Genomic DNA, 71,653 nt, shown 5'->3' with positions numbered 1-71,653 from the left:
ATAACACACATGGAATCATGTATTAACCAAAAAAGTTTTAAACAAATATATACAGTTTATATTTGAGATTCTTCAAAGTAGCCACCCTTTGCATTGAGGACAGCTTTGCACACTTTTAGAATTATCTCAACCCGCTACATGAGGTGTGCCTTGTTAAAAGTTAATTTGTGGAATTTCTTTACTTCTTAATGCATTTGAGCCAATCAGATGTGTTGTGACAAGGTAGGGGTGGTTCACAGAAGATAGCCCTTTTTGGTAATAGACCAAGTCCACATTGTGGCAAGAACAGCTCAAATAAGCAAACAGTCCATCATTACTTTAAGACATGAAGGTCAGTTAATCCTGAAATTTTCAAGAACTTTGAAAGTTTCTTCAAGTGCGGTCGCAAAAACCATCAAGCACTATGAAGAAACTGTCTCTCATGAGGACTGCCACAGGAATGGAAGGCCCAGTTACCTCTGATGCAGAGCATAAGTTCATTAGAGTTACCAGCCTCAGAAATTGCAGCCCAAATAAATGCTTCACAGAGTTCAGACACATCTCAACATCAACTGTTCAGAGGAGACTGTGTGAATCAGGCCTTCATGGTCGACTTGCTGCAAAGTAGCAACTACTCAAGGGCACCAATAAGAAGAGGAGACTTGCTTGGACCAAGAAACACGAGCAATGGATATTAGACCAGTGGAAATCTGTCCTTTGGTTTCATTTGAGTCCAAATTTGAGATTTTTGGTTCCAACCTCTGTGTCTTTGTGAGAGGCAGAGTAGGTGAATGGATTATCTCCGCATGTGTGATTCCAACCGGGAAGCATGGAGGAGGAGGTGTGATGGTGTGGGTTGCTTTGCTGGTGACACTGTCAGTGATTTATTTAGAATTCAAGGCACACTTAACCAGCATGGCTACCACAGCATTTTGCAGCTATACGCCATCCCATCTTGTTTGCACTTAGTGGGACTATCATTTGTTTTTCAACAGGACAATGACCCCACACACCTCCAGGTTGTGTAGGGGCTATTTGACCAAGAAGGAGAGTGATGGAGTGCTGCATCAAATGACCTGGCCTCCACAATCACCCGGCCTCAACCCAATTGAGATGGTTTGGGATGAGTTGGACCGCAGAGTGAAGGAAACGCAGCCAACAAGTGCTCAGCATATGTGGGAACCCCTTCAAGAATATTGGAAAAGTATTCCAGGTGAAGCTGGTTGAGAGAATGCCAAGAGTGTACAAAGCGGTCATCAAGGCAAAGGGTGGCTACTTTGATTATATTCAATTATATTTTGATTTGTTTAACTTCTTGACGCTACCCATCCCTTAAGCAGGACAATTGTCATCAGCAACCGCTGTCAAATAATATTAGTCAAATAATATTACTAAAAATATTGATATTCATGAAATCACAAGTGCAATATTGCAAAACACAGCTTAGCCTTTTGTTAATCCACCTGTCGTCTCAGATTTTGAAATTATGCTTTACAGCGAAAGCAATCCAAGCGTTTGTGTAAGTTTATCGATCGCATGACAAAACATTAAGTACACTTAGCATCAGGTAGCTTGGTTAAGAAAATCAGAAAAGCAACCAAATTAATCGTTTACCTTTGATGATCTTCGGATGTTTTCACTCACGAGACTCCCAGTTACACAACAAATGTTCATTTAGTTCCATAAAGATTATTTTTACATCCAAAATACCTCCGTTTGTTTGTTGCGTTACGTTCAGAAATCCACAGGAAAGAGCGGTCACGACCAAGCAGATGAAAATTCCAAATGATATCCGTAATGTCCACAGAAACATGTCAAACGTTTTTTATAATCAATCCTCAGGTTGTTTTTAAAATATATAATCGATAATATATCAACCGCAACGGTCTTGTTCTGTAGGAGAGGGAAAGGAAATGGCTGTCCGAACTCTGTTGCGCGAGCAAAACTCATGTGACCACCTGACGCGATGTTATCTTTCTGGCTCATTTTTCAAAATAAAAGCCTGAAACTATGTCTGAAGACTGTTGACACCTTGAGGAAGCGATGAGAAAAGGAATCTGGTTGATATCCCTTTAAATGGAGCAATGGGAGGCTGTGGAACATGGAGTTTTCAAAATAGAAGCCACTTCCTGCCTGCAATATCAGTTCTGTTATACTCACAGACAATATTTTGACAGTTTTGGAAACTTTAGAGTGTTTTCTATCCTAATCTGTCAATTCTATGCATATTCTAGCATCTGGTCCTGAGAAATAGGCCGTTTACTTTGGGAACGTTATTTTTCCAAACATAAAAATAGTCAAGAGGTTAACACTTTTTTGGTTACTAGATGATTCGATATATGTTATTTCATAGTTTTGATGTCTTCACTATTATTCTACAATGTAGAAAATAGTCAAAATAAAGAGTAAATGTGTGTAAACTTTTGACTGGTACTGTATATAAAAATCCTTATTTTGCCACACAGGAGGGAGAATTAATTATTAACTCCAATATCAGTTTGGCTCTATTAAACTCAGTTATCTTAATTAAGGGCATTTTTAGACAGTTCCACATCCATCCTAAGACTTATTTTAAGTATATTTATTAATTCATTTGCAATTTATATTTTGGACTGCACTTGACCATTGAGTATGTACGAAAATCAAAAACAGAACATTTAGAAATTCTTGTTGAATTCCAATTCAATTCAATACAGTACAATGAAAAATAGGGTAGATTCACAAAGTAGCCGGCTACAATATCTTCATTTCACGATTTCTTATGTTTGTTTTTTCCTTGAAGCAGCAAGAAAGCTTGACACAATTAAATTCAGTGTTATTTTGTCTGAGTTCATACTGAAACCGAAAGGCCTGCTATTGCATCAGTATAAGACTATGAAATACTGTGATTCTCCCTTCTCTCCTCTGAGACAACTTAAAACACTGTTTTTTTCTCTTATTCTCTCAGATAAGCATGAGTCCAAGCTGAAAGGACTGATCTACTTTCAGGCTATAGAGGAAGTGTACTACGATCACCTGCGCAGTGCCACTAAGGTACAGAACCCTTCACTCTATCCGCTACAGCTCAATACTCAATACATTGTCATTACATTCTTTAGTCATCTTTCTGAGATAGTTCTGAATTTATTTTGAATGTATGATCACTTTTTTACTAGTTAATGTACAGATTTTGTTTTGTTTTATTGCAATATTAATATTTGGTTTGAAATTGATTATAAATACTTTAAAGGTCATTAACAAGAATGTAGAATTTTTGCAAAGAATGCTCTTACTAGATGTTATTTACTGGAGATATATGTGAATTTTCAAATCACAGAAGAGTGTGTGTAGGAGCTCTCGACAAAGTGAGAGCTGCAGTAATTAACTTATTTGTCAACAAAATGTATTAATATTCAAAGACAAGTTACCAATTATATTCTTAGTAATTTTATGATAATTAACACACTGTCAAATAAAGTTGAATTGATGGTGCAATTTATTTTTACAGAGTGACTGTGAGTGCTCACAATATACTCTTTTCCACAAAGTATTTTTCACCTTGATAATACTTTATTTTATTTTCCTTCCCCTCTCCCTCTCCCATTCTCTCTCTCCAGAGCCCCAACCCGTCGCTGACCTTCTGTGTGAAGACTCACGACCGGCTCTACTTTATGGTGGCCCCATCTCCAGAGGCCATGAGGATCTGGATGGACGTCATAGTAACCGGGGCGGAGGGATACACACAGTTCATGACCTGAGGGACTGAGCTCTCCGGGTGACAGACCTTCCGACAGGGTTGTGTTTGTTAGGGCATGTAATGGAAAAACATTTTTAAACCATTTGCAACAGAAAACAAAAATGTTAGTTTATTTTTGGACAAGTCCTAGTAGTTCCTCTATGTTTCAGTCCTTCTTCTTCCGTTTGCTGCCTAATGAACATGACCCAGGAGAGAGAGAGACCACGGGCTTGCTGCTCCCAGATTTCTGTCTGCAGCGCTGCACTCCACTACTGCTGTTCTTTGAGTCCTTGTTTATTTGGCCTTTATTTAACTGTGCAAGTCAGTTAATAAGAACAAATTATTTTTTCAATGACGGCCTAGGAACAGTGGGTTAACTGCCTTGTTCAGGGGAAGAACGACAGATTTTTACTTTGTCAGCTCGGGGATTCGATCTTGCAGCCTTTCGGTTACTAGTCCAACGCTCCAACCACTAGGCCTACCTGCCACCCCTGTACCTTTCAGACATATAGATCTCTGTAACTCACATGGATAGGATGCGAAGTTATTCAATATACAGGTAACTGCATAAATTAAAGGAAACACTTGAGAAAATTAGGGATAATTAAGCAATTAATGTCACATCATGCTTAGGGTCATGTACAGTATAAAAATGCCTGGTTGCCGATTATTTTGGCTATGTTGGCTAGAATAGGAGATTTCAGTGACTTTGAAAGAGGGCTCTCAAAGGAGCACTGCCTCCCGAGGGGCACAGCAGTCTAAGGCACTAGCTGTGTCACTACAGATCCTGGTTCGATTCCAGGCTGTGTCGCAGCCGGCTGCGACCGGATGACCCAGCGTCATGGTTCAGCGTTGTCTGGGTTAGGGGAGGGTTGGGCTGGCCGGGATGTCCTTGTCCCTTCGCTCTCTAGCAACTCCTGTGGTGGGCTGGGCGCATGCAGTGCGACTTGGCGGGGTCGTGTTTTGGAGGATGCACAGCTCTCGACTTTCGCCACTCCCGAGTCCGTACGGGAGTTGCAGAGACTGTAACTACCAATTGGATACCATGAAATTGGGGAGAAAAGGGGGGAATAAAGAAGCATAAGGGGTTTAGAGGGTGTGTGTGTGTGTGTGTGTGTGTGTAAGTCGCTCTGGATAAGAGCGTCTGCTCAATGACTAAAATGTAAATGTATATATATATCTCAGTCACCAGATCTCAACCCAATTGAACACTTATGGGAGATTCTGGAGCGGCGCCTGAGACAGCGTTTTCCACCACCATCAACAAAACACCAAGTGATGGAATTTCTCGCGGAAGAATGGTGTTGCATCCCTCCAATAGAGTTCCAGACACTTGTAGAATATATGCCAAGGTGCATTAAAGCTGTTCTGGCGGCTCGTGGTGACTCAACGCCCTATTAAGACTCTTTATGTTGGCGTCTCCTTTATTTTGACAGTTACCTGTAGCTTTCCAGAGGTAGCCCTGGGTCTCAGACCAGTAAAGATCATAAAGGAAGAAAGGTTTTACATACGATACTTAAAGGGATGTGTTTTTACTCACTCTGTTTAATATAATAGTCAGTTTAAGCTCTATTCAATCCGTATCGCAGAAGTTCAGCATTACAGGGTGATTGAAATGTAAAGGCAATGTTCCTGCATTTAGCGGAGACTACGTTCATGGTAAACGCTGCGTATGTCGGCTCAGTCTGAAATTACTTTTACATTTCTAACGCTTCAGCGACACAGATTGAATAGAGCCCCTAAGCGCTGTATTTATATTATAGAATTTTAGCCAGACTAGCTAAATGAGAGTTTATACTACCTGTCTGTCTCTGGATCTATAAAGGGAACTTTATAAAGACAACTTTATAAAGACAATATGAAAATTTGTAAAGGATCATTTCCCTTTTTTTGCCAAATGTTTTTAACAGAGTGTATGTGCTACTATATTGCCTCTGAAAATAATTCCTATTTTATTGAATTTGTCTAATATTTGATTAACTATAAGTATCATCATATTAATGGCATTTTATTTAGATTTCACTCATTCTGATGAAATCTAAATCTTTGTGCCAGCTATTGTATGCTTTATGTATGTTTGTCAGACTGTCAGAAAAATTGTATTAGTTTTTTATATTATTTTAAAGACTTTTCATATGGAAAATAACATAACACAAGCACACCAACATTTAAAACCAGTCTTCTACACCGCAAACAGTGCGGTACTGACAGTGTTGACACTTTCTCCACATAAACACTTTTAAATAAAATTTGCAAATGCATAATTACCAATTGTGTAATCTTAATTTTGTCACTGACAAATCAGGCAGCTAGAACAGTAAATCAATGTGTACTAAATAGATACAACAAAGTTCAATAGTTACTTTGTACCTTTGCGGATGTGAATACCATACAAGGCCTTGTTGTTTAAGCAGACATAGCTTATTCCAGGCAGTTCTCCAAAGAAAAGCTCATTTCTTTCCTTTTTGTATTTTTTATGAAAAGAAACTACAACAGTGAATTAACGGTTTATTTATTTAAAAATAATATTAATAAAAAACATATTCAACATTTAAAAAAAATTAACATGACAACTATTCTGGATGGCATTTATAGGTGAAGGTGCATTTTAAGAAGATCATTCATATGCAATACATCTAGGACAAGAGAGAGAAGTCCAGTGGGATGTAACTATCTATCTCCCTCCCACTTCCCTCCACAGGACCTATGGGATTAGAGTGATTTTCTCTACCTGCAATGTTATACTTTATTTGTTTCATCCCTTGTAATACAACAAGAACAGTTCAAATACATGCATATGCACAACACACACCCACACACACATAAAGCGTTCAGCAGCTTTCCCTCAATATTGCCACAGCACTAACCAGAATGAGTGGTGGGCGGGTGATGGGATGGTCTGAATAAAATGGGCATTGGATTCTCCCATTCCCACTCCTGCTATTGCAGTCCTTGGCCTTTCCAAATATTAGATTTTGTGCTGGCACCCTCTTTCAACAGGGGCTGAGATCCCCCTATGGCTATTGTCAAACAACAGCCAGCCAATGTCGACAGTCAGCCGGCCAGTGTCGACTGACAGCATGCCAGTGCCAACAGACAGTGTCCTGCGGAGTGACCTGAGGGTGGGCTAGGGGTCAATGGCTGGGTCAGGGAGGACCCCTGCGGGGCCACGGGTGCACAGCCCCCAACCATTCTGAGTTTGTCTGGGCAGAGGGCTCCCACAAAACTATCTAACTAACTATATACACTACTGTTCAAAAGCACATTTTTTGTTCAATAAAATAACATCAAATTGATCAGAAATACAGCGAAGACATTGTTAATGTTGTAAATAACTATTGTAGCTGGAAACGGCAGATTTTTTAAAATGGAATATCTACATAGACGTACAGAGGCCCATTATCAGCAACCATCGCTCCTGTGTTCCAATGACACATTGTGTTGGCTAATCCAAGTTTATTATTTTAAAAGGCTAATTGATCATTAGAAAATCCTTTTGCAATTATGTTAGCAGAGCTAAAAACTGTTGTTCTGATTAAAGAAGCAATAAAACTGTCCTTCTTTAGACGAGTTGAGTATCTGGAGCATCAGGATTTGTGGGTTCGATTACAGGCTCAAAATGACCAGAAACAAAGTACTTTCTTCTGAAACTCATCAGTTTATTCTTGTTCTGAGAAATGAAGGCTATTCCATGCGAGAAATTGCCAAGAAACTGAAGATCTTGTACAACGCTGGGCACTACTCCCTTCACAGAACAGCGTAAACTCTTTCTAACCAGAATAGAAAGAGGAGTGGGAGGCCCCAGTGCACAACTAAGCAAGAGAACAAATACCTTAGAGTGTCTAGTTTGAGAAACAGACACCTCACAAGTCCTCAACTGGCAGCTTCATTAAATAGTACCTGCAAAAACACCAGTCTCAACGTCAACAGTGAAGAGGCAACTCCGGGATGCTGGCCTTCTAGGCGGAGTTGCAAAGGAAAAGCCATATCTCATAAGATTAAGATGGGCAAAAAAAAGACAGCTAGCAGTGAGAAACACAGAGGTTTGTGTCTCACCGCTAGCTGTCAGCATATGATGGCATCAGCAAAAAGAGAATGGCGGAGGAGGAGCATTTGCGTACCGATAGGATACAGTCTATCACAGTGCCATCCGTTTTGTCACCAAAGCCCCATATATCACCCACCACTGCGACCTGTACTCGCTCGTTGGCTGACCATCGCTTCATACTCGTCGCCAAACCCACTGGCTCCAGGTCATCTACAAGTCTCTGCTAGGTAAAGCCCCGGATTATCTCAGCTCACTGATCACCATAGCAGCACCCACCCGTAGCACGTGCTCCAGCAGGTATATCTCACTGGTCACCCCCAAAGCCAATTCCTCCTTTGGCCGCCTCTCATTCCAGTTCTCTGCTGCCAATGACTGGAACGAACTGCAAAAATCACTGAAGCTGGAGACTCTTATCTCCCTCACTAGCTTTAAGCACCAGCTGTCAGAGCAGCTCACAGATCACTGCACCTGTACATAGCCCATCTGTAAACAGCCCTTCCAAATACCCGCATACTGTATTTATTTATTTATCTTGCTCTTTGCACCCCAGTATCTCTATTGGCACATTCATCTTCTGCACATTTACCATTCCAGTGTTTAATTGCTATATTGTAATTACTTTGCCACCATGGCCTTTTTTTTATTGTCTTCACCTCCCTTATCTTACCTCATTTTCACTCACTGTATATAGACTTTTCTACTGTATTATTGACCCTATGTTTGCTTATTCCATGTGTAACTCTTTGTTGTTTTATGTGTCGAACTGCTGTGCTTTATCCTGGCCGGGTCGCAGTTTAAATGAGAAATTGTTCTCAACTAGTCTACCTGGTTAAATAAAGGTGAAATAAGAAATACATTTTAAAAAATGGGAAGAGTCTAGCTCCGTTTTGTAAAGGCAAGACTGTGGTTATATGAAGAAACCAGACAACATATACTGAACAGAAATATAAACGCAACATGTAAAGTGTTCAAATGTTTAATGAGCTGAAATGGAGATCAAATACATTTTTCATACGCACAAAAAGTGTATTTCTCAGAAACAAATTTGTTTATATCCCTGTTAGCGAGCATTTCTCCTTTGCCAAGTGGTTTGCTGATGTAAACGTTGTGAACAGAGTGCCCCGTGGTGGCAGTATGGTATGGGCAGACATAAGCGATGGACAACAAAATATCATTTATCAATGGCAATTTGGATGCACAGAGATACCATGACAAGATCCTGAGGTCCGTTGTCGTGCCATTCATCCACCGCCATCAGCACGTTTCAACATTATAATGCATGGCCTCTTGTCACAAGAATCGTTCTTCCGTGGCCTGCACATTTTTTTATTTTATTCTAGGATCCTTTCTAGTCCTCATTTGGACTAATCTTCCAAGAGTTCTTAAACATTAAAATACAATTTCTAATATGTCACCCATTGCCATTGAGCAGATTTGGGATGCTCTGGATTGACGTGTACGACAACGTGTTCCAGTTCCCACCAATATCCAGCAACTTCGCACATCCATGGAAGAGGAGTGGGACAACATTCCGCAGGCCACAATCAACATCCTGATCAACTCTATGCGAAGGAGATGTGTCGCGCTGACTGGTGGTTACACTAACTGAGGAAATACTTTTTATTCTTCTGGATTTCATTCTTTAATAGCTCTTAAACAAAGCGTGTCTTGACTAGGAAACATGTATCTAAGACCAACAGATGGATTTCTGTATTCCCAGTCATGTGAAATCCATAGATTTGGGCCTAATGAATTTATTTCAATTGACTGATTTCTTTACATGAACTGTAACCCAGTAAAATTGTTGAAATTGTTGCATGTTAAATTTATACATTTATATCAGTGTACTCTAAATGAAGCCTTTAAAATCGATAAATCAATATATACTGCATTTGGAAAGTATTCAGACCCCTTGACTTTTTCCACATTTTGTTACGTTACAGCCTTATTCTAAAATGACGAGGGGGGAAAAACTTTTTTATTTTTTTATTTTTTTAGTGCAAATTTATGAAAAAAAAAAACAACTGATATCACATTTACATAAGTATTCAGACCCTTTACTCAGTACTTTGTTGAAGCCCATTTGACACCGATTACAGCCTTGAGTCTTGGGACACCTGTACTTGGGGAGTTTCTCCCATTCTTCTCTGCAGATCCTCTCATGCTCTGTCAGGTTCAATGGTGAGCGTCGCTGCACCGCTATTTTCAGGTTTGTTGTCCTGTTGGAAGGTGAACCATTGCCCCAGTCTGAGGTCCTGAGCACTCTAGAGAATTTCACGGATCTCTCTGTACTTTGCTCCGTTCATCTTTCCCTCAAACCTGACTAGTCTCCCAGGACCTGCCACTGAAAACCATCCCCACAGGATGTCCCGAAGGGATGGTGCCAGGTTTCCTCCAGACGTGATGCTTGGCATTCAGGCCAAATCTGAGTTTAATCAGACCAGAGAATCTTGTTTATTGTCTGAGAGTCCTTTGTGCCTTTTGGCAACTCCAAGCGGGCTGTCATGTGCCTTTTACTGAGGAGTGGCTTCCGCTTTCCACTCTACCATAAAGGCCTGATTGGTCGAGTGCTGCAGAGATTGTTGTACTTCTGGAAGGTTCTCCCATCTCCACAGAGGAACTCTGGAGCTCTGTCAGAGTGACCATCGGGTTCATGGTCACCTCCCTGACCAAGGACCTTCTCCACCGATTGCACAGTTTGGCCAGGCAGCAAGCTCTAGGAATAGTCTTGGTGGTTCCAAACTTCTTCCATTGAAGAATGATGTGCCCACTGTGTTCATGGGGACCTTTAATGCTGCAGAAATATTTTGGTACCCTTCCCTAGATCTGTGACTCGACACAATCCTGTCTCGGAGCTCTACGGACGATTCCTTCGACTTCATGGCTTGGTTTTTTGCTCTGACATGCACTGTAAACTGTGGGACCTTATATAGACAGGTGTGCCTTAATTGAATTTACCACCTGGTGGACTCCAATCAAGTTGTAGAAACATGTCAAAGATGATCGATGGAAACAGGATGCACCTGAGGTCAATTTCGAGACTCATAGCAAAGGGTCTGAATACTTGTGTCAATAAGGTATTTCTGTTTTTTTTTTTCCTAATACATCTGCAACATGAAAAAAACAACAGTTTTCACTTTGTCATTATGTCATATTATGTGTGAAGATTGATGAGGATTTTTTTCTATTTAATCCATTTTACAATATGGCTGTAACGTAACAAAATTTGGAAAAAGTCAAAGGATTTTCATATGATAGGTCAACTGTACAAATGATTACAACGTCTATTGGAACTAAGATTTAAAATAACTGATATTAGCATAAGATGTAGTGAATGTTGGAACATAACTAACAAGATTACAGTAAACAAAGATTTACGCTTAATCCAGTATAAAATAATGTATAGAATATACAATAGACAAAATTCACACATTATACAGAGTTATGCAGAGTCATGTCTGATAAATAAAACTACTGCTGACTTAATAGTTCATGCCTTCTTGAAATCTTACAAAATTCAAAAGTTATGGGCAGAGTTGGAAAGATGCGTGTCAGAGGTATTGCAATGTAAATATAATTTGTCTGCATATTTCAAGACATGACATATGAGGGTGCAGTGAGATACCAGATGGGTTGGACAATATTTTTCAAATTAATAAAAAAAACATGCAGTTGAAGTCGGAAGTTTACATACACTTAGGTTGGAGTCATTAAAACTCGTTTTTCAACCACTCCACAAATTTCTTGTTAACAAACTATAGTTTTGGCAAGACAGTTAGGACATCTACTTGAATGACACAAGTAATTTTTCCAACAATTGTTGACAGACTTATAATTCACTGCATCACAATTCCAGTGGGTCAGAAGTTTACATACACTAAGTTGACTGTGCCTTTAAACAGCTTGGAAAATTCCAGAAAATGATGAGCTTTAGAAGCTTCTGATAGGCTAGTTGACATCATTTGAGTCAATTGGAGATGTACCTGTGGATGTATTTCAAGGCCTACCTTCAAACTCAGTGCCTCTTTCCTTGACATCATGGGAAAATCTAAATAAATCAGCCATGACATCAGAATCTGGTTCATCATTGGGAGCAATTTACAAATGCCTGAAGGTACCACAATCTGTATAAACAATAGTACAAACAAGTATAAACACCATGCGACCACACAGCCGTCATACCGCTCAGGAAGGAGACGCGTTCCCTCTCCTAGAGGTGAACGTACTTTAGTGTGAAAAGTGCAAATCATTCCCAGAACAACAGCAAAGGACCTTGTGAAGATGCTGGAGGAAACAGGTACAAAAGTATCTATATCCACAGTAAAACGCGAAAGGCCGCTCAGCAAGGAAGAAGCCACTGCTCCAAAACTGCCATAAAAAAAGCTACATTACGGTTTGCAACTGCACATGGGGACAATGATCATACTTTTTAGAAATGTCCTCTGGTCTGATGAAACAAATATAACTGTTCGGCCATAATGACCATCGTTATGTTTGGAGGAAAAAGGGGGAGGCTTGCAAGCCGAAGAACACCATCCCAATTGTGAAGCACAGGGGTGGCAGCATCATGTTGTGTGGGTGCTTTGCTGCAGGAGGGTCTGGTGCACTTCACAAAATAGATGGCATCATGAGGTAGGAAAATGATGTGGATACATTGAAGAAACATCTCAAGACATCAGTCAGGAAGTTAAAGCTTGGTCGCAAATGGTTCTTCCAAATGGACAAGCAATCTTCAAAAGTTGTGGCGAAATGGTTTAAGGAAAACAAAGTCAAGGTATTGGAGTGGCCATCACAAAGCCCTGACCTCAATCCCATAGAAAATTTGTGGGCAGAACTGAAAAAGCATGTGCGAGCAAGGAGGTCTACAAACCTGACTCAGTTGCCACCAGCTCTGTCAGGAGGAATGGGCCAAAATTCACCCAACTTATTGTGGGAAGCTTGTGGAAGGCTACCCAAAACATTTGATACAAGTTAAACAATTTAAAGGCAATGCTACCAAATACTAATTGAGTGTATGTAAACTTCTGACCCACTGGGAATGTGATGAAAGAAATAAAAGCTGAAATAAATCATTCTCTCAACAATTATTCTGACATTTCACATTCTTAAAATAAAGTGGTGATCTTAACTGACCTAAGACGGCACATCTTTACAAAGATTAAATGTCAGGAATTGTGAAAATGTATTTGGCTAAGGTGTATGTAAACTTCTGACTTCAACGGTATACTCAAAAACTGGAAATCAGCCAATCCTCGGTTGTTCACGCAATGGAAAGGTCAAATACAATATTATAAGAGAGAAACAAAATCCTGCAGTTTGAGGCCATGTGGCAGAAAGTGATAATGGTGATCAACATCACCAGCTGTCATCATAGGCAGCTCTATGGTGAGAATCATCTCGGTCCCAAAGGCAAAAACCCTGTGCTACCCAGGAGCACTAGTACAGGACATAACAAGGTTGCTTCCGGCTGTTCTACCACAGCTGCTGGAAGCTGACGCTGTTGTAGTCCATTTTGGGCCAAACGACATCAGGAGCTCTGAACACTTGAAAATGTATTTTAAAGAACTGATTTTAGCATTAAAAGACTCCAGAAAAACTGACAATAATTTCAGGTCCAGTACCATCGTTGGGCTGCGGGTGTGAAAGATTCAGCAGACTGCTGGCATTACACATCTGGCTAAAATACTACTGTAGCTCTGCTGGAGTCACTTTTATTGATAACTTTGCACCTTCTGGAAACAGAAGATACTCTACAGGAATGACGGAGTCCATCCAGATCAATCTTGGCTCCTGGACTCTTTTCAAGGCTGTGTTGAAACAATGACTGGTATGACGATCCAAGACCAGCTCAGTTAATCCTTACCATTGTGACAATGAGTCGGCATAATGCTGCATCAAATGTAAATTATCTTAGGTGCATTGAATACATCTGTTAAAGCTATTGTAAGCAGTAATAATGAGCCTATAAACCAGAGTTACACTGTTAGCACTGAGGTGGTGTGCAATAGTAGGAAGACCAATTTATGCAGTTCACCCTGCACTATCAGCTCCAATGTAAATAACATGAGTAAGTCTAACTCTGATAAGCTTCACAGTAAAGCATTAAAAACAATCAAACAACCAAGAAAAGTGCTACAAATAGCCCATATTAACATATGTAGCCTAAGAAACAAGGTCCATGAAGTCAATAACTTGCTTGTAACAGATGACATTCATATTCTGACTATCTCTGAAACTCACTTAGATAATACCTTTGATGATACAGTGGTAAAGACATAAAGACATAAATGCCAACGGAGGCGTTGTTGCTGTCTATACTCAGAACCACATTCCTGTAAAGCTTAGAGACGATCTAATGTTAAATACAGTTGAAGTAATATGGCTACAGGTTCATCTGCCTCACCTTAAGCCCATTCTTGTGGGAAGCTGCTATAGACCACCAAGTGCTAACAGTCAGTATCTGGATAATACGTGTGAACGCTTGATAATGTATGTGATATCAACAGAGAAGTATATTTTCTGGGTGATTTAAATATTGACTTGCTATCATAAATCTTCCCACTCAGGAAAAAGCTTCAAACTGTAACCAGGGCCTGCAAACTTGAGCAGGTTGTCAGTCAACCTACCAGGGTAGTTACAAACAGCACAGGAATGAAATCATCAACATGTATTGATCACATTTTTACTAACGCTGCAGATATTTGCTTTAAAGCAGTATCCAAATCCATAGGATGTAGTGATTACAATATAATATCCATATCTAGGAAAACCAAAGTTCCAAAGGCAGGGCCTAACATAGTGTATAAGAGGTCACACAATAACTTTTGTAGTGATTCATATGTTGATGTAAAGAATATTTGCTGGTCTGTGGTGTGTAATGAGGAGCAACCAGACGCTGCATTTATGAAACTACTTATTCCAGTTACTAATAAGCACACAACCATTAAGAAAATGACTGTAAAAACTATTAAATCCCCTTGGATTGATGAGGAATTGAAAAATTGTATGGTTGAGATGGATGACAAAAGGTATGGCAATTAAGTCTGGCAGCCCAACTGATGGCAAACGTACTGCAAATTAAGAAATCATGTGACTAAACTAAATAAAAATAAACTACAATATGAAACAAAGATAAATTATATAAAGAATGATATTAACAAGCTTTGGGGCACCTTAAATTAAATTTGGGGGAAAAAAGCCAACTCGGCTCCTTCATTTATTGAATCAGATGGCTCATTCATCACAAAGCATCCAACTATATCGGACCCAATTATGAAAGACAAGAATTGTACTTTTGAATTCTGTAAAGTCAGTGTAGAATAGATGAAAAAATCATTGTTGTCTATCAACAATGACAAGCCACCAGGGTCTGACAATTTAGATGGAAAGTAACAGCAGCAGCAGAGACAGTAGTAACAGCAGCAGTGACAGTATTGTCACTCCTATTTGCCACATCTTCAATTTAAGCCTACTAGACAGCGTGTGTTTAGTAGGCTTAAATTGTAGGGAGGCTAAAGTCATTCCGCTACCCAGGAATAGTAAAGCCCCCTTTACTGGCTCAAATAGCCGACCAATCAGCCTGTTACCAAACCTTAGTAAACTTTTTGAAAAAAATGTTTTTGACCAGATACAATGCTAGTAAACAAATTGACAACAGAATGTCAGCATACTTGTAGGGAAGGACACTCAACAAGCACAACACTTACACAAATGACTGATGATTGGCTGAGAGAAATTGATGATAAAATGATTGTGGGGGCTGTCTTGTTAGACTTCAGTGTAGGTTTTGACATCATTGATCATAGTCTGCTGCTGGAAAAACACATGTGTTATGGCTTTACACCACCTGCTATAATGTGGATAAAGAGTTACTTGTCTAACAGAACACAGACGTTGTTCTTTAATGGACGCCTATAAAATATAATCCAGTCAGAATCAGGAATTCTGCAGGGTAGCTGTTTAGGCCCCTTGTTTTTTCAATTTTTACTAACGACATGCCACTGACTTCAAATCAAATTTTATTTGTCACATACACATGGTTAGCAGATGTTAATGTGAGTGTAGCAAAATGCTTGTGCTTCTAGTTCCGACAATGCAGTAATAACCAACGAGTAATCTAACCTAACAATTTCACAACAACTACCTTATACACACAAGTGTAAAGGGATGAAGAATATGTACATAAAAATATATGAATGAGTGATGGTACAGAACGGCATAGGCATGATGCAGTAGATGGTATCGAGTACAGTATATACATATGAGATGAGTAATGTAGGGTATTATTATTATTGTACATTATATTAAGTGGCATTGTTTAAAGTGGCTAGTGATACATTTTTTACATCCATTTTTCCATTATTAAAGTGGCTGGAGTTGAGTCAGCATGTTGGCAGCAGCCACTCAATGTTAGTGATGGCTGTTTAACAGTCAGATGGCCTTGAGATAGAAGCTGTTTTTCAGTCTCTCGGTCCCTGCTTTGATGCACCTGTACTGACCTCGCTTCTGGATGATAGCGGGGTGAACAGGCAGTGGCTCGGGTGGTTGTTGTCCTTGATGATCTTTATGGCCTTCCTGTGACATCGGGTGGTGTAGGTGTCCTGGAGGGCAGGTAGTTTGCCCCCGGGAGTGAGGCATTGTGCAGACCTCACTACCCTCTGGAGAGCCTTATGGTTGTGGGCTGAGCAGTTGCCGTACCAGGCGGCGATACAGCCCAACAGGATGCTCTCGATTGTGCATCTGTAAAAGTTTGTGAGTGCTTTTGGTGACAAGCCGAATTTCTTCAGCCTCCTGAGGTTGAAGAGGCGCTGCTGCGCCTTAATCACCACGCTGTCTGTGTGGGTGGACCAATTCAGTTTGTCCGTGATGTGTACGCCGAGGAACTTAAAACTTACTACCCTCCCCACTACTGTCCCGTGGATGTGGATAGGGGGGTGCTCCCTCTGCTGTTTCCTGAAGTCCACGATCATCTCCTTTGTTTTGTTGACGGTGAGTGTGAGGTTATTTTCCTGACACCACACTCCGAGGGCCCTCATCTCCTCCCTGTAGGCCGTCTCGTCGTTGTTGGTAATCAAGCCTACCACTGTAGTGTCGTCTGCAAATTTGATGATTGAGTTGGAGGCGTGCATGGCCACGCAGTCGTAGGTGAACAGGGAGTACAGGAGAGGGCTCAGAACGCACCCTTGTGGGGCCCCAGTGTTGAGGATCAGCGGGGTGGAGATGTTGTTACCTACCCTCACCACCTGGGGGCGGCCTGTCAGGAAGTCCAGTACCCAGTTCCACAGGGCGGGTTCAAGACCCAGGGACTTTGTCCTCAAAGCGAGCAAAGAAGTTGTTTACTCTGTCTGGGAGCAAGACATCCTGGTCCACCACGGGGCTGGTTTTCTTTTTGTAATCCATGATTGACTATAGACCCTGCCACATACCTCTTATGTCTGAGCCGTTGAATTGCGACTCTACTTTGTCTCTATACTGACGCTTAGCTTGTTTGATTGCCTTGCGGAGGGAATAGCTACACTGTTTGTATTTGGTCATGTTTCCGGTCACCTTGCCCTGGTTAAAACCTTTTTGGGATAGGGGGCAGCCTTTTCACTTTTGGATGAATAGCGATGTCCACAGGCGAAAACCTGAGAAAAATCCAAACAGGAAGTGGGAAATCTGAGGTTTGTAGTTTTTCAAAGCTTGGTCTACCGAATACACAGTGTCTATGGGGTCAAGTTGCACTTCCTAAGGCTTCCACTAGATGTCAACTGTCTTTAGAAAATTGTTTCAGGCTTTTGCTATAAAGGAGGGGGGAATGGGAGCTGAATGAGTCATGGGTCTGGCAGAGTGTCTCAGGCTTGTGACGCTTGGTCCCGACAGAGTTAGCTCTCGTTCCAGTGCTTTTCTACAGACAATGGAATTCTCCGGTTGGAACCTTGTTGATGATTTATGTTAAAAACATCCTAAAGATTGATTCCATACATCGTTTGACTTGTTTCCACGACCTGTAACGGAACTTTTCAAGTTGTTGTCTGGACGTAGTGCTCGCGCCTCATGAAGATGGATTACTGGGCTGAACACGCTAACAACAAGTGGCTATTTGGACATAAATTATGGACTTTATGGAACAAATCAGTCATTTCTTGTCAAACTGGGATTCCTGGGAGTGCATTCTGATGAAGATCATCAAAGGTAAGTGAATATTTATAATGTTATTTCTAACTTCTGTTGAATCCAACATGGCGGATATTTCTTTGGCTGGAATGGGCTCTGAGCGCCGTACTCAGATTATGCTTTTTCCGTATTTTTTAAATTTTTTAAATATGACACAGCGGTTGCATTAAGGAGAAGTCTATGTTTAATTCTGTGAATAACACTTGTACCCTTTATCAATGTTTATTATGAGTATTTCTGCAAAATCACCGGATGTTTTGGAATCAAAACATTACTGCACGTAATGGGCCAGGTTTTCCTTGCAAAATGTTTAACACTGCAAAGTGTTTCACTATGGTTGGCTATGGTCTTCACTAAGGAATTACACCCCAGTCTTCAGATGCATTCACACAAATGGAGATGTCTTTGAATATGAATTACGTTTGTCAAAAATATCTAGATATAGCTACTAAGAGACAAAGCCTGTATGTATAATGACCCTTATGTAATGTATACGCTTGGAGTCAGGAAGCACGTGCAGAAAGTAAGTTTAATGATAAGAAGGGTTATAAATAAAAACAGGAGAAGCGTACTGAATGTGACAAAAACCAATACTGCCTGAACACTGAGCCTACTGAAGGCTAAATAAAGGGAGAGTAATCAAAGTGATGATGAGGTCCAGATGTCCATAACGATGGGGAGCAGGTGTGCGTAATTGCCAGGACTATTAGTAGAATGGGGACGTCAAGCGCTGGAACAGGGGAGCGACACATTAGCTAGATACAGTCTAATAACAGAGCTAACGTTAACTAGCTAACTAGCTGCTGTTCATGCACACTGACTTTCATACACTTCTTTTCACATTCACATTACATTTAATTAATGTACCGTTTTTGAAAGTTTTTTTTTTTACAGATAATTCAAGTTAACACTTCCCATTAAATGTATTGACATCAAATAAAATAACTACCTTAGCTTTCAATAAAACATACCTACGAAGTCCTGTCTTGTCTCTTCCATAGAGGTATAAAACAACGGTATCTGTCCGAACAAAAATAATGCACCATTTTCTATAGTTTCTTTTTCTTCTATGATATAAATAGTTGATCAAACGCAACTGGTTAATCACGAGTGCTGAACTGTGTTCATATTAATAACTAAGCGTCAGTGACAATCCTCAAGAGCGCCACCCTGTCAGTAAAGGTCAATTAATTACCAACTCACTACTGCCTCACTAGCGCCTCACTAGCGCCTCACTAGGAATAACACGTCAGCTCAGTATTCAGCTCACTAGCGCCCCTCTGAAAGGAAGAATGTCAGAGGAATATGTCAATAGTCACCTGACAGTTACTAGACAGTTGGAACGGAATGACCTCAGCCAAACAGCCCTTTTCTCTCATTCGGGACGATATCTCTTCATAAATATCTTTATTTCTAAATGTGTGAACTCATTTCGATTGGACAGTGGCATCCGACCACAGTGCCCGTAGGCACTTGGTTTCCAATGAAGACCATGATCTTTATTCTGGAGTAATTGTAGAGGTATCGTTGTCCCAGTGACATACAGTAAGGTCTGAGGCCAGGTAGGCACTTTAAATTGAGCCTTTTCTATTATTTCTGTTGATACCACTCAGATTGAAAATATCATGTTATTTTCTGTCCCTTCTTTTGATGTATGTCCCTAGGCTCAGGTGTTGGTCTTCCATCTGTTATAACCCCGTTTCGCTAGAAAATCTAACTTTAAAAACGGTTTCAGATACAATACGTTTGCCATACTGATCACCAAAAGGAAGCAGATGATGTGTGACGTCCATAGGCAGGAGCGAGCTCTGCCTGTCCTCCTTCCTATCCCATTACTTTTTTAACAGCAATATGCATGCACATTTGTTATTTGAGTGCAATGAAAATTAATGGGACATATTGGCCTTACTTGAGAGCATCAAAACGACTACAGGCGACTGCCGACTGACTGATCTACAAATCACCTTGCATCATAAATAACGACTCATTATTTGTCTGTCAGTCAGTCACAAGTTACTTCTGGTACATTGAGGTTTTGATCCTATCAAACACGGTAGAAACACGCATGCAATAGTCATGTCAGTGGGCGCATTCGAGCGGATGACTTCTGTCAAGTCGGTGGCGCCTTTCAAAGGGTGCTGCATTATGGGGATAAAAAAATGTCAGTTTTGTGTCTACATGTTCGACTGCATGAACGTTGCAAAAAACTTGATCAAAGGTCACTGTATTATGAGAGGCTCTATTGTCAAGCAATCAGTAGGGTGTTTTGTTTGACCCACGCGAAGGTGACCAAAGACGTGACTGAAACAGGAACCAACTTTGCCGAACTCCATTTATACAGTGGATATGTACAAATAAGTATGATATGAGTCACTCTCTCACCAATTGATTGTACAATGTGTACACACATACAGTTTATTAGGTACACCCATCTAGTACCGGGTTGAACACCCCTTTGCCTCCAGAACAGTCTGAATTATTTGGGGCGTGGACATGTTGCTGAATTGATATAAAGGGACCTAACATGTGCCAGGAAAACATTCCCCACAGTATTACACCACCGCCACCAGCCTGTACCGTTGACACCGGGCGTGATGAGGCCAAGGACTCATGCTGCTTACTCCAAATGTTGACTCTGCCATCAGCATGATGCAACATGAACCGGGATTCATCAGACCAGGCAATGTTTTCCACTCCTCAATTGTCCAGTGTGCCCACTGGAGCCTGTTTATTTTTGCTTTTAGCTGATAGGAGTGGAACCCAATGTGGTCGTCTGCTGCAATAGGCAATCTGTGACAAGGACCGACGAGTTGTGAGTTCCGAGGTGCCGTTTCTGCACACCACTGTTACACTGCGCCCTTATTTGACAGTTTGTGGCCTGCCTATCAGCTTGCAGGGTTCTTGCCATTTTCCTTCGACCTCACATCAACAAGCTGTTTTCACCCACAGGACTGCCGCTGACTGAAAATCGATTTTATCATGCAGTAGAAACTAAGATGAAAACATTTATATTTATTTTTTATTACAGTTATTTTTTCATTCATTTGTGTGCCTACCCTGCCTACCCTGACTGCAAGTCATTGCGTTGTTCACAATTATGGCGCCATCACGTGCTAGTCAGAACTAGGAAACTCTGAAATGTCCCACTTGCTAACTGGTTGAACGTGGCACTTGTATAACTACAACCAATTTGCAAGTTATTTCGTGACATTGGCCAAACGTATATGCTTTAGTTGTCAGGATTAATTTACACTTCAAGACTATCTGTCCAATACTTCGACTACCTCTGGATGTGGTCAGGAAGATCTTACAATCAGATCCCAATGTGTCTTGATTGTCTACACCTGCCGACAAATGTGGGCACAATCAGAATGTGGACAAGATTGGGACAAACAGACGCATGTTAGAACCAGGTATTAACTCCTGTGTTCGTGTAGATTATTTCAGGAGAGGGAGTTTTGGGAAAATCTGGCTTGAATTTGAGAGTTAAAGGGGGAGGTGATGTTGACAGACGAACACTAGCGTGTGACATTCTATATGATTAATGTATGAACACAGATCCCCAAAGACTAGTAAGGCTGAAACAGACACACGCAGGGTAAGGTCATCAAAGGCACACACTTAGTGCAGGTTAACAGGCAAATACTTTATTTTGAGAGGTAGATTAGATGGAATTTAGCGCTGCTGAAGAACCCAGAACCCAACTTGTCATTCCCTCGCGATCTAGAAACGGAGCAGAGGTGCAACTGAAAAACACCCTAATGCTCTTTCCTCTGATGGTGATAGAGTCAGACAGGTACATGGCACACATACAGTCCCCTCGGTTCAGCACAGGTGACGCTATAAACCTACACTCCAACAGCCATATTAACCTTACCTGAAAACACTTATCAATCATAACAGGTTCTGTCTCTTGTACATGTCTCTGTGTATAACAATAAGAGCTGTTTGAGAACCTATAGTGGGTCTTTGTTTGACATTGAGAATTCCACATGCCAACATGAAGTAATACCTGTGAGGCTTCAGAGACCTGTGAGGATGCCATATTGAATAATAAACAGGATCTTTAAAAGGCCCGTCTACGCTCATTACCAAGGAGAGCAGGTGTTGAGTGACACCCAGGTTCAGTGTGGGTGAAATATAGATGAGCAGTGAGTGATCTCTCTCCAGTTTCACACGCACGTGTTGACATGGTCCCTCCTTGAGCTGTAGAAACGCATTAATAGGAGGGTCTGGTTCTGAGTAAGCAAAGCCGCATCTTATAGGATGGCATGGTGTCAATCAATATTCATGGAAGATGTTAAGGTGGGCTAAAAAACATCCTGAAAATATGGTGAAATTAAGAATTTGGCATTCAAAAAATATAGTACTGCATAACAAAAATACATAGGTGTGCCAAACTGAAAAATTCAAGAGTTACTATGTCCATGCTGGGTGAATATTTCTCATAGCATAGGGCAGTGTTACCCAACTCTGATCCTCGAGTACCCTCAACATTATATATTTTTGTTGTGGCCATGGACAAGCACATCTGATTCTACTTGTCAACTACTCTTCAAGCCCTTGACAAGTTGAATCAGTTGTTTTTGTCAAGGAGCTAAAACAAAAATGTGTGCTGTTGGGGGTACTAGAACACTGGAGTTGGGAAACATTGGCATATGGTCTGAAACAACCACAGGCAACCTAAAGTGCAAATCCCACCTTGGCCAGAAGAGGGCAACATATGTCTAATATCATTCAATTTATCTGTTTTACAATCTACTGTAGCCTAGTTTCATATAAGATTACCAACTGAAAGTCAAGACTGTTGCCAAGTGAGTTTTCCACAACACTTAATCATTGTCTTTCTACCACCACTTTTCAGGACTACCACAAAGTTGAATGGAATGTATGTTATATTTATTTGTATTTATCTGTGTCATGTCGATTGTATTTACACTATTTTAACTTGCATGCTTTACATTTGAATATTAATCATTTAAATCCTATGACTGAACCAAAGAAACAAAATGTATCATGGAGACATAGCCTATATGTCGACAATTATAGGCTACTGTTAGGCTACATTTTTAGACCTGAGTTACAACACATTTGATTTATTATTAGTTATATTACTTTTGGGGGGGGGGGGTGCCAAATGTAGGCCTAGATCATGTACAAAAAATACAAATGACAATTTTCTAATTATTCTACTTTGAGTAATTTCCCTACCTTGAATGAGATGTATAGGCCTATACCCTATATAAGTATCTACTGCCCGAGCTCAAAGGTGAGAGACGAGCGGGTCCAAGGGCTCTCGCGGTCTCAGAATGTGAATATCAACCTGACGAATCACGAGCGCAGTTGATGACAGAGGGGACACCTGGGACAAGATTGCACTTGAATGTGAAACATTGCTTCACTGAATAGATTTGTCATGCCTCAAGCTGACAGAAGGTTAAATAAGATGCCATAGACCTGTGGCCCATAGGGCCCCTACCTCTTGTGAAATTGTTTGTCATTAGTGTACTTGATACATAATTAATTCATGGCCATTATATTCCTTCTTTACCAATTATATACGTTGTGAGGATGAAAGAACAACTGATCTCGAGATTTGGAAGTTTTGCACCTTATTGAGCCCGGCTCCACTGTGGTTTCGGGTTCCTGCTTGTCGCGCTATGGCCGCGCCTTTTATTTGGGATGCAAGAAGCGCTCTCGTATTCCTAACGCCCTGCCATCCCAAAGGAGGACAAAAACAAATGTTCGTCCTCAAAATCAAACAGTTCTCATTTACCACGGTCTCCTTGTGGAATATTAAACAGATCAACCTCCCTGGCTGTGCCACGGTTTTAATATAGGTTACACCAGTCCAGCTTACTTTACGGTGATTTTTACGCAAGCATGCATGATGGAAACAAATTTGGAGATTTTAGCTTTAATTACATATTTCAAACCTATTTTGTTTGGGTTCATCGTGACTAATATTTTCATTAATGCAGACATGGAAAAAAACATGCAAGCTACACAGCTTAATGTTAATATCACAAATCCCTATTGGAATGCATGCATACCCTTGACAAGTCATTCATTCTTTCAGTTTCAAATGTTTTGATCGTATGTTCAATGAGGGGATGTAAAAGTTGTAGACAACAATGAATTCAGAGAGAGTTGGTTGGTGTGTGATGAAATGGTGATGAAACCCGTACTAATGTGCCATACATGCACTTGGCATGCTGTGCTCCTAGCTTTCTGACTTGCTTACTTCATGTGCTGTATGTTCACCTTAGACCCACAAATAAATAAAATAACTCGCAGACAAGGCATTATATCTGGCTTTGACTATTTCAAATAGCGACAGGAGCAATGTTGATTACATTAATTATAGGTTACAATTTTCTAATTTCACCTGAAGCTGGTTTGGATGGGTGACATGTGCGATGTAGGCATACGGGTTGCTTAGTTAATTGACAGAAACTATACATTGACAATAGATTGATTGGTAGACCTATCGATTTGCAACAACATTCTTTAACCAACTGTAGTCGTTGTGTTTTCAAATTGAAGGCCAAATAAGAAAATCCACAGTTTTTTTCCCCATGTAGACTAGGGTACTTTAAGGGTACCTTGCGTTTCTTTTTTTAAAAGCTTCAATATTTGCTGCACTTGTATACACTTGTGGAGACTGGAGATAAAACATATTGACAGAGGGAATTAAATCTAGGTTTAGTGGAGTGGAGACTTGGGAACAAATCCAGCATAAGGCCATGTGCAGTACACTGGATACCTCTCACACTGCGCAAACAGTAGTGCTCTCCGTGGACCAATTAACACGGCCCGCGAGAGGAGTCAGCGCTTTCCTGTGAGACATACTCACTTTAACAACCATTATTATATCTCACTCTCGTCTCCGTTACGATCGCGCTTATCTAGATTGCATCAGGTCGCTCTTCTACAACTCAACTGTGAACCGTCACATGCGTTAGTACAGTGTTACAACTTCAAAGGATGTGCTATGATACTCGAAGGTTTAGTGTTATTTGGGACGGCAGGTGTAGAGAGGTTGTCTCCATCCTTTGGCTGTAATTAGGCTACTTGTCTCAATGAAACAGGGTGTTTCCCATGCAGATGAAACCCCATTGACCTTTAGTAAATACTCTCTTTTGAGTTAGGCTACTCACTCTCTGTGTAGGTCTGCTGGTTATCGGGAAGCTTATAGGTTACAAGTTAATAAATGATCACCTGAAAACATTACCTCTAGACAACAATATAGGTAGGCTATGCGACCAAACATAATGTGGTGATGCTTAAAACTATTTCCCTGAATAGATTACATAAAGTGAGGTCCACCATATGTTGTTATTTTTTATGTTTTTAGTTAGACATCCAAAAAACAAGGACTCAAGAGCCTTAGACATTGTACACAGACACAAGCAGTTTGTCCTTATGAATGTGGCAAAAGAATACTGCAAACATGAAAACTTTTTTCGGAGATGCAACTCAGCAGGTGTGAACTGGTAGAGGGGAAACATGGTTCGAGCTCGAGACAAGAGGAGAGAGGAAAGGAAAGAGAGCAAGCACTGCAAATCCCATGGCAACAGCAACCAGAAAACACGTCTAAAATAGGGGGCAGTGTTCGCTATTACTATAGCAACAGGAAGACACCGCTCCTTCAATCAGCTTTTGGATTTGCTGAAAGGGGCGAAAAACAAGGCATTATTCTTTTCATAATCGTCATTAGCTGGATTTAATGTATCAGTGTATTAATTTGATTAGACCAGCTGTGTCTCCCAGGGCAAGCCTTTGGGCTTCTAAGTACAGACATAAACCTATGCCTAAACATAACCCCCATGAGATGCATGCCATTTTCAAGTGAATTAGGATACTACCAAAACAAAGAATTTAGCCTAACACTTATCCAGTGCGGTTTGTTTACATCACAACCTATCATCCAGTTACAGGAGCGCGCGTGTCAGGTGTGCCAAGGCAGCAACAGGCAGAGGGGAGTAGGGGGTGCGAAGCGGAAGATTCCTTCAAGCCAACCCCCTACAGGCTAAATAAAATGTGCTGAAGATGCGATTAAATGAGTCGTTTCCACTTGCTATCGTTTAATCACAGTAGGTAGCTACACTTTCCACATCACCCTGTGGGTCTAGAGTGTAACTTGGTCTACATATGATACAACATTAGGCTACGCACGAACAAGGGATGGGGTGATTGGAGTGGTTGTTTTTCTTCGTCTGTTGTTCATTTACTCACCACGCAGTTGTCTATAGCCTAGATAAGACAATTGAAATTGAATACAAGCTTAATAGGTGTTTAATCGGTGTAACCGTGTTATCTTTTTCAACGTGGATTTGGGGATTTTGGGCCGCATGAATAATTTTCCACAGCCTACATTTCTCACACGTTCTTTGTAGCACATCTTTATGACAATGTTACAAACCAGGTATAATCCACTTTACATGAGTAATGCTTGGGCTACAATGTAGTTTATAGTGGAATCCCAATACAACATGCTAACCCTTTTCAAAACATAGATGATGTGCCGCAGCCGCCTCTTTGGAAACGTTCCTTCTTCCTCCGTTTACACTCGGGATGTTGTTTACCTGGAGCATGTGCACACAGAGCGGTAAACTGAAAAACCACCGGGATGAATCCATAGCACCGGGTAGCCAATCGGGCAACATATCTCTCCTTCCACAGCCAATAGCGGAGCGACAGGTTCGGTGCATCCAGCGAATCTGCGCTCTGCCTGAAGCGCTGATGCAACTGAGTTGCAATAGCAACCAAGCATCCCCTGTATAGCATATGGTGTCCTTCCTCGCAGCATAAAATTAAATAGTCCCCATGTAAACAATGAGGCGCATAAGTATGTTTACGCCTCGTGGCATCAAGAATAAGTCACATTTTTGGCATCAGGCATGTTTACATTTCCTGTGCACCTGCTCTGATAGGGAACCAGCTGTAGCCTACCTCCTCCTCCTCCCACCTAAACATCGATTTTCAATATAATTGTTAAAATATCTCCACCAATAGCAAATATATTGAATAGATATTCTTCAAGTCTAAAAACTGGAACGTGCGTGGATGTCTCGAAAACAAGAGGTTGGAGAGAGGGCGGAGGAATCTACAGCATGGTTTGCCTGCCCATCGTGACGCAGCCGGTTGCTAGGTGTGAATGAACTGATGCTCTCACTCAATAAATCGTCTCTCAGTCATCAAGTTCATCACAACAAAGAAGCAACAACAAGACTTCACTTCTGTCCCGGATTTTCAAAGGGAGCCATGGCTTGTTAAATTAGAGAAGAACTCGGACCCCCGAAAGACGCCGTGCTTTGCTCTTGCAACGCACCCCAAACTCACAAGAATTTTCAGCAAGAATGGAGTAAGTGAAACTTGTTACATTGTATCCTTTCTGAAGCGTTCGAAACTTTGTTGCCAGCCCACTCACCTGAACTGTTGTGCATATTACATTGTATCTGTTTGAGATACATTTAACTCAATAATGTAATCTACGGGTGGTATTTTTAACCGAACGTTTTTAGTGCTTATAATAGCTACAGCGTTATGATGACTGTTGAAAACTTTGTCAACAACAACAGTAATCACACCACCACAATAGAAATAGGCGGCAGCCCATAAATGATAATGACAATGGAAGCAAAAGGCAAATAATAACAGTATGCTATGTTATTGCTGTTAAAATTTTTGAACACACTATTTTTGTGATAAATGTACAGTATGGCCAATACTGTAAACTTTATTGGCTCAGTATATTTGAGTCTGCCTTGGCAAAAGGTGTTGTCATGTGGGAATAGGTTTCTTTAAAACAATGTATTCACTTTGTCTGAGTATCCATTAATTAAGCTGTTGTTATAGTTAGACAACCATTAGGCTAAGGTGTTTCTCTATTATCAATGAAGTCTTAAAATGGTGCATGTGAAGGCTGATTGTTTAGAGTAGGCCAATTAGGTAGTTAACCATATTGAGGAAGTAACGGTGCTCCAGATGAGTCTGGGTTATCCTAGAACATAAACAGGTGTGTATTATGTCATTTGCTTCAGCCCACGTGTTTTGAATGCATCAAGTGCATCAACATAACATTTGTGGTGTGGTCAGTATGACAGCACACCCACAGACTCTCAGTTCCTGTGAAGTTATTCTGACTTTTGAGAGATCTTTTATTTCTGACGATTATACAGGTATTCTTTTTTTTTTACTGTATGTAAGTGAACATAATGTGTGAATGTTGCTGTCTGTATTGTGGGTTAGGCTTGGGCTGTTATCTCACCTTTATGATCGGAACCTTTAAGATTTTGTAAGGTCAGATAGGTACGTTCAAAAACCCAATAACCTCAGTTGGGAGTGGGACCTTGAGGACATGTGTTACTTGCACTAATAACAATATGATAACATGGTAATAGTGCAACATTAGGTTATATTTATATTTATTGCGATTGCCTGCTAGTCAAAAGCACCATTTTTTACGTAATGTTGTAAGTGTTGGGCTTGCAAACCTGTTGAGGTCATTACCTACCTAGCCACCTAGAGACTGAATGGGTTCATCCCAATATGTTTTCTTCTTGTTCCTTTGTTAAGTGGGACATCTATTATTTTTGTATGATGAGTGACCCATACTGTTTTAAGAAATGTTTCAGCCACTGTTTTTGTGATGATGATCAGCAACCCAAAGTGTCAGTGTATAGTTTTTAATGACTCGCTTTAAACACCTCCCTACTCATTCTTTATCTCCTATAGGTGTCATTATGCTCACCCAGCCCTGCTCACTGTGGCTCAACTCTCAGACCCCACCAACTCATATTGTACGATCGGACTAATCGGATTGAATCAAAAGACCAATAGACAAAATGATGGCAACGTCAGCAGCTCCTCTCTGGAAGACTCTTCGCGTCTGCCCGGCAGACCCCCTCGCTCTCTCTCACCCACAGGCTAACCTCAGCCAATCACAGGAGTGTAGGGGGGAGGTGCCAGAGGAGAGCCAGCACTTAATTGGTGAGTTGCAGAGTACGCTTTTTTATTTTTCCACATTTCAGGTGGGCACCGCACTGCAGCACATTCGTTCTCCTTCGAACAGTGAGTAATAAAGTAGTTAACGTCTGAAGTTTTTTCCTGTTGAAATGTAGCTACTTTATACTTAAACGATTGAAGTTGTTTTCACTCATTTTAATGTTCAAGCTTTAAAATACAAACACATTATTTGTTTTTCCATTATCGACGTTTAAGATTATTACCATTGCTATGTAGTTTTAATTAATTTACAATCAATTAACGATGATGTTTGTTGCATTTATGACATTTTGTATTTTTCTTCTCTCAATAGGTGATGGTCTCACGGACTGGATGACGGAAGAAGTGGATTTCTCCTCGTACCTCCCAAACCCTCACCCCTCTCCCTCCCCCAATTCCTCCCTTCCTCCCTCACCCCTCCAGCATGACATCCAGGTGCCCTCTGACTTGGAGGTCATGACTTCTCTGCTGCAAGAGGAACTCGCTCAACTGGAGGACTACTTCCTGTCTGAACCACTGCCGGAGAAAGGACCAAAACTGGGAAAATGCGACAAGGGTCCACCGCCAGTGGGTCCCCACCAGTCATACTACCAGTTGCCCTTTCATGCGTCATCATACTCCACCTCCAACCAATCGGAACACAGCCCTCTACTTGTTACCCTGGCAACTGGGGAACTAGACCTGCTGAGCTTTTGCGGAGGTGGGCCCATTGGGCGATCAAAATTGCCTAGACACACCCCTTACAGTTGTAGCAATCGCCCCAATGGGTGTAGTCGCAAAAGAGTTTCAGATGGGGTGAGGGTGGGCGAGGTCTACGAGAATAGCATATGGAGTTCCAAAGGAAGTAACCCATCGGTGACTCTAAGTGGCAGTTATAGCTGTGTAGAGGACGAGCGGGTAGTCGGGAAAGGTTACTGTCTAGGCAGCGGAGTTGAGATTCGAAGATGCCCTTTTTTACCCAAGGAAGAGAAAAATTGTCAGTTCGCGGAAGAGGTCATAGCTGTGGGCAGTGGGTATGGTGGCTTTGGCGGGCCGCTGGATATCCCACACAAGAAAGAGGAGCTGTTGATGTATGGCATGAGAGAAGTGAATGTCAGTTGTGGTGGTGGAGGATGTGCTAGTAGCAGTGAGATAGAATTGTTGAGTAGTAATGTCAAAGTTGGCGTAGTCGGTGAATTGTCTTCCAAGATGTCCACTATTCCTTGGAAGACAGAGACTAGTGAGGGTTGTTATCTTCAGGCAGCGTCCCAATCAGAGGCCTCCTACCACCACGGCTTCCAAGGGACGGTCAGCGAGCAGGTCAAGGCAGAGGGTTTAGAGATGGGCCGTCAACATCATGACTTCCACTGTGGTGGGTTCCTAGAGGACCAGCAGGGCTCTGAGTGTCTGGCAATGGATAGGGAGGCTCTTGACAGGCAGGTGGTGTTGGGGTTGAAGGAGGACCCCTGTCCCCTCGCGAAGCCTGAGCTGGACGAAACAATGCCAGGGGAGGTCCACCACCCACCAGAGCGCAAGCAGAAGAAGAGAGACCAAAACAAGACTGCCGCTCATAGGTATGATGATTCAACCAAGCGCTGAAAACTTAAGGTGGTGTTCAAATTTGAGCTCTGCGCACAATTTCTACACAAGTCTCCCATTGACATCAATAAATTATTTTAGTGAAAGTCTGAGTTGTGTGTGCTTCTCTCAACTCTAAATTGACAGGTTTGTGGTTATCCAAATTTTGTTGTCTGATTTGTTGATAACAGAACTAAATAGAACATTGCCACTGGCATTTGACTTTTACTTTGATTTCACTCAGATTAATCCTATTTTCTCCCGTTTGACCCCACCCTACCAGGTATCGCCAACGTAAAAGGGCAGAGCTGGACTGCCTTGAGGAGCAGCTGCACGGTCTGGAGGGGCATAACCGGGAACTTCGGGACAAAGCAGAGTCAGTGGAGAGGGAGATCCAGTATGTTAAAGACCTACTGATCGAAGTGTACAAGGCCCGCAGTCAGCGGCTCAAGCAACCAGACACCGACGCCTGATGATGAAGATAAGATGACGAAGACTTTCTGCAAGTAGATTTGAAGAAAAAATGACAGGGAAATGTTAGTTTTTCAATGTTTTGAAATTGAATATTACATTTTTCTTTTTCTTTGGGAGGGTCAGGGTGGGGGGCAACAAAGGGGTTCAATTGCATGTTTTGATGACGTGATTTTTTTTTTTTACGAGTCAAACAACTACTTTATACTTCCACTGTTTCGGCAATCGGCACTAACCAAGCAAGCCTGCACTGTGATGCTGTAATGTCTCAGCTGACAATCAATTTCTGAATGGGTTTCCTGTTGAATGGAGATGGGTTTGATTTCCACCATTGGTGTTTTTTATATACTGGTTAGACTAATGTGATTCAACTAAGGCCTTACACTGGTCTTGATGTCAATAACTTAGCTACTGGTTCAATATACTCATTAGCTTTTTATCAAAAGACAATCTTTGTTTATTTGTGGGAGCTTTGCACTATTTGTATATTTTCCCAAATTATTATTCCAATAATTGAAAGCAAACTAATATAAATATGAATGCAAAAACAGCCTTTAGGGAAGACTTAAGATTTTGTTGAAAGTGTTGTCCCCTTAAATGCTAATTGCAATATGATACAATCAGTTTTATAGCTCAGGTTATGCAATTCATGCCCAAAGTTCTAGAAGTATGTAAGTTGGTAATTCTTGACTGAAGATTTTTTTGCATGGCAAAGACATTCATGGCTACTAAAATTAACGAGTTCTGTCTGTCTATATGATGCTGTATAGCTACTGTGCACTGATTCCATAGCAGCCTCACATTCCATGCTCTCTCTCAGCAAATTCACTTGTCTCTAGCTCTTTCCTAGTTGTTTCTCTTCACTGGATTAGATGGTATAGGATTTCAGAAATCAATGTGGGACCCTCTGTCTCTTTACTTGCTGTAAAAGCAAATCAGGGTTTGTGATTTTATATGGCGGGTATGCTCGTCTGATTTATAAAGACTTTTTCAATTGTGTCTTGAAGGAGAGATGGTAGGTAGGTAGTTAGCCTTTGCTTTTTTCTAAAAAAGAACAAAAAAACTATTTTTCACTAGAATGTTTGTGATAGCTTTTCATGTTGTTTCCCGCTTTTGTCTACGAGGATGCAGTGTCAATTAATTTAGTATAAACCTTTATTTTATAATTAGGTACAATTCTCAATTTTTCTAAAAACGGTCAATCTGCTTTAAGCAAATGTAAAAATATATCATCTTTAAATTTGAAAATCTAATTGGATCTTTAGTGAATTAATCCAATTGAATTGCTGTTGCTTTTTGAACGAATTTAAGTTGAAATGCAATAACTCTTAAATGTCCTAACGAATAGTTAAGATCTTAATATAATGTAATTATCTGTTATCAATCTTTTGGATGAATGAGTAGGACACTGCATCTTTTTCAAATATGGTCTGTTATCTTGGCGATATACAATCATGTTTCTGAAATACAGCTTTTAATGCAATGTGTATTAATGTTATTTTGTGATATTGAGATTCTATTACTTTCAATATTAAGCCTCACCCATTTCAGCAACACGATTACGACCAATAAGTTACACCAGATAAAATAACCAACCATTTAGTAATTTGGAAATAATTCCAATGTTTCCTCTCAATATATTTCCTTTGTGTTACATGTCACTCGTTTTATTCAAATAAAGTGATTTGTGTCTACACAGTAGCCTAACAGTTTATTCTTGTTTTGAGCTCATCTCCGTTATGCATGGGTAATTTCTGGTGAAAAGCCAGGGGAGATTTAGCCCACATAAATGAAATAACGGATAGATTAGGATACTTCTTGGAACTGTTTCGAAATGAGGCATTAAAAGTATTATTTTTTTTGGATGCTTAGGCTATGTTGTTGTCTTTTACACAGCGTGGATTACATGGACTGTTGTACAGAATCTGGCTCGATTTCAAATATATTTAACGTTTTATTGCTTTATCAATCTGCTCCTCAGAGGGTAAGGCCAAAAACACCCATCTATATTTTTGATATGGAGGGCAAGCCATTTTTATACACGACAGGATTTTCTTTGACATACATACCTGTAGCATATATATTTATACATTTTTTCAAACAAGTGCAACCAGTCATTCCATGTGAGATGGACCCAGTATTCACTCCAGAGGGTGTCATTTTCTGTGAAAAGAAGACAAGTTTTAAGTGGTGTAGACCTACATATAAAAAAAAATGACATGCTAAAAATCCCAACATGTCATTTTACATATAAAATAGTGTTACTACATACATATTAAACTGTCATATAGGCCCTATTCAGCACGGAATCAGGCACTAGCCTACTCAACAACACATTAAATTATCATTGAAGGTGTGTATTGACTCTATCAGTCACATTATATCACACAGCCTAGGACCAAATGTTATCAAGCATATAATGTTCAACAGTATTTTATATATATTTTATCTCCTCAAAAATGATGTTTTAAGGGGATGCATTACACTCAAATATTGATTTATATACTCCGGGGGAAAAACATTTACTTTGACAAATACTAATTTGAGACATTTTCACAAGAGACCTTATGCCCATCTAAAATGGAATTGGATCATACGAAACATATTTATGCCACAAGGAAATCCACAACATGATCTCTCTCTTCCTGGTAATTGCCGCAAACTGCACTTTGGCAAGAAAGTTGTACAACCAACATGTGCAATGCCAATGTTCTAAATCCCTTTATATTCATACATGAATGATATTCCGTCTCATAAAATGGGCTAATTTAAATGTTGACAACATCTTAATAATGCAATCAAAATAAACAGATTTTTTGAATATTATTTTGTTCTGAAAACTTGCTCACTTGGCCACCTGTAGTTTTTTTGTTTTACAATTGAGTTATTATACTTCGTTAAATTATGATTTGAATGAATGCATTGATAGTGTGTGCATATGTCATTTTTATCTAATTATTAAGATAGTTTGGCTCAAAAGCAGGTAAAACAATCACAAATTTAACCCTTGTCATTACACACAGGAGGGTTTATTAATACCAGTGCATAACAAATCAAAAGTCTTCGTCAAGAATTACTTGAAAACTACCTTTTTACATAGTTAAACAAAATCTATCAATTTATGACAGGCTTACACTACATACTTTATTCAAATTCAAAGCAATCAATTACGCACCTTTCAATTCAAGAGAGTAAAACATGTTAACAAGTTATCCCAAATTACAAATGACAATCCCTCAATGTTATGAAATGTACTTTTATCTTCTAAAACAAAGACATAAAATATTGATGGCAATAATTTTATCAACCAGCGTGCTGCACAGATGAGTTATGGGTAGGGGATATAACATCCGGCATCCAGCTTATACATTGAATCCCGGTATTAAGGCAAAGGCAGATGGGCTGATCCACAAGTCTGATCTTACCAAATAGACACACTATTCTCTCACTCGCTGCATTGGACTTCATAGCAGCTTGATGATCTGACAGTAGTCACACTGTGGAGGTGCGACATGCTGTGAAGCCTGACGAAGTTTCTCACGTGCATCAAGGGACAGCAGAGCCTTAAGGCACAGATGAAAGAGGTTGGAATATGGTCTTAGTAGAGACAGAGTTAGTATGTTTGTGTATGTGTTAGAGAGAGTGAGAATGTGTGTGTGTGTGTGAGAGTATGTTTGTGTGAGAGAGTATGTGTATCTGTGTAAGCATGAGAGTGATAAGAGAGTGAATGTGTGTGTGTGAGCAGACATGCAGTGTTGCATCCAGAGTTAAATGACTAAAGGCAATGGTGAGTAAAGAAAGTTTTGGTGTTTGATCATGACATGAGATATGGTAACATTTAAGAAACTCAATAAATTATATAATAGAAAGACTAAATAAAAACTTTTTGTGTAAGAAATGGGTTCGGAGGGGATAACATTCTACAACAGCCTGGCCTCAACACACTGAAAAAGGTGTTAGAAATGTGGAAAGTCTAATAACTACATAAACACTTCAAAGAGTAGTATTATTTGCATATTAGATAACAAGCCACAGTTATTATTATTTTTTTTACATTTTAAAATGTGTGTTAGATAGACATTCACCATCTCATGGAGGATATGAACCCATTTTTCTTAAAAAAAAATGGAAGTTTGATCCACTGTGACTAAACTATTCTATGGTGCTTATATTTATTTCAATGTCTACCCCTTGGTAATATCACCCTCTATTACCTGTCGTAGTGCATCCTGTTGGCTGTATAAGCTCAGGGTAGCGACAGCTGCTTGTTGGACTGTATGCTGGGAGTCGGTACAGGCGGCCTGTAGGAGGAGAAGGGGCACGTCTCCCTCCAGCAGTGAGGCCACACCCCCTTCCACAGCAGCCATGTTGCCCAGGGCAGCGCAGCAGTGGCGGCGCGTCAGGGCATCAGGGTCCGCTATGAGGGAGAGTAGCTCAGTTGTTGCCCAATTGGCTTCCGCCACCCATCCACGTCCATCCCCCTGGTCTGCTACTTGCTGTTTGAGTGTTGTGGATGAGTCTCCTCCGTCTCCTACCAGGGACTGGGCGGACACAGTCTTGTCTGGCTTGCCCTTCTTCCTGTCCCGGGCTGTAATAGGGGCACTACTGTTCTCTCTCCCATTGGCTCTCCGTGTTCTAAACTCTGCCTTTCCAATAAGCCCCAGCCAATTGCCCACGGCCTTGCAGGCCATCCTCCGTACGGACGTGGAGGGGTCGTGGAGACAGCCAATTATGTCTCTGAGGATGGCGGGTTGCAGCCGGGTCCATTGTGGGTCACTGGTGGAGGGAGGAGTATGAGGTGTAAACGGGTCCAGGTTACCTAGCAGGCTACAGGCAGCAGCTCTGACCCTGTCGTCTGGGTGAGCCAGGGCCTGGTGCAGGGGAGCAGGCTCCAGGTAGAGATGAGGGGTGGAGGGTCGGGACCTGGGGGAGCAGCGGGCAACCTGGGATAGTAGGGTGAAGAGCTCCACGGCCGACCCCCACAGGGCTTCACTTTCAGGCTTTAGCAGGTCAGAGAGAAGGGAGCTGGCAGTCCTAGATACAGACACTGGGTGCCCAGCCTGGTCCCTGACCCTGGAGGCTGGGGCCTGGTCTCTTCTATCCTCCTTGGGGTCACTGCTGGGTGGAGAGAAGAAGCCTTGGGCCCTGGCGGCGGCTGTGAAGCAGGGGACAGAGCGGCCGGGGTCACACAGCAGTAGGCGACATAGCAGAGAGAGAGGCAGTTCCAGGAGAGACGGAGGAACGGACTGGATAACCTGATCCAGAACAGAAAAAAACAAACACACACAATCCAGTTCAACCATCAAAGACACCAGACATTGAACAACACAATGTTCTCCCAATGATGTCAAGACAGCAGTGTGGTGGAGTAGCAGTTGTGGGATGTGTGACTAGAGCAAGCGGCGTCTTAAATTGCATCAGAAAAACTAAGGTTTTCAGTCACTCGGTATGTCAGACAGACATTTCAACAGAGGGAGATTAATTAAGAGTGGGGTCTTTGCGCATTGTCAATATATACTCATACATCCAAAGGCTTAACAATGTTCTTGTAAGGGTGCTGTAAGGGGAGAGCCTGACCTGCAGCAGGCCAGAGACAATGCCAGCGCTGTGGTACAGCTGGAGTAGTCTGTCCATGGTCTCTGAGGACAGGTCCAGGGCAAAGGGGAAACACAGCAGGTGGCAGCTCAACATTGATAGGCTGTTCACACTGGAGTCACAACCCCAAAGCTGGCCGTGAGTCTCGTCAGACGGCCTGGAAAGACTGGAAAAGAGGCACTCTCCACATATCACCACCGTAACAGTATGGTATTGATTGACTGTTGATATGCTATAAGTATTATTAGGACAATCACAAGTGAATAAGAAGATGTGTTATGCAAGAAGACAGCTAGACGGAGAGAGAGCGAGAAAGAGATGGAGAGGTCACTAACCAATCAGTGGTGAGCAGGTGGCCCAGGGTGAGTATGCAGTTTGTGTCGCTGTCTGAGAACAGGGGAACACAGCAGTATGGGTCCCTGGTAAGGACAAAAAGGGCGAGGGACAGGAACACATACAGTCCTGATGGGAGAGGAGATGGAAACCATTTATATTAGATTGGTGAGAGCTCAACCCAAAACTTGTCAAAAAAATAAAGGGTAATAATAATAACAATAAGACAGAATTCCAGAAAAGAATTGTTTGTTGTTCAATGTCTTTTTTAAGTAGGCAGGGAAACAGATTAGACAGACGTTTCGGTTTTAGCCTTCTTCATTGTGTTCAACGTTGGTGAGAGACCAACATCATCAGGTAGTGTAGTTTATACCATTTGAGGAGCAGAACTTTGTTCTGGCTGATGTTTTCTCCAGTGAAGTACCAACTTTCACCCACAGGAGGCGCAGAATGCTTGGATCCAAAGAAGCAGAGTGTGGAGGACTTTCATGCTGTTCAGAGAATAAAAGGGGATCTTTTTTTAAATGGATCAAAATATTTTTTGTTATTGACAAATCTGTATGCAGGCACAATTAACCTCAGTTAGGGTGTGGAGAACCAATGACAAGAAGCCATCACAGAACCCCCAGCCTGATGGTAACGGGACGCGTGGCTGGGAGAGAGAACATTTCAGGGAACAGTCTAGTCAGACACAACAAATCATATAGATTTTTTTATTGCAAAACTATTTTTAGAAGTAAAAAGCTGTCATACAAATAATTTGTCTAAATATTTACACACAAAGATAACACCATTCAATCATACACAATCATACACATTAGCTATGCAAGTCATAGCCTACCTCATCGGAGTCTGAGAGAAGCTTGTTGAGCTGGGCAGTGATCCTGTCCATGCTAACAACCACAGAGACTCCACACTGGCTGAATATGGCCAGAATGGCTGCAGCCAGAGGCTAGATGAGAGATGGAGAAAAGGAGTCTGTCCAGAGCCAATTCAACACGACTAGCCTACTGCATTTCTTTGAGTGGTTTCATACTTACTGCCAATGGGTTAGGGTCAGGCCGAAGAAGAATCTTGAAAAAGGGCATGGCGTAATCTTCCAGTCTACAGTGAGAAAAGGTTTTGTGTCATATGACATTGAAATATTGTTAAACATTGTCATTTTAAACTATGACCTCTAATTATGTAAATGTGCTAAATACAAAAATGTTAAACTACTAAGAGGGGAGAAGAAATAAAGAAACAAACCTGTTCTCTGCTTGTTGCCAGTCACGGTGCCTCTCCCAATAGTTCAAGAGTAGAACAATAACTTCCCCCAGTACTGTCACACTCCATGGTTGCTGATGGAGATTATTAACATGATGAGAGAGACAGAAAAAGCAAGTTAGCAGTTGAGGGGATATCCACCGAAATTAACATTGCAGTCCTTACTGGCACATATTTACTTGAATAAAACAGCCATCAAATAGTTCTCACAATCTCATTGGATTATTGAAGACCAAGTCCTGATCTATGAAAATATAACATGTATACCCAGGGCCCAGCTGTAAAAGAGACCTTGGTCTCAGTCTGTGTTCCTTGTTGAAATAAAGGTAAAATAATAATACTGGTTAATATCACCAAATTAACCTTAACGACCACTGGATTCTCCACAATATCCTGGACTAGGTTGAACAGGAAATGAGGTAGTCCAACTTCCTGTCTAAGTCGATGGGAGTCCTCTGAGTCGGAGGTCAAGATCAGGTTGGACAGGACCTTCAGTGGCTGACGGATCTGACATGCCCCCTCCAGGATACCATCCAATAGCTGACCAAGAACACAGAACCACAGGGTTTATGTCAAAGAAAACATTTGAATAAATGTTATTGATCCTTAGAGGGGAAATTGGATTTGTCACCAGCATAGAAGACATCCCACACTTTACGGTGTCATTGAATTCAAATCACACCAAATACATTTTTTTCTATCCAACTTGAATTCAACTAACTTGAGTCTACTGTAGTTGCCTGTAAGTAGTAGTTACCAAGGTTTTGGATGTCAGCAACTTCTCTTTCAATCGAGGTATGATTTGAATGGTTTGGCCGCTGGAAACGGAGGTCTGCTGGATCAACCTCTCCCACTCCTCATCACTGTCAACATCCTAACAAAAAGTAGTAAAGAACCAACAATGAATTACAAACCAAGAAAAACTCATGAAACCCAAAACCCTATCCTAGACTGTGTCTTCGTCACTCAAAGAGCACTTCTCTCCAGCAGCAGTGACACTAACCTGGCTGTGGAGCCTCACAGCACTCAGGCTGGTCCTGACCTGGCCCCGCTCCTGAGTCTCAGGTCGCCTCAGGGCCTTTCGGGGCCCAACATCCACAGAGGGGAACCCCTGTTCGTAGTCCCGGCTGATCTGACCCCTGCTGAGGACACGGGGGAAACCCCTTTACATTTACATAAACAACTTTTATAAATTAGTAACGTTTCAGGTTGACATCCTTTGTCAAAGCTTTGAACATTTACAATGCACCTGGAGAAGCAACCCTCAGATGTGTGAGTGCTTTCCATTGATCCTTTTCATAGAACACACCTGTCTGTGGGGAGTAGACTGTCTGGAGTTTTAAAGGCTCACCACATTGTACCTGTTAGTGGAAATCTCAATGGCAGACTGTTTTGGGGTAAGGCTCAGATTGGCGGTTAATTGTGACAGATCTTGATCCAAACCATCTGAGGGAGCCACCAGGCTGTCTTTGGACAGGGGCTTCACTACAGGGGCTGTCCTTGAAAGTGCCCGACTAGATGATTCAGTCTTTCCGTTTCCCACCTGAAAAAAAACATTGTGGTTCATTTATTAACATAATTTATTATGATGACATTTTGTGACATTTTTGTTTGTTTTGGACTTAAGGGTTTTCTTGACTTATCAGGCACACAAAAAGTCTATGCCCCTTCGTCAGTGATTGGTCAACAGTAGAGATTCTTCAATAAAGTGTTGTCGTTCAATGAGAGACAACTTGTTTTCATGCACATTCTTTCATAGAAAAATACTGCACCAAACATCTGTTAGATGTAAAAACTAAGATCTATTTGGCAAAAAAAATTGAAATTAATGACAGATTTCTTGAGTTATCTTAAATTCATTCGGACTCTTTTGAGGAAGTGCATACTGGCTACTTCGTCTCAAAACGGACAAAGAGTACTATTGCCGTTTTTTTGTTCTAGTTTTTCAAGCAAAGATCTTTTAAGGGAATATGCACGCACACTCATTCGGTTAGGCTAGGCACCAGCCGAACTGAAGCATTCTGACACCTTAAGTAGCCTGTAAAATATTGCTACACTACAATTAAAACTAATACTTTATGTCTTTATAAAATAATTCCCTCATTCAATTAATCAGGGATCAAATGGCTAAGGTAGGCTACTTCAAAGCAAGGTAACTAAGATATGTTTATCTATAACCTTGTAAGGATAAAATATTCTGAAACTCCCAAAGCCACCAAGTGTTAATAAATTAAAGCAATAGTGGAAGATATTATAATTTGAGCACTGTTTTGATTGGGACAGTGCCATCGTGATGCTTTGAGACAAGCTTGGGGGACATGTCTTGATAAATCAATCAATGTCAGACTTGAGTTTTCACTGAATCCCCATTTGGATATTTGGTTGCAATTAGGTCAGGAACATTTTAGCTTAATTGAGGTGAGTGCTTATGATCATCCTTAGTCTAGTTTGCTCATCTCAACAAGTGGATTATTTTTCTCCTCACTCCCAACCAAAAACCCATGACTTGTCTGATAAACAAAACCACATTGATTGATTAGTCTAACTGAATCGGTCTGTGTATTTGGTTAATTAATCTCTAGCTGGGCAAATAAGTGGAGGTGATAGCTCATCTATTTGTTGTCTCATCTATCACTGATAAGAAACATTTAGCTTGCTAATGTAACCTTAAATAACCTCACGCATATGCAACTCCAAAAGCCTGCAGAGTGTGTGTGCAATATGAACCGAGACACGTAAAAAAAAGAGATTGCTAATATTTTCTTTGCCTATCATGATATAGTCCCAATTTAACACCATACGCCTGCTCCCCACTAGTCGTTGAATTTGCGCCATTTGTAACTCATAGAAGGGCTGGTGCAACCAGTGATTGGTGATTGAAAAAGACTGCTCATTCCTGTCATTGCAAAATAATTCTACTCCGATGCGCTCTGCTGAAATTGGGAGAATAGTGCGCAAATCATTGCATCCGGATGACATTCTGACCAGAGTAATATATTGTTTAAGATAGAGATTTTTGTGTGATTTTTTTTACTTGTCCATTCGGTCTACTTTAAATCATTAGTCTGCTATTTTTAAAAAATTTTTTTACTTGTCCCGGGCAAGTGTTAATTTTTTATTTAATTTATTTCACCTTTATTTAACCAGGTAGGCTAGTTGAGAACAAGTTCTCATTTATAAACTGCGACCTGGCCAAGATAAAGCAAAGCAGTTCGACACATACAACAACAGTTACACATGGAATAAACAAACATACAGTAGAAAAAGTCTATATAGTGTGTGCAAATGAGAATAATATAAGGGAGGTAAGGCAATAAATAGGCCAAAGTAATTAAAATATACCAATTAATAAACTGGAGTGTTAGATGTGCAGAAGATGAATGTGCAAATAGAGATTTTTTATTTTACTAGGCAAGTCAGTTAAGAACAAATTCTTAATTTCAATGAGGGCCTAGGAACAGTGGGTTAACTGCCTTGTTCAGGGGCAGAACGACAGACTTGTCAGCTCGGGGATTCGATCTTGCAACCTTTCAGTTACTAGTCCAATGCTCTAACCACTAAGCTACGCTGCCGCCTCAGATACTGTGGTGCAAAGGAGCAAGACAAATAAATAAATACAGTATGGGGATGAGGTAGTTGGATGGGCTATTTACAGATGGGCTATGTTACAGGTGCAGAGATCTGTGAGCTGCTCTGACAGCTGGTGCTTAAAGCTAGTGAGGGCCCTTGCCCAGTCTACCTACCTGTCTGTTCCTCTTGTCCCTCTGTTCCCTGGCCTTGCGCAGTAACCTCCCCTCTCCACCATGTGGCGCTGCTTTCTGTACTGCCTGCTGGAGTTTCAGCACCTGCAGGTCTGGGCTGGCGGCCACTGTCAGCGGGCTGGACACAACGGGGTCTGAGAGAACTACAGACAACAACAACACAAGGAATAGACGAGGTCTCTATGTCTACTATAGAAGCCTGTTATTTAAAAAGGTCTATCATAAAATGTAGAATATAGAATAAAAAAAGGGTCTTACCTAGAACTCCATCAGCAACAAATGGGTGTTTTAGGATGTGTGGCCATGACAACCTCTTCTGTGGGTCTTTGGTCAACAAACCTTTCAGGAAAGTCTGGCATGGAAAGATTATAGACAAGCCATGTGGTGATGGGACTCTAAATGCTATCTTAATTAATATACATGAGCTTAAAATCAATAGTTTCAATTTCAAATTGAATTACACAAACTAAATTTTTCACTATTGGTTTCACTGTGAAATGTAGCATGATTCAGTTTGTATTTCAAGGTAAAACACTGGATTAATTCAGAGTTAACAGGGACTCTGTAGTACCATGCAGGTCTGGCTCATGGTGTCCGGCCACTTGACCGGGTCTCTGACTATGAGCTGGACCAGCTGAAAGATGGAGTTGGTGTAGAAGGGTGGCGCCCCCGTGTGGAGCTCATAGAGGATGCAGCCCAGAGACCAGAGGTCGGCTGTGTGGTCGTAGGGCTTCTCCTCTACCAGTTCTGGGGACATGTAGAGGGGCGTCCCCTTGATGGAGGTCAGGACCAGGGTGGACACACTCATTGCTCTAGCAAATCTGGAGGATAGGACACACACAGGTACAGTTAAAGGCAGGCAGACAGACAGACTCGCTATAGGGTATAATTAGGCATCATTCTCCACTTGAGTTTCCTCTTCTCATACATATAATGAAGAGTGTACCCTCATCAGTGAGATTTCTATAACTGATTGAATCAAAATTCAAAAAAGCACTCGCACATCTGAGCTGTCTGTTGCAGGTGCATGGTAACAATGAGAATACTTGAAAGAAAAGAGAAACCCGCACACTGTTCTTGCTAATAGCTATCACTAATTTTATTCAAGCTTACGTTTTGGCCTTTTGGCCTCGCCAGAGCTTTTCTTAACAGATTGAATGTCACAGCTTTCAACACCACAAAGTTCTCCTTCAACACAAAGGCTGTCCTTTCAGCACCAAATATACTCACCCAAAATCACACAGCTTCACCACCCCTCCTTTACCCAGCAGAATGTTCTGTGGTTTCATGTCACGGTGGAGAATCCGATGGGAATGCAAATAATACAAGGCAGAGACCAGCTGGCAGGCAATATCACGGACCTTTGCATAGGATGAAAAATACATGCATGAATATCTGCTGTTTGATTGATAATAGGTTTCACTTTACAGTACTTTGTCGTTCTTATTGTAGTACGTTGAGAAATAACCTACTACATCATGAGTCAATGGCTTTACCTGGCTCTCTGGTAAGTTACCATCATCTTCAAGGATCTGGAACAACTCTCCCTCTGCATACTCTGTCACAACAACAACCTGCCATGAATAGACAGCATTATCATCATGTTATTAATTAAATTAAAATGTATTGTAAGCATGTATCTTCCATACTAAGTAATAATGTAACGTATAAGTGATGACATTATATGCAGGTGAAGACAACAGCTTTTACATACCTCTCTTTCGGTCTCAAAGCTGTCTAAGAGCAGGACAATGTTCGGATGTTCAAGTCCCCTCATGATGTCAATTTCCCTTTTGAGATTGCGCAGCTCCTTCTCAGAACGGCCCACCTTGGGGATAAACTTTAGTGCCACGACCTACAACGGACCAAAACAAAATGGATGCACAATGAAAGGAAGCACTACAAGCTATTCATGACAGACAAAGCTGATGTTAACGTACAGCAGAAAGGTCAGTGTGTAACTTTATATTTTCCCAATATACCATATACTCACTTGGCCACTGAACTTTTTACGTCCTTTATACACTCGTCCAAACGAGCCCTCTCCTATCATCTCCAAAACGTGATACAAGTCCATGCTGAAGAGTGTTTGAGAACTTAGCTAGCTCGCTTAACGACGTTAACGTTCGCTATCAAAACTTTAATATCCACGTTATCCCTCGAAAAATGATAGAGAGGTGAATTGAGTCGCAGAGACTAGTTATTTGAAGGACCTTAACATATATTAAATTTGCTCCATGAGTATAAAATATATGAATATTTGTTATTTTTCTGCAATGAAGTGCTAACCAATGTGCAGAGGAAGAAAACAAAGAGCGCTTGACCACCTGTTGCGTCTAAAGAAAGCGCCGTTTTAAAAACAGTCTCACAAAGAAGCATAGGGACAATACTAATGATTATTACTACATCGCATGAATTATTTCATAACAAATTATTATAATTATTGGTAAAATACTTAATTACGTTACTTTGAATGGTTTGTATTAAACCGTAATACATATTCGAGGCAGGCTACTGAGAAGACAGCAAATTTAACATGGGTCCTTAGCCTAACAACCGATTTTGCGTCTCAGTAACCGATGCTGTCGGTGGAGTTGGGCCATAGAAATATAATGAATAGATGGATGTGGAAAAAGATAGATAAACGAGTTTCTAAACCACACTAAACCATATTTGGATAAACTACAGCTCTGGATGATCAAAAACGACAACCTTTTTCAGTTTCATTTTATTGACTTGAAAAATAATTATGGCAATCTATAAAAAAAAGTTCCTTATCTCACTTTCTCTCTCTCATACACTCACACACACAGCTGGTAGACCCTGCCAGCCCTAAACCTCAGGTTGGTCTCCAGATGGGGCACAGAACAGAGTGCGCCCAGCCAGCCACCATCTCCCCGCCACCCTCCAGAAACTCTGTATTTAAAACATGACTCATGCTTGACATTTGCCATTTATAATAACAGTTGTCCAAAGTTGACCCATAATAACCTGTGCTACTTAGGTCAGGGCATCCACTGTATTGTAGAGCTCGATTCAGTAGGGTTTGAGTACACAGAGGTATCATATTGAGTGATATTTGTATTAAGCGATATGTAAGTGGGATCCACAGGGTCTGAGTATTCTTGTAGTGAGGAGGGGAGATGATGGGTGTCCAAAGGATTAATTTTCTCTGGTGTGCAGGCCGGAGTCCAAGTCTCTAATGAGGAGCAGGAGGCCTGCAACAAAACATGAAAAGATGATGTTCAAGAGAATATGCATCCAATTGTACCCTTTTCATGCACAAGACACGGTCAATCGCGAAAATGGATAAATTACAAAAAGGGCCGCATCAGAAGCCTCTGTGCCTTTTTAGACTGTAGAATTCTGCTCCTGTTCGGGATTGTATCCACGACAACAATAAACCTTACATATTGATGTGCTGTTGTGCTGCCTTTCTGTTTTTTTTTAATGGTAGGGTAGATATGTGTTTTCTTTCTTACTAAATGTATTGGAAAGTCATTGTATTTAATGAACTTCAAAGTAATTCTCTTAGGATCTAGTGGTCTGCACGCAGGCAACATGCAGACAGCTCAAGATAATTTGATTGACAGTGCTGGATGCCTTGATAGATGTTAGACCCCCTTCAGAAGCATCATTCCTTCCCAGACACGTTTACACCCCTGTTCGGTGGCGCTTCGAAACTACACTATTTCCAGAGAAGTCTTCGCTGTGGCATTTAAAAAGTCGTAGTGTGTCCTTTCAGACAACCAAATATGCCTTAGCCAAGGCGCTTTCAAGGCGCCACATTCTGAAAGGGATATTCAAGACTTGGGAACATTCAAAGAGGCTATTTAACAGTCCTAGACATCTAGGAAGATAATCAATTAGCCTACAGCTAGAACAGAGGGAATTAGCGATAGATCCACCACATAAGCATTTAAGAAGGGGAAAAAAAACAGGGGAGGAAGCTAAAGGATATCACTGTGTGAATGGCCATTATGCGTACCTGTCCTTCCTTATAGTCCTTGTGCAATATATGTCCAAGGGACCAGGGCTGTTGATGAGTGTAGTTGCAGGGTTCACTGTATGCTGCAGGTTCAGTCTGTTGAGCCGAGCTGAAGTTATCACTGTATAATGAGAGACACTCTGTCCCATAGTCACTGGGGTTGTCCTCACAGGGCCAGGGTTGTGCACTTGGCTCTGGCACCAGACTTAAGGAAGGTGTGGCAACAGCATCTTGATACCAAGAGTTTGCACATTCCTGTAAGATATCAAAAATGTGTTATTTTACACAAAATCTTATGTTTAATATACCACATAGTAAATGTGCGTTGTGAAGTTTATCTTATTGTATTTTACTGCACGTTACTTTTTTGCAAAGTTATTTAAAGTGGAAATGATGATGATGGCGAGAGCGAGCATGTGTGATCTTTCTCTGGTTTTGGAACGAAGGATCTCAGCTTACCGATGACAATTTCATTTGACGAGCTCTGCGCTTTTCCAGCAATTCCTTTACCGTGATCTTCACCCGAACACCTTCGTAGACCTTTGGCTTTTCTGTGTCAAGGAAATTAGTAGATTTATACATAGGAAAATGGCTTTTCCCGCGGCCTTCTCACACATGCATTTACGCAGGTGCTGAAGTTTGATAGCCTATCCATTTTACGCAATGTGCGTAGTTTCTTTTTTTGCGCACTTAAATCCTTAATTGGTGAATATGCCGCCAGCCTTATTGTCGACCGAATCTTAACATGAGGCTACACTTCAGTAATTTCCTGCCAATGGTCCATTTAAATGAGTTTGAGCATGAGAATAACAACGTCCTCAACTTATTTTATTTCACTTACTTACTTGCTGATGGTTTTTCAGCCAACCAATACACAGTTATCAAAATATAAAATAACTCACCACCCGACATTTTGCTTGGAGACACAAAACTGAGAAGAATGCAGTGCAAAGCCGATCAGGTAGAGGATTCAGTCAGTGGACAGCGGCAAGGTGCTGGATCAACTCACTCAATGGAAGCAAACGAAACACGAGGTAGGACCTCCAAACGTGGCTAAGACGTGAACCAGAAATACATGTCCGTTGTATTTATTCTGTATTTACTTCTGCGTTTTGTGATTCATATATATACACAGTGTACAACCTTGTCGTCATAACGATTAACAATGATTGTGGGGTATGCATTTGAATATTCAATTATGCATCTCAAAAAGAAGCGTTTTTTCCTGGTCTAAGGCGACCTCTATTGTCTCATCCATGTAGTTACAATGCTCCCAAAAGAGGTAGGCCTAATGGTGCATTTTCATACTAGCTTCTTGAATAATGTTTTTAAATGGTTATAAACACACACACACACACACACACACACACACACACACACACACACACACACACAGACAGAGAGAGTTATAAAACACAGACACATATGTCCCAATCAAAGATTTATATCTGTATTTTATCATTTGCACAATTAAATGTTTATATACAGGTCAAACGGAATACAAGTATATAATTATATTGTATAACAAACCCACATCCACATTCAGCCACATTCTCTGTGGTAGTGACTCTGAAGTGAACTGTACTGTAGCTATCCATTAATGTCCACAACAACATGTCAGTTCCTGTCTCAGTCAGTGTCCATGCATATCAATAGGCCTTCCTGGGTTCATATGGCAACCAAGAGCCAGTCCCGTCATCCTTGGCCCATGAGGCATCACTGAGGGTGACGGCTACACTGCCAGGGTCCTCTGAGGGCACAGGTGATACCTTGACCCCTGAAGTGTCCCCCGGGGATGTCAAATATGTGTAACTGGAGGGGTAGCTGGATGAGGGGCTGTACGAGGCACCAGGGTAGTGCACCTCTTCCAGTGGGTGTAGAGAGTAGGGCTGGGAGCCGGACAGGGTGGATCCTCCACTACGGCCAGGTATCAGCCGATAGAGGGAGGGGCTGTCAGTGTCAGGTGAAGCCAGGCCAGAGGTGGCTGTGGTGGGCACTGGGACCTCATCCTGGCTCACTGAGTGTCCGTCAGACTGTTCCCAAGAGTCTCTCTTTTGAGGGAAGACATATGAGAACAGTGAGGGGAAGGTTAAGAGAGCAACACAGATCTACTGTATTCACATAATACTCAGAGGTTGTGATGATAAAACAAATATGAAAGTAATGGAGAAGCATTTGAGGACTGACTGGTGTCTTTTACAACTTAAAGGTCTTACACTTGACTTGACCGTAAAGGGAGACCTTTACGTTTTATAAGACAGCAGCTCAAATGCACTGTGACACACGAAAGGAAGACTCTCTGTCTCTGTATTATTTTTGAAACTGTCTCCATAGCAGTTAAGGTGAAATGTGTTTGTACCAGGAGGAGATTTGATGATTCCCCAGGGAGAGGTGGTAGCAGATGAGGTAGAGATGAGGTGGGGAAGAGGGATCCTCCGCTGGTAGAGAAGGCTGTGGCACCACGGTAGTCCCCAAATGACTCGGGTGTATAGTAGCTGTCAATATAGGCAGGGTAAGTGGAGGTGTGGTCGAAGGAGAGGGCCTTTCCCCCCAGGGCTGAGCTGTAGGGATCTGACGAGTACTGTTTAGTGGACGGGCTGAAGTCTGAGTCAGTCAGGTAGGGGGGCCTCCTCATGCTATAGTAACCAGGAAGCATATGGGATCCTGTAGAAAGAGTCTAGAGGTGAAGCTTCCAGTGTAACAGTGGAACCCCCCTCCCATAATATATTAATATATACCATTTAGAAGATACTTTTATCCAAAGAGACTTAAATGACTGTGTGTCCATACATTTTAGTATATGTGATCCCAGCCAGACTTGAACCCATGACCCTGGCGTTGCTAGCGCCATGTTCTTACCAATTGAGCTAAATAGGAGCAGGTATATTTACATATGAACCCCACATACTGTATTCTGTTGTAAAAGCTTCAGCCATAGTGAGTATTACAATAGGCTCCAACAATAGACTCACCTGGCATCTGCACAAAGGCTGCCTGGGAATTACTTGTCCCAGCCTGCTGGTGAGACAGAGACTGATGAGTACTACCTACCACACTGGCACCACTTGTGTGTGTGTGTGTGTGTGTGTGCGCGCATTATGCAAAACAATGCACTGAACTTGGATCAAGCACAATTCCGGTGAGACAGAGCGAGAGGAAGTAAGCAATGAGCATGAGAGAGAATGGGAGAGACTGAGTGAGACCGAGGGGGAGGGAAGGAGGCGGAATGGAGGGCAGGCAGGCAAATGTTGTGGGTAAAAATTTGAATGTCATTTGCCAATTCGCCATTGGGATGTGCCCTACCCCCTCCAAGTGCCATTTCCCTAGTGAGTACACGTTGCTTGCTCTTTGGGGTTTTAGGCTTGGTTTCTGTATAAACCATTTGTGACATCTGCTGATGTAAAAATGGCTTTATAAATAAATGTGTTTGATACACAAACTAGTATACTACAGCACAGACAGAATACAGAGCCAATACTGACTGGGCCTGATGGCTGAGAAGACATCACACCTGCAGAGTTGGACTGGTTTATTTAATTATACCATACCTATCTAAACACTTGACCAGTGAAAAATATATGAGCGTTAAATGGACTTGTATTTTCCAATTACTCTGAGTAGCAATGCACGGGCAAAATGACCCCAGTCTATCATTCCGTTTAGAATAAATCAATTGTCCTTCCAGTTTAGTCCATTTTATTCAAATCACCACCAAAATTCTCCTTCACACAGGTTTTGTTATTCTTCTCAACTGTTTGGACGGTATGATTACAGGGTAATAGCAGAACTAGGTAAATTCCCTCATGCTCTGCTGCATGAACCATTTGAAATGGTTTCACATAAACTGTCATAAGACGCACATGTGAACCAAGCTTTTCAGGCAGCCAACAATGACCAACCATATATCTGCATTCTATTTTCATAGAGGTGCGTGAACCAAGCTTTTCAGCCAGCCAACAATGACCAACCATATCTATGAGAATACAAATATATGTCAATTGACAATACATCAGTTTATTTAAACAGTCCCCATTCCCATTGAGAGTTAATGAAAAAGAGTCGAGCTCTTTGTGATCAGTCATCAGACTGACCTGTCCCCAACTGAAAACGAGCAGCCATTTTATGATTTGGTGGTGACTGATGAAAGGAGCTTGTTGTCTTTCCCTGTTTGATCTAGGCCTGGGTTTAGAGATGGCCTAACCTCAGCTTAACTGCCTGGGGCCCAACAATGGCTTGCTTGTCTGAAATGATCTGCTGGGGAGAAGGCTAGTAGCATTGGCAGGTGTGTCTGATTTCAGGATTCTGATAGGTGACCTGCTAGTGCTACCACAGAAAGCCCAGCAGGGATGTAGCCTACTGTCAACCGAAGCCTCTTGGGAGCACACACTTTCACTCTCTCACACACTCTCTCCATGGGTATTTCCTTTGTGTGGTCGGTGGTGGTCGCGTTGATTGTTTAATTGAAAGAAAGACGATACAGAATGTAAATAATCTGAGAGGCTACTAGGGAGCGAAAGACCGAAACAGAGAAAATGGATGGGAGCAAAAGAGGACAAGCCTGAAAAGTAAACTCACGTTGAACCTGGGAACACTTGTCTGTCTCTGCCTCTTCTCTGCCAGAAGGTCTTTGACAGTGTGTTTGACCCTGACACCCTGGTACACTCTTTTGGAGTATTCTGCAAAGAAACCACGGGAGAGTCATAACCTGTTTATCCAGAGAATATAAATAGTGATCATTGTTATGATAATGTTATTAAACATTTGACCTGTATGTATTGGTCAATATATTAGTAGCCTACAGGCAGGATATTCTCTCTCTCTCTCTCTCTAGACACATTGTACAATCAAATGAAAAGGAAAATCTGCTCAGTCTAGTAGCTCCAAATGTAATAATTTTTTCATCAGGGTTTCAAATGAGACAACATGAATATTATGCAAGAGCTGCGAAACAAAGTAATACTTTTTTTGGCAGCATATTTTCCACAGGACTGTCAAAAGAAAAGACATGATACAGAAAGTCCCTATTTGAGATATTATATTAACAATGGCTACAACGTGCATTGGCATTGTCCAATCTGATTTCTTTCATCCCTTGTGATGTTCTAGTTTCCATACCATGAGATCATGGGAGAAGTTAGATGGAACCCACCCTGTCATATGATTTAATTTCAGATAAAATCATTTTAGATAATACAGTCTAGAAGATGCAAGATACGCCTAAACAAAATCAAATCAAACTTTATTTGTCAGATGCGCCGAATACAACCTTACTGTGAAGTGCTTACTTACAAATCCTTAACCAACAGTGCAGTTCAAGAAAGAGTTAAGAAAATATTTACCAAATGAAATAATAATAAAAAGTAACACAATTAAATATCAATAACGAAGCTAGATTACAGGGGGTACTGGTACCGAGTCTATGTGCGGGGGTACAGGTTAGTCGAGGTAGGTAGGGTTGAAGTGACTATGCATAGATAATAAACAGCGAGGAGCAGCAGTATAAAAACAAATGGGGGGGTCAATGTAAATAGTTTGGGTGGCCATTTGATTAATTGTTCAGCAGTCTTATAACTGAGGGTAGAAGCTGTTAAGGAGCCTGTTGGTCCTAGATTTGGCGCTCCGGTACCGAATGCCGTGCGGTAGCAGAGAAAACAGTCTATGACAATTTTTGGGGCTTTCCTCTGACACAGTCTAGTATATCGGGCCTGAATGGCAGGAAGCTTGGCCAATGATATAACAGTGATGTCAGCAGTCATTCTAAGAAATGGTAGGCTATTTCTTGCTACTCAGAAATGTTACACATCCATAAAATAAGTGTTATGGGGAAGAAATTGAGAAATAAATTAAATATTGACATGGAAAATGTCATTTTGATTTATTCAGTTGGCTAACGATGAGCCCTAGTGGCTTAAACTTCAAAGTTACCAGATACCAGTAATATAATATGCTAAACTACCTACCTTAAGCAAAAGATTTTAAGTCATTGAACAAATGCCATAGGCTAATCCATCAGGACACAAAACATACATGTTGTTTTTCCTCAGTTGTAACCTAACATGGCTTCAACGTCAATTAAATCTATAATAAGGACTTAGCCAGGCTCTTTTATACGGCCACTAAACATAAACAATTCTTGTTTGAAGATGTTTTGCACAAAGGCCTTTCCATGTTGAGATGAAACATGAGAAAATATACTGTACCGTACCCTCCATGAGCGTACCTGCTTCCATCGTGTAGGCCTAGTTATCCACACAAGGATCTTAAAGGGTATTCTCTTAATGTATCCAGGAGTTGAAGTGAACAGTGTTCATGATACCAAACTTCAGCCCCTTACAATCTAACTCTGTGCCAGTCCTATAGAAGTTCAGATGTGATAACCCAGTCATTGAAGTGCCTCTAAGGCAGTCTTTTTGCTTTGTGTAAATGCAAATTATTGGCTGGACGTTTAAAAAAAAATCATTTGCATCATTATTCCAGATTAGACAGAGAGAACCTACCTTTCCCATCGTACTGATGCAGGGGGATGTGTTTTGGGAATTGTTTTGGTGATGGTGGAGATGATGGTGTTGATGATGAGGAAGAAGATGAGGTCGGTAAGAGAAAGAGGAGGGCAACAACTTTTGATGATGAATACTACAACATCATTTTTCTTTTTTTTTAAGCCCTAACTGAAAAGTCAGGCTTGTTCACCTGTCAAGCTACAGTATATCTCACAAAGCCAACTTGTTCTAGTAGAGGGGATTTTCCCAGGACTCAAACGGCTGTATGTGGGTAGACCTGATGACCCCACACTGGGTAGGGGATTAAACAGTTGTCCAATATGAATCTCTGGTAAAAGTCCTGTAAAAGTCCTTTATTATGTCAAACTGTAATTCGCTTGGGTTAAAATGTTGTCTTCTAAAATGCATATATATTTAATGTTTTATTTTTTACCCCTTTTTCGTGGTATCCAATTGTTTAGTAGCTACTATCTTGTCTCATCGCTACAACTCCCGTACGTACGGGTTCGGGATAGACGAAGGTTGAAAGTCATGCGTCCTCCGATACACAACCCAACCAAGCCACACTGCTTCTTAACACAGCGCGCATCCAACACGGAAGCCAGCCGCACCAATGTGTCGGAGGTGCACCTGGCAACTTTGGTTAGTGTGCACTGCTAATCCAACAACTTTTCGGTTATTGGCCCAACACTCTAACCACTAAATGACCTGCCGCCCAACTAACCGCTTTTGTAACCCCCTGCAGGGGAGCCTATGTAGAAAGCACCATCTCTTTCCACAGAAATGGAAATGGCCAGGCTTAGTGAATCATTATAGTTTCAAGCTGCATTTCTGTTTTCATGGGAACATTATAATCAGGCTAACTAACTCCACCCTCTCCTAGAGAGAAACCCCCTGCCCATGCTCTGTGTGTACAGTTTGATAACGCAGTGCCCTCTTTATCTCTCTCTGGCATCACAGAGCTACAAAGGCCAGTGGCCACTGTCTGCTGGTTTGCAGAAGAAGCAAACATTGAACAGACTCAATATCAATGGAGCCTGGGCACCTCAAACTTGTGCATGTTTGTTAATATGATACATGTTCTGTACCCAATGTAATTGGGTCATGGTTGATGTGGGGGGTAGAGGCCTGTGGGTTAGAGATGGCCTGACAGAGTGGAGTATAGCCTCAGGCGCTGGGTGTTCGTTATTGTCTGAGTGGTACATCAACAAGTGCAGTTGCGTTCAGACAGTTAGGTGGGAGTCGTCGATCAGAGATAGCATCTCGTTCAAAATAACAGTACAGTATTAATAGCACAACAGTTGAACTCATAATGATGAAATAAATAAATTGTACAGCACACTGAGTTTTTTTTAAATTAATTTTTTCCTTGTTCTTCTCTTTCACTTTTTTTCCCCTTGACCTTATCTTTGCTCCAGTTCTTTCCATGGCAGGCAGACAGACAGAGAGACACAGGTAGGCACAAGCAACAGTCATTGCAGGACTTGGTCTTCATTGACTTTATTCTATAGACAATTTCTCAGGTCAGTAGGGACAGGCATTGGCTCAGGATGCTTCATGGCAGATCCAATATGGTGGGTGAACAAAGTGGACTTTGACACGCAGCCACCCGCGTCCCGGGCAGCTGAGAGGAGGAGGACGGCAGGAGGAGGCGCATGAGGACGTTCACGCTCCTGACCTGTCAGCACTCTTAATTAAATACAGGAAGGAGCACTAACTAGGCCCGCAGGCTCTGTGTGTCGATGGCTATCGGAGCGAGGAGGAAGTGGGCAGAGGGAGCGGAGGCAGTGTGACATGGTCTACACCTACAACAGCCTTTGAGGTTTAAGAGAGGCTGGCTGGCAGCAGAACACAACAGATGAACCTGTGACATGAAACTCTCTTTATAGTTAATTTGATCATGGCTTTGTAGTTTGTCTTTGGGACACAAAATGACATGGGTTTAAACTAAATGGTTTCAAAAGATGAATAATGAATTGATTCCTTTCTCACCTGGCCGTGGACTTTGACTTCAAAATGGACTTTGAAGTCTTGAGGAGAGTGGTGATTTGTGTTGTGATGTGGGCTTAGCTCAGGTGTGAGAGAGTGTTGATGGCAGAGAGAAAATGTAACTTTTTGTGTTTTAGGACCTTTTCTTGTTGCAGTGGAATTTCAACTTCTTATCAAGGAGTAGCAGTGGCTTCAAACATTTTCCCTTCTTCAAATGAGGGATGTCATCAGAGGGAGAGAGAGAGAGGGATGGTTGTGACTGACATCGTAAAGAGACAAACAACCAGAGGAGAGATCAAAGAGCATCCTAGAACATAGAATGAGAGAAGGGATGGAGACAGACCAGTTAATCATTTTGGAAAACTGACCAAAAAGTCCCTAACATTGCAGCATCCATATTTAATTAAGGCCACAACAGCACAGGCATCTGACACTCATTCACATATCAGAACGAGACATCCTCTGATAGTCAATCCACAGGATGTAAAGTATCTGTGCCTTTAGCCTATTTTTTTATCATAAAAACCACATGAAAAAAACTAATTTCAGAAACAAAGGACCCTTATTACTTCTAAAGCCCACATCAATGGATCCCTGATTAAAAAACAGCCTCAATAGACCTACAAAAGGATATTCTCAGTCAATGTCAGTGCCATCTCTTCTCTAGTCTCTTTTAATCAGTGGAGGGTACTGAGAGTACTGTCTGGCCTATAGTGCAGGCTACTGTCTGGCCTTGGTCTTATAGCAGGTGGGGTACTGTAGACACTGCAGGACTGACACCTGAGGCACACTGGGCCCTGTATCTGTCTGACACTACAAAGGAGCCAACAGGAAATCCCATCCTGACTCCTTCCTGGCTACGGGTGAAACACTGTTCTCTCCTTCCTGGCAATGGGCCAATCACTGCTCAGGATTCAATATACTAAGGCATTCTTATTCGACCTACAGTATATCACCACTAAACTAGATGACCATGGAGATATATTAGTCAAAATAAACAAACCAGCAGGTTAGACGGCTGTAAGAACCATATATTTATGAAACATCAGCTCTTTGACCAACTGGCTCCTAGACAGCTTCTACTCCCAAACCATAAGACTGCTAAATTGTTCATTAAATGGTTACCCGGACTATCTGCACTGGGTCTATCTTCCACTGACTCTATGCACACTCACACTCCTATATATATACACAGTATATAGACACTCACTCACACACACTACACTGACACTCTCACTCATAGACAAACATTGGCAGTAGAATGGCCCATACTGAAGAACTCAGTGACTTTCAATGTGGCATCGTCATAGGATACCACCTTACCAACAAGTCAGTTCGTCAAATTTCTGCCCTGCTAAAGCTGCCCAGTCAACTGTAAGTACTGTTATTGTGAAGTGGAAACATCTAGGAGCAACAACGGCTCAGCCACAAAGTGGTAGGCCACATACTCTCACAGAACGCGATCGCAGAGTGCTGAAGCGCGTAAAAATCGTCTGTCTTCGTTTGATACACTTACTACCAAGTTCCAAACTGCTTCTGAAAGCAATGTCAGCACAATAACTGTTTGTCGGGAGCTTTATGAAATAGGTTTCCATGGCCGAACAGCCGCACATAAGCCTAAGATCACCATGCACAATGCTAAGCGTCAGCTGAGTGGTGTAAAGCTTGCCGCCATTGGACTCTGGAGCAGTGGAAACGCCTTCTCTGGAGTAAAGAATCACGCTTCACGATCTGACAGTCAGACGGACTAATCTGGGTTTGGCGGATGCCAGGAGAACGCTACCTGCCCAGATGCATATTGCCAACTGTAAAGTTTGGTGGAGGAGGCATAATAGTCTGGGGCTTTTTTATCATTTGGGCTAGGCCCTTTAGTTCCAGTGAAGGGAAGATCTTAACCTTACAGCAACAATGATATTCTAGGCTTCCAACTTTGTGGCAACAGTTTGGGGAAGGCCCTTTCCTGTTCATCATGACAATGCCCCCTTGCACAAAGCGAGGCCCATACAGAAATGGTTTGTAGAGATCAGTGTGGAAGAACTTGACTTTCCTGCACAGACCCCTGACCTCAACCCCATCGAACGCCTTTGGGATGAATTGTAATGCCATTTGAGAGCCAGGCCTAATCGCCCAATGTCAGTGCCCGACCTCAGTAATGCTCTTGTAGCTGAATGGAAGGAAGTCTCCACAGCAACTTTCCAAAGACTAGTGGAAAGCCTTCCCAGAGGACTGGAGGCTGTTATAGCAGCAAAGGGGCAGTGGCAACACCATATTAATGCCCATGTTTTTCGACAAGCAGGTGTCCACATACTTTTGTTCATGTAGTGTATCTACCTCATACCTCGTGCCCCTGCACATTGATTTGGTACTGGTTCTCCCTGTAAATGGCTCCATTCTTGTGCATTTTATTCCCCTTGTGTTACTATATTTTTCATTTTATTATTATTTTTTAACTCTGCATCGTTGAACAGTTCGTAAGCAAGCATTTCCCGGTAAAGTCTACACCCTTTTTATTCGGCGCAAGTGGCAAATAACATTTCATTTTATTTGACGATTTAAGAGTTGTTCGTTCACTCATTAATTCATTAATTTAGAGCAAGATAAATGATTAGAAAATCGTCATTGCTGTCTGTTGGTTGACTAATTTATATGATGTAAAGACAGTGATAGAGCACATACAGGTACATACAGTAGATGACATCTGCTGATTACTTTCATTAACGGATTTGTTCAGGAAACTCTGCCCCTAAAGGCAATCACTCATCTGCCAAGTTTTTATAGTCAGATGACAACGTGTTGCTATCCTTCCATGATGCTGTGTTGGGGAGCCAAGCTAAGGGCAGATCCTGACAGAATACAATAATGCCTAACAACCTACCTGTTTATCCAAACCAGGTAGATAGGTGTCGTCACCCAACTGAGAATACTGTAGCATCACCTTTTCCCAAAGGTGTGTTACTGTTAGTTACCTGTGTTTTCTCACTTGGGGATGATGTCAGAGGCAACTGTCACCTCACCTGTAGTGGTATTATGTTCGCTTAGTGACCACACCCAACAGTTGAGGAGTCAATACTGCTTACAATAACATTACATTTATCTGTCTGTTTACCGCTGTGTGGGTGATCTGATCAGTACACACTCCGTTGCTATGCTGTTTCATTCATACAGTTGTGTCATCCTATTTATAAATCCTAAGTATAAATAATGTCATTGGATCACTCATGGGCCTTTGGATCTGAGAGATGAGGTAGGGCAAGATAAATAAACATCGGGTTAAGGAGCTTTAATTTCAGTCAACCTATGTCTCACTGTTGACATTCTGCGTTAAAACCAGTGTAACACCCAAGTTATTGATATACTTACTGTACAAGGTAATGGAGAACTGTAAAATATCCCTCTAGTTCTATTTTACCTTCACTAGGTGGCAGTATTCCCCTTGCTTACAGTAGGCTAAATCTGTCTGACTGTCTCAGATGGTTAAACAGGGAGCCACAAGACCAAGCCACAAGCCACACAGTTTGATATCCGAACCAGGAGGCCACATGCCAAAATCCAATAGTCTTCTGAAATACCTGAGCACAGCCTTTGCTTATGGAACTTTTGAATGAGCCCCATGCATGTTGCTCACAACATATTCTCTGCATCCAGAATCCTGTTGCTTTCCAGGAAACTGCCTGGGATATGTTGACCATACGAGAGAGGTTATGGTGGTGGAGCCTGGGAGATGAGGCTATGTCTGTCTCATCCATTGTGTCTAGATGACGCACACAGGCGCGCATGAACACACACACACACAGTCTGGAGTTACTACAATCAGGAGTCAACCATGACCTCAACCTGCACCGTCAGCCTCCATCACCTCATCCCTTAGGCTTAGGGTTAACCTCAACATCCTCTCATAACAACAAGCTGTAAATACACCCCATTCACTCCATTCTTCTGATTTTATTCTCTCTCTACGCCATCATCTTTCCTCTTCCTCCTCTGATCCTTGATCTCTTCTTTCCTCCCCATTCCCCATTTTCACCCCCAAAGTCGCCAATTATTATTTCAAAAGAAATTGGCAAAACAGTCCCGTATTGTCAATGAATGTTGGTATTAGGTATTGTGCAGTATACAGTAGATTCTCATTGTTCACTTTCGAGGTTCTGTGATAACTGCTTCCGTTGTTTCTGGGATAGCAATCATTAATAAACATCCAGGGGACCAACAGACAAACGTCACAGCATGAGGAAGTGACTGAGAGGTCAGCCATGGCGCTGGGTTCCTGGAGGAGAGAACCAAGCCAGGAGTAGTCAAGTCTGGTCCTTTCCTTCCCATCATAAATAAGCATAAGTGTTAGCTGCCTTACTGGGCTCTGGACTCCAACTCAGTGACCAGGAGCTAGCTAAACCTGATGACACTACCATCTGTGGACTGCACTCTCTTTCTCTCTCTCTCTCTCCAAGTCTCTTTAAATCCAAGTCTCTTACAATAGCTTTCACAGATAACAAGAACCTACGTTCTATCATTGTCTCCCCATGCCCGGCCCGCTTTTGTCATTCGACTCGGCCGATTTCTTTATTTGAATTTATTTGTCTTATTTTTTCCACACCAAATACAATCACACAAGTACAAACAACAATTTACAGATGCACATAAACAACTACTACATCTCCTCTGCCCAGTTCTGCACCTCACTGTAAATAGATTCTTATTTTTTGTGTCATTGACTGCACGTTTGTTTATCCAATGTGTACCTCTGTGATGTTGTTTATGTCGCACTGCTTTGCTTTATCTTGGCCAGGTCGCAGTTGTAAATGAGAACTTGTTCTCAACTGGCCTACCTGGTTAAATAAAGGTGAAAAAATGCTTACACCTCCATCACTAGTGCCTGCATTATTGTTTGCCACATGGCTTTAAATTGTACCAATTCGTTTTTCTCGGTCGCCCCCATGCTATTTTAATAATTAATCATTCGATTTTTACATTTTGCTAATGATGGCGGATTAATTGATGTCTATTTTTTTAATATACATTTTTTTTCAAGATGAGTGATGAGAAGAGAATCGTCCAGCTCATGTCATGTCTTGAAATATGCAGACAGATGGATTAAAAGTAACTTTACATTGCAATACTTCTGACAGCCAACTATCTAGCGCCGCCCATAACTTTTGGACTTTGTAGCATTCCCAGAAAGCATTGATTATTGAATCACTGTTAGTTTGAACTTCTTTGGGACTGGGGGGCAGTATTGAGTAGCTTGGATGAACAAGGTGCCCAGAGTAAACTGCCTGCTTACTCAGGCCCAAAAGCTAGAATATGCATATAATTAGTAGATTTGGATAGAAAACACTCTGAAGTTTCTAAAACTGTTTGAATGATGTCTTTGAGTATAACATAACTCATATGTCAGGCAAAAACCTGAGAAAAAAATCCAACCAGGAAGTTGGAAATCTGAGGTTTGTAATTTTTCAAGTGATATACAGTGTCTATGGGGTCATATTGCACTTCCTAAGATGTCCACTAGATGTCAACAGTCTTTAAAACATTGTTTCAGACTTCTACTATGAAGGGGGAGTGAATAAGAGCTGTTTGAATCAGGGGTCTGGCAGAATGCCATGAGCTAAGTCACGCACGCGGCTGTGAGCGCGAGCTGCGTTCCCTTTCATTTCTAAAGACAAAGGAATTGTCCGGTTGGAATATTATTGAAGATTTATGATAAAAACATCTTAAAGATTGATTCTAAACATCGTTTGACATGTTTCTATGAACGTTATTGTAACTTTTTTGACTTTTCGTCTGGACTTAGTGCCCGCGCATTGTGCATTTGGATTACTGGACCAAACGCACAAACAAAAATGAGGTATTTGGACATAAAGATTAACTTTATCGAACAAAACACACATTTATTGTCTAACATGGGTGTGCCATCTAGTCCTAGGTGTGCCATCCGGTGAAGATCATCAAAGGTTAGTGATTAATTTTAACGCTATTTCTGTCTTTTGTGAAACCTCTCCTTCTTTGGAAAATGGCTGTATGGTTTTCTGTGGCTAGGCACTGACCTAACATAATTGCATGGTGTGCTTTTACGTAAAACGTAAAATCTGACACAGCGGTTGCATTAAGGATAAGTTTATCTTTAATTGTATGTTTAACACTTGCATCTTTTATCAATGTTTATGATGAGTATTTCTGTAATTTGATGTGGCTCTCTGCACTTTCACCGGATGTTTGTTTGAGACAATGTATTTCTGAACATAACGCACCAATTTCAAATGAGGTTTTTGGACATAAAGATTAACTTTATTGAACAAAACACACATCTATTGTCTAACATGGAGTCCTGGGTGTGCCATCCGGTGAAGATCATCAAAGGTTAGTGATTCATTTTAACGCTATTTCTGTCTTTTGTGAAACCTCTCCTTCTTTGGAAAATGGCTGTATGGTTTTCTGTGGCCAGGCACTGACCTAACATAATCGCAAGGTGTGCTTTCGCTGTAAAGCCTTTTTGAAATCAGACACTGTGGCTGGATTAACAAGAAGATTATCTTTAAAATGGTGTTTAATACTTGTATGTTTGAGGAATTTTAATTATAAGATTTCTGTGGTTTTGAATTTGGCACCCTGCAATTTCACTGGTTGTTGGTGAGGTGGGATGCTATAGCGTCCCACTTAAGATATCTGACTCTAGTGTTGTCCTGTAGAATTTGCGAATTTTGTATGATACATTTTTTGTATAATATATTATATGCAACAGTTTGTACTGGATTAAGCGTACATTTTTGTGTACAGTAATTTCATTACTGTCTTAGAATGGCATTGGAGGGGATGGTTGCCATTTTACAGGCTCCAAACCAACTGTGCTATTTTGTTCGTTTTTTCCCCCCGTTTTTAAAAGTATTATGTACATAATATTGCTGCTACCGTCTTATGACCAAAAATATCTTCTGGACATCAGAACATCGATTACTCACTTTCTATAATGAATCTGACTCAAGGGATATACTGCTTTCTCGGGAATGGGCCCAAATCCCCAGGCAAACTTAAATCTGTTTTTCCTCATTTCTACTAGCATGTCACATGTGCAACCAGATGAAAAAAACTATAGGCCACCTTTACTCCACACACAGAGACGCATACAAATCTGTCACTGGCACTCCATTTGGCAAATTTGACCATAATTCTATACGGCTGATTCCTGTGTGCAAGCAAAAACTAAAGCAGGAAGTACCAGTGACTCGCTCAATACGGAAGTGGTCAGTTGACGCGGCTGCTACGCTACAGGACTGTTTTGCTAGCACAGACTGGAATACAGTGCCTTGCGAAAGTATTCGGCCCCCTTGAACTTTGCGACCTTTTGCCACATTTCAGGCTTCAAACATAAAGGAATAAAACTGTATTTTTTTGTGAAGAATCAACAACAAGTGGGACACAATCATGAAGTGGAACGACATTTATTGGATATTTCAAACTTTTTTAACCAATCAAAAACGGAAAAATTGGGCGTGCAAAATTATTCAGCCCCTTTACTTTCAGTGCAGCAAACTCTCTCCAGAAGTTCAGTGAGGATCTCTGAATGATCCAATGTTGACCTAAATGACTAATGATGATAAATACAATCCACCTGTGTGTAATCAAGTCTCCGTATAAATGCACCTGCACTGTGATAGTCTCAGAGGTCCATTAAAAGTGCAGAGAGCATCATGAAGAACAAGGAACACACCAGGCAGGTCCGAGATACTGTTGTGAAGAAGTTTAAAGCCGGATTTGGATACAAAAAGATTTCCCAAGCTTTAAACATCCCAAGGAGCACTGCGCAAGCGATAATATTGAAATGGAAGGAGTATCAGACCACTGCAAATCTACCAAGACCTGGCCATCCCTCTAAACTTTCAGCTCATACAAGGAGAAGACTGATCAGAGATGCAGCCAAGAGGCCCATGATCACTCTGGATGAACTGCAGAGATCTACAGCTGAGGTGGGAGACTCTGTCCATAGGACAACAATCAGTCGTATATTGCACAAATCTGGCCTTTATGGAAAAGTGGCAAGAAGAAAGCCATTTCTTAAAGATATCCATAAAAAGTGTTGTTTAAAGTTTGCCACAAGCCACCTGGGAGACACACCAAACATGTGGAAGAAGGTGCTCTGGTCAGATGAAACCAAAATTGAACTTTTTGGCAACAATGCAAAACGTTATGTTTGGCGTAAAAGCAACACAGCTCATCACCCTGAACACCCTATCCCCACTGTCAAACATGGTGGTGGCAGCATCATGGTTTGGGCCTGCTTTTCTTCAGCAGGGACAGGGAAGATGGTTCAAATTGATGGGAAGATGGATGGAGCCAAATACAGGACCATTCTGGAAGAAAACCTGATGGAGTCTGCAAAAGACCTGAGACTGGGACGGAGATTTGTCTTCCAACAAGACAATGATCCAAAACATAAAGCAAAATCTACAATGGAATGGTTCAAAAATAAACATATCCAGGTGTTAGAATGGCCAAGTCAAAGTCCAGACCTGAATCCAATCGAGAATCTGTGGAAAGAACTGAAAACTGCTGTTCACAAATGCTCTCCATCCAACCTCACTGAGCTCGAGCTGTTTTGCAAGGAGGAATGGGAAAAAATGTCAGTCTCTCGATGTGCAAAACTGATAGAGACATACCCCATGCGACTTACAGCTGTAATCGCAGCAAAAGGTGGCGCTACAAAGTATTTAACTTAAGGGGGCTGAATAATTTTGCACGCCCAATTTTTCAGTTTTTGATTTGTTAAAAAAGTTTGAAATATCCAATAAATGTCGTTCCACTTCATGATTGTGTCCCACTTGTTGTTGATTCTTCACAAAAAAATACAGTTTTATATCTTTATGTTTGAAGCTCAAGGGGGCCGAATACTTTCGCAAGGCACTGTATGTTCCGGGATTCATCCAATGGCATTGAGGAGAATTCCACCTAAATCATCGGCTTCTTCAATAAGTGCATCGACGACGTTATCCCCACAGTGACCGTGCGTACATATTCCAACCAGAAGCCATGGATTACAGGCAAAATCCGTATCGAGCTAAAGGCTAGAGCTGCCGCTTTCAAGGAGTGGGACACTCCCTCTACGCCCTCAGTCTAACCATCAAAAAGGAAAGCGTCAATACAGGATTAAGATTGAATCCTACACCAGCTCTGACACTTGTCGGATATGGCAGGGATTGAAAACTATTATGGACTACAGAGGGAAACCCAGCCGCTAGCTGCCCAGTGACGCGAGCCTACCAGATGAGCTAAATGCCTTTTTTATGCTCGCCTAGAGGCAAGCAACACTGAAGCATGCATGAGAGCACCAGCTGTTCCGGACGACTGTGTGATAACGCTCTCGGTAGCCAATGTGAGCAAGACATTTAAACAGGTCAGCATTCACAAAGCCGCAGGGCCAGACTGATTACCAGGACATGTACTCAAAGCATGCGCGGACCAACTGGCAAGTGTCTTCACTGACATTTTCAACCTCTCCCTGACCGAGTCTGTAATGCCTACATGTTTCAAGTAGACCACCACAGCCTTGTGCCCAAGGAAGCGAAGGTAACCTGCCTAAATGATTACCGCCGGTAGCACTCACGTTGGTAGCCATGAAGTGCTTAGAAAAGGCTGGTCATGGCTCACATCAACACCATTATCCCGGATACCCTAGACCCACTCCAATTCCATGCTGCCCCAACAGATCAAATTTTATTTGTTACAGGCGCCGAATAGAACAAGTGTAGACCTTTACAGTGAAATGCTTACTTACATTAACCAACAATGCAGTTTTAAGAAAATACCTGAAAAAAAGTAAGAGATAAGAATAACAAATAATTAAAGAGCAGCAGTAAATAACAATAGCATGGCTAGATACAAGGGGTACCGGTACAGAGTCGATGTGCGGGGGCACCGGTGTCGAGGTAATTGAGGTAATATGTACATGCAGGTAGACTTAGTAAAGTGATTATGCATAGATAATAACAGAGTAGCAGCAGCGTATGAGGGGGGTGGCAGGCAATGCAAATAGTCTGGGTAGCCATTTGATTAGCTGTTTAGAGTCTTATGGCTTGGGGTTAGAAGCTGTTTAGAAACCTCTTGCCGTGCGGTAGCAGAGAACAGTCTATGACAAGGGTGGCTGGAGTCATTGACAATTTTTAGGGCCTTCCTCTGACACCGCCTGGTAATAGATGTCCTGGATGGCAGGAAGCTTGGCCCTGGTGATGTACTGGGCCGTACGCACTATCCTCTGTAGTGCCTTGCGGTCGGAGGCCAAGCAGTTGCCATACTATGCAGTGATGTAAGCCATCAGGATTCTCTCGATGGTGCAGCTTTGGGGTGACAGGTAGCCTAGTGGTTAGAGCGTTGGGCCAGTAACCGAAAAGTTGCTGGATTGAATCCCTGAGCTTGCAAGGTAAAAATCTGTCATTCTGCCCCTGAACAAGGCAGTTAACCCAGTAGGCCACCATTGTAAAGAATAATTTGTTCTTAACTGACTTGCCTAGTTAAGTAAAGGTTAAATCCCAAATCTGAGAACCGATGCCAAATCTTTTCAGTCTCTTGAGGGGGAATAGGTTTTGTCATGCCCTCTTCACGACTGTCTTGGTGTGCTTGGACCATGTTAGTTTGTTGGTGATGTAGACGCCAAGGAAATTGAAGCTCTCAACCTGCTCCACTACAGCCCGTTGATTAGAATCGGGGCACTTTTGGTCTTCCTTTTCCTGTAGTCCACAACGTTGAGGGATAGGTTGTTGTCCTTGCACCACACGGTCAGGTCTCTGACCTCCCTATAGGTTGTCTCATCGTTGTCGGTGATCAGGCCTACCACTCTTGTCATCAGCAAACTTAATGATGGTGTTGGAGTCGTGAGTGAGTGAACATGAGTGAATAGGGAGTCAGGAGGAGACTGAGCACACACCCCTGAGGGGCCCCCGTGTTGAGGATCAGCGTGGAGGATGTGTTGTTACCTACCCTCACCACCTGTGGGTGGCCCGTCAGGAAGTCCAGGACCAGTTGCAGAGGGAGGTGTTTATTCCCAGGGTCCTTAGCTTAGTGACGAGCTTTGAGGGCACTATGGTGTTGAACGGTGAGCTGTCGTCAATAAATAGCATACTCACATCTGTGTTCCTTTTGTCCAGGTGTAAAAGGGCAGTGTGGAGTGCAATAGAGATTGCATCATCTGTGGATCTGTTGGTGCGGTATGCAAATTGGAGTGGGTCTAGGGTTTTTGGGGTAATGGTGTTGATGGTGTTGATGTGAGCCATGACCAGCCTTTCAAAGCATTTCATGGCTACAGACGTGAGTGCTACAGGTCGGTAGTCATTTAGGCAGGTTACCTTTAGTGTTTTTGGGCACAGGCACTATGGTGGTCTGCTTGAAACATGTTGGTATTATGGTATTACAGACTCGGACAGGGAGAGGTTGAAAATGTCAGTGAAGACACTTGCCAGTTGGTCAGCACATGCTCGGAGCACACGTCCCGGTAATCCGTCGGGCCCTGCGGCCTTGTGAATGTTGACCTGTTGTTAGATGAATTTAATTCTTATGTATTCATTAACCAATTCAATTAAAATACTCAGTCTGTACCCAGTTTTTGTACGTTTCTGGGGGAAATGAAACAGACGGAGACCAGCCAAAAATAGTCAGTGACGTTTATCCTCGAGAGCTCTGCCTATCATTTCCTGTACATTGGTTTATATACCTCTCATTTCGTCATAAATGTCCCTCCTCCTCTCAGACAATGACAAAGCTGCTTTTCAATTAAATTCCAACACATACACATTGCTTATCTTCTGCTACCATATGTTGCACAATCTACTGCAGCTCAACGGTTTCTCCCCTCCCTAGTTGAGGACCAGACATATTTCCTGTTGTTAGTTTCACTGTGATCACGAGTTGTCTGTTGACCCTACCTCTTGGCCTATGTACCAACATATTCTTTTAACAGACGACAGACCACTCTGTGAATTATAGTATAACTCTACGACCAATGTATACATTATTTAGTCATATTTGATAAAAACCCTTCAACACCTGTTTGAAGATCTTACTCACATCGACTGCAGAGAGCATGCTCACATAGTTGTCCGGAACAGCTGATGCTCTCATGCATGTTTCAGTGTTACCTGCCTCAAAGCGAGCACATCATTTATTTAGCCCGTCTGGTAGGCTTGTGTTACTGGGCAGCTCTTGGCTGTGCTTCCCTTTTGTAGTCTGTAATAGTTTTCAAGCCCTGCCACATCCAAAGAGTGTCAGAGCCGGTGTATGTACGATAAGCTTCCGGGATAATCAATCAAATGTATTTATAAAGCCCTTCTTACATCAGCTGATGTCACAAAGTGCTGTACGGAAACCCAGCCTAAAACCCCAAGCAGCAAGCAATGCAGGTGTAGAAGCACAGTGGCTAGGAAAAACTCCCTAGAAAGGCCAGAATCTAGGAATAAACCTAGAGAGGAAGCAGGCTATGAGGGGTGGCCAGTACTCTTCTGGCTGTGCCAAGTGTAGATTATAACAGAACATGGCCAAGATGTTCATAGATGACCATCAGGGCCAAATAATAATAATCACAGTGGTTGTAGAAGGTGCAACAGGTCAGCACCTCAGGAGTAAATGTCAGTTGGCTTTTCAAAGCCGATCATTCAGAGTATCTCTACTGCTCATACTGTCTCTAGAGAGTTGAAAACAGCAGGTCTGGGACTGGTTGCATGTCCGGTGAAGAGGTCAGGGTTCTATAGCCACAGGCAGAACTGTTGAAACTGGAGCAGCTGCACGGCCAGGTGGACTGGGCACAGCAAGGAGTCATCAGGCCAGGTAGTCCTGAGGCATGGTCCTAGGGCTCAGGTCCTCCCAGAGAGAGAAAGAAAGGGAGAGAGAATTAAAGAGAGCATACTTAAATTCACACAGGACACCGGATAGGATAGGAGAAGTACTCCAGATATAACAAACTGACCCTAGCCCCCCGACGCACAAACTACTGCAGCATAAATACTGGAGGCTGAGACAGGAGGGGTCAAACCACTACTTCAAGGTCTCAGAGCAAGTGACGTCAACGATTGAAACGCTATTAGTGCGCACCACCGCTAACTGGCTAGCCATTTCACATCCGTTACACTAGCATGGGCCTCTCCAACACAGCTCCTCTTTAAATGTTAAATTTCTCCTTTTTTAAATGTAACTCTTGCAAGAAAACCACCTCTGCTGACAATCTCTAAGTGTTAGAGAACCATATGCTTTTTTCCCATCATGGAGCCAGTGCACATTCCATGTGATACATTGGATTTTGTTGGTCTTTACTTGTATAGAATCAAAGTTAACCTTATCATTGAAGAACCAAAGGAAAACATTTTAGCAGACATGACATATGAGGGTGGTGGGCATTCCATAGAGTGGGAGGTTCATAGTATAAATACATAGTTACTGTCCTGCCCAGGGACTGCGGTTGAAAATTAGCCGGCTGGCTAAAACCGGCACTTTTACTGAAACGTTGATTAATGTGCACTGTCCCTGTAAAAATAAAAAATAAACTCAAACTCAACTGTATACATGACATATACAGCACGTGGGCTGAGCAGCCATTTAACAAAAAACTAAGGAAATTACCTTTTTGTATTTGAGGTGCTATGCCTTATTAGGACATTTTAGTGCCGACTTCTTAAGTACCCCAAAAAATGTGAATACATACATTGTACATACATTTGAAGAATGACTGCCACTTAGGTACTGTGGTTAGTTTGTATTACCTTATCAATTAAAGTATAGTGGCTGTTGGGTGTCTACTTGGGGCGAGTGGGTCCTCTGAGAGATTGAAATGGGATGAGTGGAGGACCCAATTAAAAAAAAAAATGGACATTATGGTCATAAATGTTTGTCTGTAAAGAGAAAAAGTATGTGGGTAAATCTGACCCACAGACTGACCCCTGTTAATCGTGCATGTGTGTAAAATCACTCTACTAGGGTTTTTATGCAACGTTATTGTACGGGTGTTCCAACTTCAGCCTCTGTTAAAATGCCATAAATATGCGGTTAAGATATACTGAGACAAACCAAAGTAATGACTATCTAGCTCTTTGATATGGCTTCAGTTGCCATCTGTCTCCTATTTACTGTCATTAGAAATAATGTTCAAATACCTTGAGGCTGTATAAAAGCCTTTCTAATAAAAGGTAACTGGACTGGCCTGGTCTGCATATGACTGTCACTCTGAGGCCTTGGACTCTGTGTTCTTTCTACCTGACTGCAGCAGAAAAATGTAACAGTCAGTGAACCCTGGGAAGGAACGCACTCAGTTTATACAGACAGCCATTTTTATATGTCTATACTCGGACAGACTGACGGGGAGACTGGAAGGACTGATATGGAGGATATTAGGCTCATTGAGAGGACAGGGGAGTGAATTGTTCTTCCCGCTGCCTAGCCCACCAACACCAGCTTCATGCAGCCACACTGCGGAGGGGAGATGGTGGCTGTTTGTGTGTGTGCACATGTTCTGTGCTATATGCCACTCATGTCATACATTTCTAAGCTGCATCTGTATCCAAACACTTAGAAAATGTAATAAGAAGGGAAAAAAGCTGCTGACTGGAATCTTCCTCTGCTCTGCCCACTCAGCCAGGAAATGATGGGATGATGCTCTCCTCTCCACCATCTGTCTCTCTGTCTGTCCCAGAGCAGCGTTCGTTTGGCTACCATGGGAACAAACATTTCCTTGGAAGCCAGAGGCTGGAGAAATGCTAGGGCTTTTTACGTCCAAGACTTTGGATCGTGCTGCATGATGACATTCTTTTATCAGATCAGAGACAGAACTTGGCTATTTTCTGCTGCTGCAGTGGCTCGGCTACTAAGGCAGTGCTTTTGGAGAACTTCTCCCAGTTGTGTCTGGTTATTCAAGGTAGGCCGTCAATATAAAAAATAATTTGTTCTTAACTGACTTGGTTTTAAAAAAAGACTCATGACCTAAATTCCTTGCCATGATTGGCCTTGTCCAGCGGTGTAGTGGTGCCTGGAGAAGTGGGTATACAAACATTTAGCCTTACTGTCTGCCCAAGAGAAGGAAAGGCACCCCGTGTGAAAAATTATGACACACAGTGCATTTGGAAAGTATTCAGACCACTTGACTTTTTCCATGTGACAAATACTTACTCAAAAATGGAGTTTAAAAAAAATTCCCCTGACCAATCTTCACACATTACACCATAATGACTAAGCCAAAACAGGTTTTTAGAATTTACATAAGTATTCAGACCCTTTGCTATGAGACTCGAAATTGAGCACCATCTCTACGGTGAAGCATGGTGGTGGCAGCATCATGCCGTGTGTATGGTTTTCAGTGGCAAGGACTGGGAGTCAGGATCGAGGGAATGATTAATAGAGAAAAGTACAGCGAGATCCTTGACGAAAACCTGCTCCAGAGAGCTCAGGACCTCAGATTGGGTCAAAGAAGGGTAGACACTCACCATATACAGGTGAGCCAAGCTGTAGCATCATATCCAAGAAGAATTGAGTCTCTAATAGCTGAGTAAAGGGTCTGAATAGTTATGTAAATGTCATATTTCCAGTTGTATTTATTTTCTTTGTCATTATGGGGTATTGTGTGTGTAGATTGATGAGGGGAAAAAATGATTTAATCCATTTTAGAATAAGGCTGGAAGGTAACAAAATGTGGAAAAAGTCTAGGGGTCTGAATACTTTCTGAATACACAATACACTCTAAAAGACCAAAAAGAATGATAAATCCCATATTGGTCTTTCACAGTCAGGCCAACCCAAGCTGTTCTGTGCAATCAGGCTAATAGTAGGGCTACTTTTGAATTAGGTAAATTACGCTGTCAACTGATTCAGAAATTCACAGGGTTCTGATTTTTCATAATTTTTGCAAGTCACACTTTATTAATGGAAAACAACAAAATTGTATGTTCTACAACAATTCTACAACCATGCCTATTAAACCACATTAGAAGAACACTTTTGAGGCCTGGAAAAAAAATCTAAGATATTTAGAGTTTTGAGTGTACTTAATTCAACTGTGCAGGCACCTGCACTGTTGTTTGGTTAGCGATATTTCTGTTGTGCACTTGAGATCAAAATCAAATGAAATTGTATTTGTCACATGCATGTAATATAGTGTGTAATATAACAGGTAATATAACCTTACCGTGAAATGCTTACTTTACAAGCCCTTAACCAACAATGCAGTTAAAGAAATAGAGTTAAGAAAGTATTTACTAAATAAACTAAAGTAAAAAAAAAAAAATCTAATAAATCAAACCGTAACAGCGCGGGGGGTCAATGTAAATAGTCTGGGTGGCCTTTTGATTAGTTTAGTTGTTGAGCAGGCTTATGGCTTGGGGTAGAAGACGTTAAGGAGATTTTTGGTCCTAGACTTGGCACTCTGGTACCTCTTGCTGTGCGGTAGCAGAGAGAACAGTCTATGACTTGGGTGACTGGAGTCTTTGACAATTTTTTGGGCCTTCCTCTGACACTGCCTAATATACAGTAGGTCCTGGATGTCAGGAGGCTTGGCCCCAGTGATGTACTGGCACTACCCTCTGTAGCGCCGTACAGTTGCCATACCAAGCGGTGATGCAACCAGTCAGGATGGTGTAGCTGTAGAACTTTTTGAGGATCTGGGGACCCATGCCAAATCTTTTCAGTCTCCTGAGTGGGAAAATGTGTTGTGCCCTCTGTGTTGGTGTATTTGGACCATGATAGTTTCTTGGGGATGTGGACACCAAGGAACTCAACTCTTGACCCGCTCCACTTCTGTCCCCGTCGATGTTAATAATCATGATATTATTCTGCCAGGTAAGCATAGGCTACTTTGTAGCTAGTTAACATTTAATTGAGAATGTTTTTGGGAAAGCCTTTCCATCTACCAGAAGACGGTTAGGCCTATCATTAGCCTCACTATATTTTTCCTGTTCCTTATTTGTTTGAAACCTGGACGATTTACTATGAGGAATATCTTTGATTCAATGTAGCCTAGCCAAAATCCCACCATAGAAACATGGAGGCAATCATTGTATAAAGACTTCCTCCTATGCGCTCTCCTGTTCTATTGGTTTTCAAATCAACTTTCATTGTCTAGCAGGCAAAGCCATTATCCTAGTCATATTAGTAACCCATGATAGTTGTTCCATCTCTGTCCATGAAACTGCTTGCATGTGTAGTGCACATTTTAGAACGGCGTTTTCCTACAAATTGCATTTTGGAACATTTGCTTGTAGGCCTACTGCCGTGTGCACATTTCTGCACTTAAAATGTGAAGAAATAATAGTTTATTAACATTTTAAGCTAAAC

General features: G+C 41.6%; 4 protein-coding genes across 21 annotated transcripts in view; 2 read left to right on the top strand and 2 right to left on the bottom strand.

The window, feature by feature from the left end:
• phldb1a (pleckstrin homology-like domain, family B, member 1a) overlaps positions 1 to 4,645 on the top strand; it is a 73,681-nt gene extending 69,036 nt beyond the window's left edge. For 7 of the 11 annotated variants that reach the window (XM_042308991.1, XM_042308993.1, XM_042308994.1 and 4 more), the window contains 2 exons: positions 2,927 to 3,012; positions 3,576 to 4,645. In XM_042308991.1, coding sequence (XP_042164925.1) covers positions 2,927 to 3,012; positions 3,576 to 3,716 — 227 coding nt within the window. In that variant the 3' untranslated portion in view covers positions 3,717 to 4,645. The remainder of the gene's footprint in view (positions 1 to 2,926; positions 3,013 to 3,575) is intronic. The other 4 variants (XM_042308998.1, XM_042308997.1, XM_042308996.1 and 1 more) reach the window with 1 other exon arrangement.
• Positions 4,646 to 26,821: 22,176 nt separating this feature from the next.
• atf5a (activating transcription factor 5a) lies at positions 26,822 to 32,631 on the top strand. The gene is made up of 4 exons (XM_024394842.2): positions 26,822 to 27,264; positions 28,638 to 28,892; positions 29,221 to 30,460; positions 30,748 to 32,631. Exons 2-4 carry the CDS (start codon positions 28,748 to 28,750, stop codon positions 30,935 to 30,937), a joined length of 1,575 nt encoding a protein of 524 aa, XP_024250610.1. The 5' UTR covers positions 26,822 to 27,264; positions 28,638 to 28,747; the 3' UTR covers positions 30,938 to 32,631.
• Positions 31,069 to 44,223, bottom strand: stk36 (serine/threonine kinase 36 (fused homolog, Drosophila)). Of its 5 annotated transcripts, XM_042309221.1 has the most exons (21): positions 43,884 to 44,223; positions 43,605 to 43,745; positions 43,387 to 43,464; positions 43,121 to 43,251; positions 42,462 to 42,711; positions 42,149 to 42,242; positions 41,873 to 42,033; positions 39,491 to 39,672; positions 39,133 to 39,292; positions 38,887 to 39,003; positions 38,493 to 38,669; positions 38,112 to 38,203; positions 37,904 to 37,967; positions 37,705 to 37,815; positions 37,441 to 37,515; positions 37,237 to 37,354; positions 36,866 to 36,992; positions 36,513 to 36,696; positions 35,150 to 36,190; positions 34,361 to 34,498; positions 31,069 to 33,098 (listed from the first exon to the last, which is right to left on the bottom strand). In XM_042309221.1, the coding sequence occupies exons 1-20, from the start codon at positions 43,965 to 43,967 to the stop codon at positions 34,400 to 34,402; spliced, it is 3,486 nt and encodes a 1,161-aa protein (XP_042165155.1). In that variant the 5' UTR covers positions 43,968 to 44,223; the 3' UTR covers positions 31,069 to 33,098; positions 34,361 to 34,399. The 5 variants fall into 5 exon arrangements, with proteins under 5 accessions (XP_042165155.1, XP_042165154.1, XP_024250606.1 ...); XM_042309220.1 differs by lacking the exon at positions 31,069 to 33,098 and having other exon boundaries at positions 33,949 to 34,498; XM_024394838.2 differs by lacking the exon at positions 31,069 to 33,098 and having other exon boundaries at positions 33,949 to 34,498; positions 39,133 to 39,271.
• A 3,116-nt stretch (positions 44,224 to 47,339) lies between these two features.
• Positions 47,340 to 52,270, bottom strand: lg30h11orf53 (linkage group 30 C11orf53 homolog). 4 transcript variants are annotated; one of them, XM_024394845.2, is made up of 5 exons: positions 52,099 to 52,270; positions 50,454 to 50,554; positions 48,851 to 48,896; positions 48,238 to 48,542; positions 47,340 to 47,929 (listed from the first exon to the last, which is right to left on the bottom strand). In XM_024394845.2, exons 1-5 carry the CDS (start codon positions 52,106 to 52,108, stop codon positions 47,528 to 47,530), a joined length of 864 nt encoding a protein of 287 aa, XP_024250613.1. In that variant the 5' UTR covers positions 52,109 to 52,270; the 3' UTR covers positions 47,340 to 47,527. The 4 variants fall into 4 exon arrangements, with proteins under 4 accessions (XP_024250613.1, XP_024250611.1, XP_042165589.1 ...); XM_024394843.2 differs by having other exon boundaries at positions 47,341 to 47,929; positions 52,084 to 52,269; XM_042309655.1 differs by having other exon boundaries at positions 47,342 to 47,929; positions 48,851 to 48,893; positions 52,099 to 52,269.
• Between the last annotated feature and the right edge of the window lie 19,383 nt (positions 52,271 to 71,653).

The sequence above is a fragment of the Oncorhynchus tshawytscha genome, linkage group LG30 (genome assembly GCF_018296145.1).
Source record: "Oncorhynchus tshawytscha isolate Ot180627B linkage group LG30, Otsh_v2.0, whole genome shotgun sequence".
NCBI lineage: Eukaryota > Metazoa > Chordata > Actinopteri > Salmoniformes > Salmonidae > Oncorhynchus > Oncorhynchus tshawytscha.
Note: the sequence above shows the minus strand (reverse complement) of the source record. Positions and strands in the feature narration are given on the sequence as shown.

Coding starts and splice junctions, on each gene's coding strand:
- stk36 (XM_042309221.1), bottom strand. CDS start 43,967: ATGGACTTGTATCACGTTTTGGAGATGATAGGAGAGGGCTCGTTTGGA. Junction 43,746..43,883: donor GTAAAAAGTTCAGTGGCCAA/GTGAGTATATGG, acceptor GGTCCGTTGTAG/GTCGTGGCACTAAAGTTTAT. Junction 34,499..35,149: donor AACAGGATGCACTACGACAG/GTAATAGAGGGT, acceptor CTGTGCCTTAAG/GCTCTGCTGTCCCTTGATGC.
- lg30h11orf53 (XM_024394843.2), bottom strand. CDS start 52,108: ATGGAAGCAGGTACGCTCATGGAGG. Junction 50,555..52,083: donor AGCAGGTACGCTCATGGAGG/GTACGGTACAGT, acceptor GTTTCTTTGCAG/AATACTCCAAAAGAGTGTAC. Junction 47,930..48,237: donor AATCATCAAATCTCCTCCTG/GTACAAACACAT, acceptor TTCCCTCAAAAG/AGAGACTCTTGGGAACAGTC.
- atf5a (XM_024394842.2), top strand. CDS start 28,748: ATGATGGCAACGTCAGCAGCTCCTCTCTGGAAGACTCTTCGCGTCTGC. Junction 28,893..29,220: donor GGAGAGCCAGCACTTAATTG/GTGAGTTGCAGA, acceptor TTCTCTCAATAG/GTGATGGTCTCACGGACTGG. Junction 30,461..30,747: donor AACAAGACTGCCGCTCATAG/GTATGATGATTC, acceptor CCACCCTACCAG/GTATCGCCAACGTAAAAGGG.